Here is a 72,089-nt window from a genome sequence, read left to right as displayed (position 1 = left end):
TTTTAAATGGTACAATGGTACCTTATGATTTTCTTTATTTTTATGATCACTTCATTAACTTCACAATGCTGTCATTTCATTAAATACATGAGCGCTGCTTGTTTTAACGTCAGGTGTTGTGCAGCTTTGTACCAGGAAAACCTGCTGATAAAAAATAAATTAGCATTTTTCAATAAATCCTTCTGCTAAATTTTGTTCAGTCCAATTCAAAAATCAATATTTTTACGCAGCAAACATGCACTCGTAAATGTGTACCAGTAGATAGAGAGTAAACTCATGCTAATGCATTATAAGAATCTAAACATAAAAATAAATACATAAATAAATTGGTATTTTTGTTATTAAATACATATTGATAATTGTTTAATATAATAAATAAAGACTTCTCCCGTTTATTAAAATTAGTTCAAAGGCGGAGCCGGATGGAACGAACGCTAAGAAAGACGTGCTGATGAGATTAGTTCTTATTTTTTACTTTTATGATATTAGTATTTTAATTACTTTTATGTTAACTCTAATTTTATTTTACTATTTTGCACATTGCCTTTTGCACTTTGTAAAATAGAACTTGATTGTACCTGGTAGTTGTTATGTGCTACATAAATAAAGTTTGAATTAAATTGAATATTATAATGGTCGCTTGCTCCTCTATAGTGCTCATCCGCTCCACCTGCCCCTCTGTAATACTCATCGGCTCCACCAGCATGTTTCTTGTGTCCTCCACCTGTGTGGTCCTCACCTCCTCCAGGTTGCTTGTGTTCTCCAATGGGTCACAGGGTGTGAGATGCAGCATCATCAGCTGATCATCACTGCCACTGGAATCCTGGTTCTAACCTGTGCATGTTAAACAAGTGTTATGTAACAGGTGCAGTAAAAAATAACTCATGGTTAACGTGTTAAGTGTTTATCTTTAAAAACATTTATCTAAATGAACTGAATCCTACAGAACAAATTTGTGGCTCTGTGGAGGCCAAACTGACCATGTAGTAAGCTGGAATTTGACATACATGTGTTTTGCTCTTCTCATCATTCCCACAGTATCTATTGCTGTGTGTTCTGATGTTGCTGTGGAAGATAATTTAGGACGGTGATGTGTTAAGGCTAAGCTGTGATTAGTTAAGGGTTTAACCACAAAAATAAAAACAGTGTATTAAATGAGATTCTTGCAAAATCACATTTACATCTGCCTTCAAAGCTGATAAAAAATGTTTACTTTTTACATTTGTTCTGACATAAAATATATAAAATCGTTAAATCACAAATTGTACCACTGAATTTATCTGGACAGTTTAATGTCACGTAAGAAATTGTACATAACATGACGATGGATTCATCCTTTGTGGATGCAAAGTTGTGGTTCTTCTTACAACCACACATCCATTTCTCTCACTTCTCATCAAACCTCTAAAGCTTCTTCTTCAGCCGCTGCTTCAGACGCTGCTCCTTTTTACAATTGGAACAGATCTTCTGGGTGCAAAATAAAATAGCCTGACAAAAGGGACTAATCTTTTTTGTAGACCCCCCTGGCATTATATCAAACTGACAGACTAAGAACAGACTGACAAAGATGGATAAAATGGACAAGCAGACAAAGACAGATAGAGAGGGAAGTTTATGAAATGAAGACTGAGAGATAGATAATGATATAAATTAGAAAGATGGATAGAAATATAATTAGAGAGATAGATGTATACAAATAGTTTAGAAAAATAGACAGATAGAAAATGATAGATAGATAGATCGATCGATCGATAGATAGATAGATAGATAGATAGATAGATAGATAGATAGATAGATAGATAGATAGATAGATAGATAGATAGATAGATAGATAGATAGATAGATAGAAAAATTTACCCCAATAGTGAAAGATTTCTATTTTCTTATAAATACTTAAAATAAATAAATAAAAATTCACAGTTTTCCTGTACAACTATTAAAAGTCATGTAACATGCGTCTGGGGTTCATCATTTACAGATTTAAAGGCAATATTATGTGTAGTAATGTTAGTAAAGTTCTATTGTTATTACTGACACATTCAGGTGTGTAGCCACATTTCATAAGTGAGAGGACAAAAGTGTTAAATGTAATAATGATACCATTTTTTTGTTTGTTTCTTTTAGACTGGGTCTTGAAAACTTTAACACACTTTTTAAATGTAAATGTCCCCCACGTCCCTGGATATTCTACACCATGATGACTGAGATCAAAAGACCCCAAACCCACACAATAATGCAGTGTTCCACACTAAGTTTTTTTTTTTTCGCTGATAACGAGTAAAATATGTGGGTTTAATGGTGAAGAAAGACATCAAGAAAGACTTGTAACTTACCTGGGCACTGGTTTGAGCACAATGAGAAAAATAGCAACGGAGGCTAAGGATCATGGGTAATGCTGACGTCAACTATCCAAAACTTCCTTACTCCCTTCTTTACTTACTTTCTTTCAGATGCATTATTATTATTATTTTTATTATTATTTTTTTTTTTAATATAGCATTTAAATGGAATGCATACAACACCTGAACTTGAACTAACAAAAAAACACTAAAGTAAATACACAAACAGAAAACCAAACACAGTGACAGTCTACTAAAATAGTTATAAACTAATGAAAAAAAAAGAAATTTAAACAGAAAAGCAAACAAATAAAAACACAAAAACCCCATTAAAATTCAAGCTTCAGAAAACAATCAGGAGGTAGCCCTTACAGCAAAACAATTTTTCTTTCATTAGTACAGCTGTTTTAAAAGCTGTCCTATAAAGTGATAAGCAAATAGAATCATAGAATATTTTTAGATCAATACCAAAAATACCTTTACATTTATGAAATACCATCCAACTCCTTTGACCCTGATTCCCAAATCAAAAACACTACATGAATTTCACAAATAAAAATTGTGTTGTAAGCAGAAAACAAATCCAAATTCAAAAACTCCTTTGCATGATCACATTTAAAAAAATATATTTGATATTGAAGATTTGAATTTCATATACATTTGTATTCATTAATCCACAACAAAACTTTTATTTCTATCAGACTTCTCAATGTGAGCATGTGCATCTAAACAAATCCCATAAGTCCTCATGCTGCATCTGCACACTGCACCTTACATTCTCATAATCATTACTACTGTTTCTGCTGTTTTACCTCATTACCTGTTCTACCTTCTGCTCCTTTTGCATGTCTAATATATTTGCACTATTTTTAAATACCACCTCATTGTTTATATTCTCTCATATCTTCTCTCACGCTTTTCATTTTCTTTATATTCCCTTTAACTGTTTATTATGTAGTGAGCTGTGTATGGGGTGAGGAGTGGATTTTACCTGCTAATCAAATGCTTTGTAATTACAATTCATTTACATACAGCAGCATTGTTACACTTGTAAATATAATAGAAAACAGTTTTGAAGGAACAATATGCAGGTTTTTTTTTTTATGAACACAAATCTGATATAATAAAATATATAGGATAATAAAAGTAAAAAAAGATTTATCACAAATATTCACATAATCAACCAAACTAGACTTTTGTATCAGTATAAAGATTTTTCTCAGTCTGTACTCTGATTCAGTTCTACTGTATGGAGTAAAAATACTTTACATGTTGATCTTGTTTGTGTTTTTTCCTCATAATCCTCTGTGTGTGAGACTCAGATCAGATCCTGTAATAAAGGAGAGTAAAATGATCAGATTTTTATTACATTCATCATAATCAGTATTTACACTCTACACAAAATCAGTGTTGATCTTCTGAGTGTAGAATCTTAAAGCTGTTTGAGTGTTTAACAGCTCCAATGTACAGGATTTATACTGCAGAGCCCCAAATACACACATTCCACTAGAACATGAACAGAAATGTAGAACCTGCATACAAATGAACAGTAACTCAGTAACTCACTGTAGTGTCTCCAGTTTACAGTGTGGATCCTTCAGTAGATCAGAGAGCAGCTTCACTCCTGATTCTAATGGTTCATTGTAGTTCAGATTCATTTCTCTCAGGTGTGATGGGGTGTTTGACCTCAGAGCTGAAACCAGAGCAGCACAACCTTCACCTGTAATACTGCACCATTCCAACCTGCAGAGAGAACAACAATTATATATGAATCCACATATGCATGCACACATACAGTATTGTTCAAAATAATAGCAGTACAATGTGACTAACCAGAATAATCCAGGTTTTTAGTATACTTTTTATTGCTACGTGGCAAACAAGTTACCAGTAGGTGCAGTAGATTCTCAGAAAACAAACAAGACCCAGCATTCATGATATGCACGCTTTTAAGGCTGTGCAATTGGGCAATTAGTGTATGTGCAATACTGTACGTACATCCCCAGATTGTTAAACAGCTATTTCAGTGTTTGTTATTTATGAATGTGGAAAACTATAGCAGTTGTTGCTGCTTTATTTAAATTGTGCTTCAGGACACACAACATTTTATTCATCTAAAACAGCCATATGACAGAAATCCAGGATCTACAGTGTGTAAGTGATGATCTGACCTCAGTATCTCCAGTGTACAGTGTGGATTCTCCAGTCCAGCAGAGAGCAGCTTCACTCCTGAATCCTGCAGTTTATTCTCACTCAGGTTCAGTTCTCTCAGACTGGAGGAGTTTGAACTGAGAACTGAGGACAGAATTTTACAGCTTTTCTCTGTTAGATTACACACACACACAACCTGGGAGAAAAAATGGAAATGTGTCAGTTTCCTATTCCCCACACTCAATGCTGCATTTTATAATGCTTATAGAACATTCTTTGTTCGACTGGTTATAAAGCATGTGTGTTGAAAACGGCACGAATTCGGACACGTAGCCCTGATTCAACTGCTATTTTATGTTCATTGTGGCTCCTCCATGGAGATTGTGGAGAGAACCAAGTTCCTTGGTGTTTACCTTTCAGAGAACATCACCTGGTCCCTCAACACCAGCTCAATAACAAGGAAAGCCCAGCAGCATTTCTACTTTCTGAGAAAGCTGAGGAAGGCAGAGCTTCTACCATACATCCTCACAACCTTCTAAGGAGAGACCATCAAAAGCATCCTAATTAGTTGCATTACTGCCTGGTTTGGAAACTGCACTTTCTCATGTGATATAAATGTCCATGATGGAAGGAAGAGACACCTTGATGATCGTTTCAGCTGTCCTCACCCTTCAGCAGATAGTGAGGACAGCTGAGAAGATCATCAAGGTGTCTCTTCCTTCCATCATGGACATTTACACCACACTTTGGATACGTAAAGCCACCAGCACTGTGTATGACCACATACACACCCCTCACACACACTCTTCACTGATGTCTGAAAAGAGGTACAGAAGCATTTTGGTCTCTCGTCCAGATTGCGCAACAGTGTTTTCCGACAAGCCATCAGACTCCTTAACATGAAAGACCTGTACTGATTCAAAATCAACAGAAAAAAAATAAATATTTTTTTTGCACAAACTTCTGTTTGCACACTTTTGTTAAAATAAAAGTTTACATACAATCAAATGTTTATACGTCTTTTTTATTTTATTTGTATATGGACAATGCCTTTTGCACAAACTTTTGTACTGTATTTTTGCACAATTGTTTGCACACAACCTCATCTTCAAACTGTATATGAACAATCCTGTCCTATGGACAGTTTGTGTTGTTAGTTTAGAGTTATGTGTACTTCAGTGTTACTTTTGTTAATTTATGTTGTTTGCTGTAGCACCTTGGTCCGGGGTTTGGTTTCATTGTGTACTGCACAGTTTTCTTCTTCTTTCGGCTGCTCCTATTGAGGGTCGCCACAGCGGATCATCCCTCTCCATACTATTCTATGCTCTACCTCTGCCTCTTTCAAACCAACTACCCTCACCACAACCATGAACCTACTTTTTTCCTTCCTTTTTTGCTTTTTCCTGGTGGCTCCATCCTCAGCATTCTACTACTAATATATTCCATGTCCAACATCTGCACATGTCCAAACCATCTCAATCACATCTTCCTCACCTTGTCTCCAAAACATCCTTCATGCACTGTCCCTCTAATAAACTTGTTTCTAATCCTGTCACTCCAAATAAACATCTCAAAATCTTCAGCTCTGCTACCTCCAGCTCCCTCCTCCTGTCTTTTACTTAATGCCATTGTCTCTAAACCATACAACATCTCAGGTCTCAACACAGACCTATAATCTTTACCTTTCACTCGCAGGTTCACTTCTATCACAAATCCCTCATGCCCCTCTTCTCCACCCCGCATGCAGGGCTCAAAGCCAATCCTTGATGCAGTCCAACCTCCACCTTGAACCAGTCTGTCGGTCCTACTGCACACTTCACTTTTGCCACACTGTCCTTGTGCATGTCCTGCACCACCCTCACATACAGTGGGTACGGAAAGTATTCAGACCCCCTTAAATTTTCACTCTTTGTTATATTGCAGCCATTTGCTGAAATCATTTAAGTTCATTTTTCTTCCTCATTAATTTACACATAGCACACCATATTGACAAAAAAACACAGACTTGTTGACATTGTTGCAGATTTATTAAAAAAGAAAAACTGAAATATCACATGGTCACTAAGTATTCAGACCCTTTGCTCAGTATTTAGTAGAAGCACCCTTTTGATCTAATACAGCCAGGAGTCTTTTTTTTGGGAAAGATGCAACAAGTTTTTTACACCTTTACTGGTATTTGGTTCTTTCATTCGGCCTAGCCTTGTCAGCCCGCTTGAGCACTTCAGGCATTACCGCCTCAATCACCGAGGAAACGCCCCCTCCCAACCAGCTGCACGGAAATTAGACGCCATTTCCGTGCAGCTGGTTGAGTTCGATATTCATAAATGGCGTCTAATTTTCTGGCACTTATAAGGACGCCTAAATCCTCCAGACAGTGCCAGATTGTCTTTAGGCTTGTCCTGATCACTCTCCAGCGTATTCCCTGTTTTGTTTGTTTCTGACCTGTTTATTCTGTTCTCCGGTTTTCTGCTTGGCTTTGCTCTGCTCGCGCTGAACGCGCTCCGGTTTCCGGCTCGGCTCGGCTCGCGCTGAACGCAATCCAGTTTCCGGCTCAGCTCTGCTCTGCTCGCACTGAACGCGCTCCGGTTTCCGGCTCGGCTCTGCTCTGCTCGCGTTGAACGCGCGTTTCGGTTTCCGGCTTGGCATCCCCACCCTCCGCGCACATCGGCTCCCTGAATCGGCTCCCTGAATCGGTTTCCCTATTCAGCTCTGCACAGCCTTTCTCCTGCTCTGCTCTTTTGCATCTGCCTTGAAACCTATAACCTGAACTTTCTGACAGAACAATCTGGCCAACATGGATCCCGTGGATGTACCTGCCGCTAGCGCCGCTTTAACAGCCTTGTCTCGCGGACAAGCGGCGCAGGAGCAACAAATCCAAAACCTCACTACAGGCGTGCAGGAAATCATGGGATTTTTGCGCACATGTTTTGGTGACCGACTCACCACGGGTGCTCCGCTGCCGTCATCACCTGCTGCCCCGGCCCGGCAGGCCCCTGCTCCACCTACCGCCCCTTCAACTATGCATGAGCCTCAGCTCGCGCAGCCGGCCCAGTTTATGGGCAACCCTGACTCCTGCCGCTCATTTATTATGCAGTGACACCTGATTTTTAGCATGCAGCCGTCCCAATTCAGTACAGAGCGCTCCAAGGTGGCCTACGTCAATTCCCTCCTGTCAGGCCGAGCCCTAAGGTGGGCCACTGCAGATTGGGAAAGTCAATCAGCCAACTGCAGGTCGTTCGCCGCCTTTTCTGCCGAACTCCGGAAGGTCTTCGGCACATCTATGCCACGCCAAGATGCCGCCCGCTCCCTGGTCTCTGCCGCACAGGGGCATCACTCTGTTGCAGAGTTTGTGGCTGAGGTCCGGACTCAGGCCACTGACAGCGGATGGGATCGCATTGCACTTTACTTTCCTCCAGGGCCTCTTCTCTGGCGTTAAAGACGAACTTGCCGCTCGTGATCCACGCCAGGATCTGGATTCGCTGATCTCATTGGCTACACGCATCGATCGGCGCATAAAGGAACACCGCCTGGAGCGTGGTTACCCCACTCAGTGCCTAGATCCTCACACTCCTTTAACTGCGAGCAGTTCCCCAGCTCGTATTTCGGGTTCTGGCACTCGTTCTTTCTCTCCGCCGCAAGCCATGGAGATAGGACGCCACCACCTGACCCCTGCTGAGAAGGAGAAACGTCGGTCTCTAAGTCTATGCCTCTACTGCGGAGGTAAAGGGCACATGGCCGCATCCTGCCCAGTAAAAGGCAAGGCTCGTCGGTAAAGGGGGGAGCACCCACGAGCCACTCCTTCCCCGCTCCCTCTAAACCCACTATCTTGGTCCACCTTCAGGTTGGCCCTGGAGGCACGGAATTGGCTGCCTTCGTCGACTCTGGGGCTGATGCCGAATTCATCGAACTCAAACTTGCCCAGCAACTGCTGGTTCCCATGGAACCCCTACCTGAAGCTCTGCTGATCAGAGCCCTGGATGGCAGCCTTTAAGGCCGGGCCACGCACCGCACTAAGCCTCTACTCATGTCAGTGGGGGAACGACATCAGGAGTGGCTTTCCTTCCTGGTCATCTCCTCTCCTCAAGCCCCCATTATGCTCGGGTTCCCTTGGCTTCAGAAACACAACCCACGTGTTGATTGGATGACAGGGCGTATTGTGGATTGGGGTGTGCATTGCTTCAGCCACTGCCTTGCTCTCCCTCCACCCAAACCACTGCCGGCTGTCACTCCCGAGCTCTCCAATTTAGCATCGGTTCCTGAGATCTATCATGGCCTTGCGCGCGTGTTCAGTAAGGCCTTGGCTACCTCCCTGCCTTCCCACCGGCAGTGACTGTGCCATCGAACTGCTTCCCGGAGCCAGTCCCCCTAGGGGGCGCCTGTATCAGTTATCTGCCCCAGAAAGGACTGCAATGAACCAGTATATCCAGGAGTCCCTGGCAGCAGTTATCATCCGACCATCCTTCTTCTCAGCTGGGGCAGGTTTCTTCTTTGTCGAAAAGAAGGATAAGTCCCTACGCCCATGTATTGACTACCGGTGTCTTAATACGATCACTGTCCGGAAGCATTACCCCTTGCCGCTTATGGCCTCGGCGTTCGAGCTCCTGCATGGTGCCACGATCTTTACTAAGCTGGATCTACGCAACGCGTACCACCTGGTGCGTATCAGGGAGGGGGATGAATGGAAGACAGCCTTCAATACCCCAGCCGGTCATTACGAGTTTGTGTTTGTCTACCTAGATGATATCCTGATCTTCTCCCATTCCATGGATGAACACGTCCGGTAGGTGCGTCAGGTCTTGGAGAGACTTCTCACGTAAAACCCGGGAAATGTGAGTTCCACACCTCTCAAACCTCGTTCCTGGGATATGTGCTTTCGGCCGGTAATATCCGGATGGACCCTGCCAGGGTCCAGGCAATCCGGGACTGGCCGACCCCCACCTCCCGCCGCCAATTACAAAGGTTCCTGGGCTTCGCCAATTTTTATCGCCGCTTCGTAAAGGGCTATAGTTCGGTGGTGGCTCCCCTCCACCTCTTGACATCTTCCCTCTGCTAGTTCTTTTGGGGCCCTGAGGCTGAGGAGGCATTTCTGGAGCTTAAGCGGCGATTCACAGAGGCACCCATTCTCATCTTTCCTGATCCGGCTCGGCAGTTTGTTGTTGAAGTCGACGCCTCTGGCGTAGGAGTTGGGGGCGGTGCTCTCCCAGGTCTGCCCTGAGGATAACCGCCTGCATCCTTGCGCCTTTTTTTTCCAAGCGCCTTAGCTCCTCGGAACTTAACTACCTGGGGGGTGAGAGGGAGCTCCTTGCTGTCAAACTGGCCTTGGAGGACTGGCACCAATTGTTGGAGGGTGCGGAGGTCCTCTTTCTGGTCTGGACGCATCATCGCAACCTTGAGTACCTCCAATCGGCTAAACGACTCAACCCCCGACAGGCTAGATTGGGGCCTTTTCTTTGGCCGCTTCCAGTTCTCTCTTTCGTACCGGCCTGGGAGCTGAAATGTCAAGCCTGATGCGCTCTCTAGAGTTCATGCCCTGGAGGAGGAGGAGCCATGCCCAGAGACCATCCTTGCCAAGTCTGTGTCGGTCCACACCCTTAGTCTCGCTTTGGAGGATCGGGTCAAGAATGCCCGTGACAGGGGCCCTGTCCCCGAGGGTTGCCCCACTGGTCTCCTGTTCGTCCCCGAGGGTCTCTGCTCTGGAGTTCTTCAGTGGTGTCACAACTCCCTGTTCTTCTGTCACCCCGGTCAGCCTTGCACCTTGTTTCTGGTCAAGGCACGCTTTTAGTGGCCTTCCATGGTAAAGGACACCCGGGACTTTGTCGCAGCCTGCCCCGACTGTGCCCAACACAAGAACCCTTGTGGCCGCTCCCAAGGTCTTCTTTGGCCCCTTCCTATCCCGAAACACCCGTGGTAGCACATCGCCATGGACTTCGTTACCGGGCTGCCCGTTTCCAATGGCAACACAGTCATCATGACGGTCATTGATCGGTTTTCTAAGATGGGCCACTTCATTGCTCTACCCAAGCTGCCATCTGCCAAGGAAACTGCCAAGCTAGCCCTCCAGCACATATTTCGCCTCCATGGTTTTCCCAGAGATATCGTCTCGGACTGCGGACCCCAATTCTCGGCACAGTTTTGGAGGGAGTTCTGCCGCCTCCTGGGCATCTCGACCAGCCTCTCATCTGGGTTTCACCCCTAGACGAACGGACAAACAGAGATACTAAACCAGGATCTTGAGACTGGTCTCCGCCTCCTTTGCAGTCGGGAGCCCTCCTCCTGGTCGGACAAACTTTTGTGGATTGAGTACGCCCATAACACTCTTCCCACTGCTGCCACGGGACTTGCGCCCTTCCAGGTGGTCCACGGTTTCCTGCCGCCAACTTTCTCCAACCAGGAACCCCAGTCCGCCGTTCCTTCTGCCGCCCTTTTCTTCCGACGCTGCCATTGAGGCTGGACAACGGCCCGAGCAGCCCTGCTCAAAAATGGCATAAGGCTTTGACAGGGGGCCAGCCATAAGCGGCGCCTAGCCCCCCGCTACCACGCTGGGCAATGTGTATGGCTCTCTACTCGGGACCTTCCCCTTAAGGCCACCTGTCAGAAGCTCGCCCCACGCTTCATCGGCCCCTTCCCTATTTCCAAGGTCATCAATCCCGTGGCCCTCCGGCTCAGGCTCCCCAGGGCGCTCCGGGTCCACCCTACATTTCATGTGTCTAGGGTTCGACCGGTTCAGGCCTGCTCCCTGGTGCCCTCCGCCAGGCCCCCTCCGTCCGCCCGGGTCGTTGATGGGGGTTCTGCCTACACCGTGCGCTGCCTGCTCCGCTCCCGTCGTTGTGGTAGGGGCCTTCAGTACCTTGTGGATTGGGAGGGCTTTGGTCCTGAGGAGCGCTCCTGGGTCCCCTCCCGCTTTATCCTGGACCCTGACCTGATTAATGGCTTTCATTGGGCCCACCCGGGGCAGCCTGTTGGGGCATCCGGGGCCGCCCTGGATGGGGGGGTACTGTCAGCCCGCTTGAGCACTTCAGGCATTACCGCCTCAATCACCGAGGAAACACCCCCTCCCAACCAGCTGCACGAAAATGGCATCTAATTTTCTGGCACTTATAAGGACGCCTGAATCCTCCAGATAGTGCCAGATTGTCTTTAGGCTTGTCCTGATCACTCTCCAGCGTATTCCCTGTTTTGTTTGTTTCTGACCTGTTTATTCTGTTCTCCGGTTTTCTGCTCGGCTCTGCTCTGCTCGTGCTGAACGCGCTCCGGTTTCCGGCTCGGCTCTGCTCGCGCTTAACGCGCTCCGGTTTCTGGCTCGGCTCGCGCTGAACGCGCTCCGGTTTCCAGCTCGGCTCTGCTCTGTGAGCGCTGAACATGCTCCGGTTTCCGGCTTGGCTCTGCTCTGCTCGCGTTATACGCGCTCCGGTTTCCGGCTCGGCTCTGCTCGTGCTGAACGCGCGTTTCGGTTTCCGGCTCAGCATCCCCACCCTCCGCGCACATCGGCTCCCTGAATCGCCTCCCTGAATCGCCTCCCTGAATCGCCTTCCTGATTCAGCTCTGCAAAGCCTTTCTCCTGCTCTGCTCTTTTGCATCTGCCTTGGATAGACATTCGGTGCAACCCAGATGAGGATAGGTTCCCTCTTAAGTCTGGTTCTTCTCAAGGTTTCTTAGTTATGCCATCTCAGAGAGTTTTTCCTTGCCACATTTGCCATTGCCTCAATCAGGGACAAACTTACACTTATAAAGAACATTTAATTCATTTTTATCACCACATTATCTGTGTAAAGCTGCTTTGAGAGACTGTTCATTTTCAAAAGCGCTATACAAATAAAAATTAATTGAATTCAATTGAATAACTTTCCATTATTCAAGTCTGATAAGACTGACATTTATGTCACCAGGTATTTAACAAAGTTATGCCAGCAGCTTTCATGCAACTAATAGCTACACTTTGTGCTGGTCTATATTGTCAGGGATTCCCCTGCCACGCCCCCCTTGGTAGCTGTCAGGGATCCCCCTGCCACGCCCCCCTTGGTAGCAGTCACGCTGTTTTGTTTTGCCGTGCCGGCTTTGATTCACGACAGCTGTGGCTCGTTAAGGAGATGACTTTATAAACTCACGTTCTCGAGTCACAGACTGTCAGTTTTTGAAGGTCATGCTGGTGATCGCCTGGATCCCGTACAACCAGCCTTTCCAGCTGGTTCGGTCTCCTAACTCTGTCTCCATGTTGAATTACTCTTTGCCATCTGAGTTTACTTTTATTTTTCGGACATGGCTTTCTGTGTAGGATTACTTGTCCCAAGATCTCAAGTGGTGGCTCTCCATAACTTGTGTGTGTTTTGTGTTAAATAAACAATGATTGTGTTACTTCCGCTTCCTCGTCGTGATCGCCACCCTGACACATATTTACATTTCCCTAACTTCTCTCTCTTTTGTTTTAAAAACAGATGCACCAGACTGGTGGCTGGGGGCCATGTTGTTCCAGATGGTAGAGGGGAAGGAGCATCTTGTGCTGTACATCATCTTTTAGAGTTTGGGGCAAAGAAGGCTGGCTTGTAAATGGGTTGTGGATGTGGTGCAAACAAGCAGATAAAATCACACGCTTGTAGATGATTTAACAAATCAATGTGCAGTGAGTAAGATAGAGGATAAAAAGGGAAGAGTAAGGAGCTGAGATGGATGGATGGATAGATGGATGGATGGATAGATGTGTACACAAAATGTGTAAGTGATGATCTGACCTCAGTATCTCCAGTGTACAGTGTGGATTCTCCAGTCCAGCAGAGAGCAGCTTCACTCCTGAATCCTGCAGCTTATTCTCACTCAGGTCCAGTTCTCTCAGACTGGAGGAGTTTAAACTGAGAACTGAGGACAGAATTCTACAACTTTCCTCTGTGAGATTACAATTACACAACCTGGGAGAGAAATGATGATAAATCAGAACACCGACATCTCACACATACACACACACACACACACACACACACACACACAGTACAGCCAAAGAAGTGTGTGTATGTAAACAATAAACTCCAGATGGTTAAACGTCTATTTTAATGTTTGTTATTTATGAATGTGGAAAACTATAGCAGTTGTTACTGCTTTATTTTAATTGTGCTTCAGGACACACAACATTTTATTCATCTAAAACAGCCATATGACAGAAATGCAGAATCTACAGTGTGTAAGTGATGATCTGACCTCAGTATCTCCAGTGTACAGTGTGGATTCTCCAGTCCAGCAGAGAGCAGCTTCACTCCTGAATCCGCAGTTTATTCTCACTCAGGTCCAGTTCTCTCAGACTGGAGGAGTTTGAACTGAGAACTGAGGACAGAATTCTACAGCTTTCACCTGTGAGATTACAATCACACAACCTGGGAGAGAAATGATGATAAATCAGAACACCGACATCTCACACATACACACACACACACACACACACACACACACAGTACAGCCAAAGAAGTGTGTGTATGTAAACAATAAACTCAGATGGTTAAACGTCTATTTTAATGTTTGTTATTTATGAATGTGGAAAACTATAGCAGTTGTTACTGCTTTATTTTAATTGTGCTTCAGGACACACAACATTTTATTCATCTAAAACAGCCATATGACAGAAATGCAGAATCTACAGTGTGTAAGTGATGATCTGACCTCAGTATCTCCAGTGTACAGTGTGGATTCTCCAGTCCAGCAGAGCAGCTTCACTCCTGAATCCGCAGTTTATTCTCACTCAGGTCCAGTTCTCTCAGACTGGAGGAGTTTGAACTGAGAACTGAGGACAGAATTCTACAGCTTTCACCTGTGAGATTACAATCACACAACCTGGGAGAGAAATGATGATAAATCAGAACACTGACATCTCACACACACACACACACACACACACACACACACACACAGTACAGCCAAAGAAGTGTGTGTATGTAAACAATAAACTCAGATGGTTAAACGTCTATTTTAATGTTTGTTATTTATGAATGTGGAAAACTATAGCAGTTGTTACTGCTTTATTTTAATTGTGCTTCAGGACACACAACATTTTATTCATCTAAAACAGCCATATGACAGAAATGCAGAATCTACAGTGTGTAAGTGATGATCTGACCTCAGTATCTCCAGTGTACAGTGTGGATTCTCCAGTCCAGCAGAGAGCAGCTTCACTCCTGAATCCCGCAGTTTATTCTCACTCAGGTCCAGTTCTCTCAGACTGGAGGAGTTTGAACTGAGAACTGAGGACAGAATTCTACAGCTTTCACCTGTGAGATTACAATCACACAACCTGGGAGAGAAATGATGATAAATCAGAACACTGACATCTCACACACACACACACACACACACACACACACACACACACACACACACACACACCATTGCAGTATGTAAACATTAGCAGGTTGTAATGTCATACAGGGCAGCACAGAGCAAATGTACAAATGTGGAAATATAAAACAAAAAGGCAGGTTTTAAATTAATTAAAGATAAATAATTGAATATTTTGTTAACTAATTTTCCCTCATACCTAACTACCTTTATGTTTATAGAAATATACATTTGGTGGAAATGTCTCTCTGCACGTGGAAGTGGCGTTTGCAGAGCATGTGAGAGCAGTTGGCATTTATTTATATTATTTTGTGGGTGTGTGTGTGCTTTTGTGTGTGTAAGCAGCATGTTGGAAAAGCATGTCAACTACAAGCTGAAAGCCGTGTGAGAGTCTGACTCTCTGGAGTATAGAGCAGTGTGTGTTGCATGAGAGAACATTGTCTCTGTATTTTATTGATACAAACTGACTCAGACGTGTATAGTTTTGAATAACAACATTTTAATAAAAAAAACTCTGTCTCCCTGGTGAGACTGGATCAGATTTATGGTTTTAAGCATCAACTGACTGGATGAGCAGACATTCGCTAAAAGCTGCTAGAGCTGAACACCTGAGCAAACTCATAGAAAACAACTAAAACAATCCCATCTTTCTTTTCAGTACAGTAGCTAAATAAACAACTTATATAAAAAATTATTCCATCACAGTTTAGAATAGAATAGCCTTTATTTGTCACATATACATTACAGCACAGTGAAATTTGTTCTTCGCATATCCCAGCTTGTTTAGAAGCTGGGGTCAGAGCGCAGGGTCGGGCCATGATACGGCGCCCCTGGAGCTTAGAGGGTTAAGGGCCTTGCTCAAGGGCCCAAGAGTGGAAGCTTGGCGATACCGGGGCTTGAACCCCTGACCTTCCGATCGGTAACCCAGCGCCTTAACCGCTGGAGCTACCACTCCCCTTTAGTAGTTAGGACTTTATGAAAGAATTTATGTACTAGAAAAACAATTGTGGCGGTCAAACATTTGGCAGCATTTTCTGATGCATTTACATGTATAGGACAGGAAGAGCTGTATGATATTACCAAACCATATCAACATGTCACTTAGATCCCATTCCAACTAAACTACTGAAGGAAGTGTTACATACAGCTGGTGAGCCTCTTCTGAATATGATTAACTCCTCACTATCTTTAGGTCACGTCCCTAAACCCCTCAAGTTAGCAGTTATTAAGCCCCTCATTAAAAAACCTAATTTGGATACAAACAAACTATCAAATTACAGACCAATTTCAAATCTCCCATTTATGTCTAAGATTTTAGAAAAGATTGTAACACTATATTCTACCAGCCATATTTGTTTTTTTACCACCAAAATGCAGTTTTTTATGCGAAAGTTATTTCGAAACATATACACCAGCCAAAGGTTTGTGACATAAACAAAAGAATAACAATCTAAATTATAACACTATTGTTTGTTTGGAGCAGAAATGCTTTACGGCTTGTTGTTCACTGGACCCTTATCTTTCCTAATAAACCGGGATCAGCAGCAGTGGATGTGTTTGTGACTCGTTATTACAACAATAATGTAAGTAGTGCAGTTTTTATGCATGTTGTTGTTGTGTACTGCTCACACAAATTCAGCAAATACATTCTTTATACGTTTTCCATTGAGAAACAGTGATCTGAAATCACTGCTTAAAACTTAGAGATTTAGAATGATGTACTGTTAGTCATGGTTACTCTTCTCCCTTTTTATTTAATCTACTGCTAAACATTAACACCTGAGAACAATTAGATATCGGTCGCATGGGCACAGCAATGAACGCTAAGAGGTTAAAGAGTCTTTTATTTATTTATGTAATTGCTTTAAATTAGAGATGGCTTTTACTTTCTTAAAGCACTGGGGAATTTGACTAAAACACAAATATTGTCACAGACAGAAATAACATTTTCACATCTCTGAAAGGTCTAAAGATAGAAATAGTTTAACTCTGGAACTTGGAGGTCATAGCAAAGCCATGAAATGAAAAAAAAAATCAATCAACCACCTGTTGGGGGGGGCGGGGGGATTGCTTATCCATTCACTAAGCAATAATGGTTTGTAACACAGCAACATATCCAGTAGTTACCTTTAAAATTATTTTATATAACAATATTATGTTATTATGAAAAACTTTAAAATTATTGGTCTTTAGTCTAATGAAGAAATATTCTTTCAGGATGTATATACATATATTTTTAGCATTTTTTTCAGGGGAAATTTTGAGATAAGCAGTATCTTTTTCTTTCCCCAAATTGGACTCACATTTACATAAACACCATCAATATTCTGATGACATCATGATAACACATTTATCATTGTAAAATGACTTACACAGCTTTTCTGGATGCTTTGACCACTGGCAGCAGCCTCAGAAGACATTCATCTGATCTGTCATATTTACTCAAATCAAACACATCCAGATTCTCTTCTGAGTTCAGCAACACAAACACCAGAGCAGACCACTGAGCAGGAGAGAGTCTGACTCCACTGAGACACCTGGAATCTCTGCTGTTCAGGTAACGTTGTACTTCCTGTTCCAGAGAATCATCATTCAGTTCGTTCAGACAGTGGAACAGATTGATGGATTTCTCTGGAGATGGATTTTCTATGATCTTCTTCTTGATGTACTTGACTATTCCCTGTTTGCTGTGAGAGCTACTTCCTGTCTGGGGCAGTAGGTCTCGTAAGAGAATCTGATTGGACTCCAGTGAGAGACCCAGAAGGAAGCGGAGGAACAGGTCCAGGTGTCCATTCTCACTCTGTAACGTCTTGTTCACTGCACACCTCAGGAAATCAGACATGTTTGATTTGGTAAAAAGTTCATGCAAATCATTGATTTGCTGTTCTGTTACATATCTACTGACAAAGGAGAAAAATGCATATAGAGCAGCCAGAAACTCCTGAACACTCAGATGTACAAAACTGAACAGGTGAAGCCCAAACTCCTCTCTGAAGATCTGAGTACACACTCCTGAGTACACTGAAGCTTCTCTGACATCAATGCCACACTCTCTCAAGTCTTCCTCATAGAAGATCAGGTTTCCTTTCTCCAGCTGTTGGAAAGCCAGTTTTCCCAGTGCCAGGATACTCTCTCTGGTCTGCTGAGGATCAGGGTCACATTTCTGATGGTACTTTTGGTACTTGTTTTTGATCTGAAAGATCAGGAAGTGTGTGAACATTTGAGTCAGAGTCTTGGGGATCTCTCCACTCTCTGCTTCACCCAACATTCTCTCTAGAACAGTGGCTGAGATCCAGCAGAAGACTGGGATGTGACACATGATGTAGAGGCTTCTGGAAGACTTCATGTGTGTGGTGATTTTATTTGCCAGGCTCTGATCACTGATCCTCTTCCTGAAGTACTCCTCTTTTTGAGGATCACTAAACCCTCGTACCTCTGTTACCTGGTCTACACACTCAAGAGGGATCTGATTAACTGCTCCTGGTCGAGAGGTGATCCAGAGGAGAGCAGAGGGAAGCAGATTCCCCTTGATGAGGTTCGTCATCAGCACATCCACTGAGGCTGATTCTGTCACATCACACAATCTCTCATTGTTCTGGAAATTTAGAGGAAGTCGACACTCATCCAGACCATCAAAGATCAACACCACTTTATTCCTCTCACAGTCTATTAATTGTAATTCTTTTATTTCTGGGAAAAAGTGGTGAAGAAGGTCCATCAGACTGAGATGTTTCTGCTTCATCAGATTCAGCTCTCTAAAAGGAAGTGGAAACATGAAGGTGACGTCCTGATTTGCTTTTCCTTCAGCCCAGTCCAGAATGAACTTCTGTACAGAGACTGTTTTTCCAATTCCAGCAACTCCTTTAGTCAACACACTTCTGATGGACTTGTCTTTAAAAAGATCATTACATTTGATGGGTGTCTCCTGTGTTGCTGGTCTCCTGGACACTGTCTCAATCTGTCTCACCTCATGTTGATTATTGACGTCTCCATTCCAACCCTCTGTGATGTAGAGGTCTGTGTAGATCTCATTCAGAAGTGCTGAGCTTCCATGCTGTGAGATTCCTTCAGTAATTCTTTTACATTTCTCTCTCAGTTTGGATTTGAGTTTTCGCTGGTGCACAGAGACGAGTTCTGATAAAAAGAAGAATAAAATGTAAACTCTCTGATCATCTCTGTGAGCTACTGATATTTTCATAGCTGTATATCATATGGAATGTCAGTACTGATGTGTTATTATATTGTGTTGATAAAAGCACATCATTATGATGAGATGTGTTTAATAAATGTACAGCAGTTTCCTTCCTCTGAAGATAAAGTGATGTTAGAACCCCATGAGCTCTTACTGTTCTGCAGTGTGTTAGCGAGATCTGTGTGCTTCATGTTCTTCAGGAAGTGCAGTGTGATCTTCAGCACTCCCTCTCTGACACTGCTCTGATCCTCCTCATCCTCCACCTCCCTCTCAGAGCATGCTGGGTAATCTGGACTCAGGAGCTTCTTATATCTCTTCAGTTCATTCTGTAGCAGAGTGATGACTTTGTGCTCCAGATCCTGATTTGTAACAGAATAGAAATAAATACACAAACACTAGAATGTAATATGAGAATGTGTTCATTACTAAATATAAAACTACTTTTTTTCTGATTAATCATAATGCTTCTACACACAGATGAACTGAATAAAGGTTTTACAGCAAATTCAGCATTCTGATATAAAACATTTTAGTTATGTCCTGTTCAATACTTAACATCCAGACAAACTGGTTTCAGCTGAGAGCACAGACGAGAAAAAAAACATGAAGGTGAATCACTGAGTATTTTTCTGTGTAGAAACCAATAAGGAAACACAACACACTCGTGTTCTGTCTTACTGCTGCTAAAGATTTTGTTCTGTCACATTGCAGTGAGAGTTGAATACACACACACACACACACACACACACACACACACACACACACACACACACACCTTGAATATGGCCTCTAAATGACTCTTCTCAGTGATATTTGATTTCTTCTTCTGCAGTCTGTGAACAAATAAAACACTTGTTAAAAGTAGAATAAAGACTATAAATCATCTTCATAACTACAAACACAAAGCAGTAAATACACACATATTACAGAGATGTTTGATTATGTGAGAGTGTGAGTGATAAAACACTGCACTCATACATTCAACTGTCCTCACCTCAGATCAGTAGTACAGTCTGTGTCTTTAAAGTTTAGTGGAAAATCCATTGACTCATCACTCTTCATGGACACACAGCTGGGTTCAGGTGAGTCTGATCTCTTACCCTGAATCAGACTAAACACACACAACCACTGCATCATTATTACTGTTCTGCAGCAACACTGAATAATGAAACTGGAGTTAAAATCTGATGATGTTCTTATTAACACTGATCCCATTCTTTAACCTTCATACTTTATCCAGCTACAGGGACAACTTGGGGTTAGACGTGTTGCTCAGTAGCTTAATGTCACTAATCATCAGCTGGTGTTGAACATCTGGAGATAAAGCTGCTGAATTCAACTCTTCACTCGTCACTTTTCACAGATACACATCAGAGTCTGATCTGTTTAGTGTTGGTGAATGTGAGAACATTTCTATTTTTCACAGAGTCACAACCTTCACTCACCTCTCATCTTTCTTTATATCCTGTTTCACAGACTCACTCATTCTGGAGAGAATATTGCCTCCTACAGATTACCACTTTAAACCTACACACACACACACACACACACACACACACACACACACACACACACACACATAAACAGACACAAGCAAAGAAGACACATTTACATCAGTCCCACATCAGTTTGTTAAATCTACAGCTGTACTATAACACATTTCAGGAAAAATCACCTGAACTTCTTCATCTAGTTTAAATTCATAACATTCACATTTTCTACCTTTAGATTTACAGACTTACTGTGTTTTTCTCCTGGAACCTTTTAGAGTCCCGTCACTAAGTTCTGTTTCAGTTTTACTGGCGTGACTGGTTTAAAAAATACCAGAGGTGGAGCAAACAAACACACACACACACACACACACACACACACACACACACACACACACACACACACATTAAACTTTGGCTTGTGGTTCCAATATATGATTGAATTTTATGTTGTATTATTTCTAACCTGAAATGTGTGTGTGTGTGTGTGTGTGTGTGTGTGTGTGTGTGTGTGCACATATTCTTGCAACCACCACCATAATTAAAGAATTGCAGCAGAAAGAGGTTACAGTGTGCTTCACTAAGGGATGCTGCATGACAATGTTGTGTCTTCTGTAAATCCTCATGCTGCCACTAGAGAGACTGAGTAGCAAAATAGAGGAAAAGTTCTAGTTTAAAAAGAAGTTGTAAGTTTAGCATGAACATTAGAAATTGTTTGGAATAAATATGTCTCAAAACATATACGGTGTCTTGCCTTTTTAATCACATACTTAACAGCAACTTTGGGAAATCACTCAGCATTGATCAACTCACTCTGTTACCATGGTGGCTCATAAAAGTGCTTTTGGGGTTCTATAAATCAGGTGTAGTTGGATTTGGACAGGTGATTCGTTTGACAGGATCTGCAGGTATCATTAGCCAAAAGAGTACCGGTGAAATTTGGGCTACAGTTGGCTGAAGGAGGAGTAGGAGAGGAGGAAGACGTCTACAAAGACAGCAGAGAAAGAAGTGTAGCAGAGTAGAGATTTGGGTGGGTTCTTTAAATGTTGGTACTATAACTGGTAAAGGGACAGAGGGAGCTGATATGATGGAGAGGAGAAAAGTAGATATGTTGTATGTTCAGAAGACCAAGTGGAAAGGGAGTAAGAGCAGGAACATTGGAGATGTTTAAACTGTTCTATCATGGTGTGGATGGAAAGAGAAATGGTGTAGGGGTGATTCTGAAGGAAGAGTGTAGTGGAGGTGAAGAGAGTTTCTGATAGGGTGATGAACGTGAAGCTGGAAGTTGAAGGGGTGATGATAAATGTCATCAGTGCCTATGCTCCACAAGTCGGCTGTGAGATGGAGGAGAAGGAAAGATTCTGGAGTAAATTAGATGGTGATGAGGAGGTGATGGTAGGTATGGCCTTAAGGAGAGGAATATGGAAGGGCAGATGGTGGGAGATTTTGCTAAAAGGATGGATATGGCAGTGGTGAACACTTATTTTAAGAAGAAGAAGGATCATAGTAAGAGTGTATGCAGGCAACCAGCTACCTCCCGCACAGTGACGACATGGTCTGATGAGACCGATGAGGCTCTGAAAGACTGTTTTGAAACAACTATGTGGAAGGAATTGTGCAATCCACATGGGGAGGATATTGACAGTTTAACAGACTGTATTACTGATCACATCAACTTCTGTGTGGAGAATACTGTATCCACCAGGACTGTACAGTGTTTTCCCAACAACAAACCATGGATTAACCCTGATATAAAGACTCTGCTTAAAGTGAAGAAGAGGGTTTTTAAATCGGGAAACAAGGAAGAGCTGAAAACTGTCCAGAGAGAACTGAGAAAGAAGATCAGGAAAGGAAAAGCATGCTACAGGAGGAAGATGGAGAATCAGTTGCAGCAGAACAATGTCAGCAGTGTGTGGAAGGGGCTCAAAACTATCACTGGTCATAAGGAACCCAGCAGAGGGTGACCAGCAGTGGGTGAATGATCTTAATCTATTCTTTAACAGATTTGATCAGCTACCCTCCCTTACAGTCAATTCACAACACACCTAACTTGCCCCCCTGCCGATTCCCTCTAGTCAACACCCCAACCAATACACACTATCTCTCACAGAAGCCCAGGTGAGAAAGGAGCTCAGGAAGATCAAAGCGAGGAAGGCTGCAGGCCCAGACGGCATCAGCTCCAGGCTACTTAAGACCTGTGCAGACCAGCTGTGTGGCATATTGCTGTACATGTTTGACCTGAGCCTGAAGCTGGGAAAGGTGGCACAGATATGGAAAACATCCTGCATGGTGCCTGTTCCAAAGACGTCGCACCCAAAAGACCTCGGAGACTATCGACCAGTAGCACTGACCTCGCATCTGATTTAAACATTGAAGAGGCTGGTGCTCACTCATCTCCGACCTCTGGTGAGCCCATCAATGGACCCACTTAAGTTTGCCTACCCACCTGGAAGACGCAGTCATCTTCCTCCTAAATCGGGCTATTTCACACCTGGAAAAGGCTGGGAGCACTGTGAGAGTCATGTTTTTTGACTTCTCTAGTGCTTTTAACACCATCCAATCTGCGCTCCTGAGGGATAAGATGGTGTACATGGGAGTGGACCATCATCTGTCTGCCTGGATACTGGACTACCTCACAGACAGTATGTGAGGACTCATGACTGTGAGTCTGACATGGTTGTCTGCAACACTGGAGCCCCGCAGGGAACGGTTCTAGCCCCGTTTCTCTTCACCATCTACACTGCAGACTTCATGTTCAGCTCAGCAACCTGTCACCTACAGAAGTTCTCTGATGACTCTGCCATCGTCGGCCTGATCACGGATGATGATAACAGGGAGTACAGATGACTTATATAGAACTTTGTGGACTGGTGCCAACAGAGCTGCCTCCAGATAAATGCGGGGAAAACGAAAGAACTGGTGGTGGATTTCTGTAGGCACAAACAAACTTCATTACCACCAGTGAACATTCAGGGAAAGGTCATTGTGAGAGTGGACTCTTACAAATACCTGGCTGTTCACCTAAACAACAAACTGGACTAGACAGATAATACTGAGGCAATTTACAAGAAAGGGCAGAGCAGACTCTTTCTGCTGAGGAGACTAAGGTCTTTTGGAGTGCAGGGAGAGCTACTGAAGACTTTTTTTGACTCTGTAGTGGCCTCAGCCATATTCTATGAAGTGGTCTGCTGGGGCAGCAGCATCTCTACTGCATACAGGAAGAGACTAGACAAGCTGATCAGGAAGGCCAGCTCAGTCCTGGGGATTCCCCTGGACACTGTACAGGAGGTGGGAGAAAAGAGGATGGTAGCAAAACTATCATAATTGCTGGAGAGTGCCTCTCACCCCCTGTATGAAACCGTTACATCGCTGAGCAGCTCCTTCAGTGACAGACTGATACATCCTAAGTGTGTGAAGGAGCGTTACAGAAGGTCTTTTCTCCCTGCTGCTATTAGACTTTACAACCAAAGCTGTTCCCAGTAAAACTAGTCACCAAAATACACACTGTTATTACTTTTTAGCTGTGCAATAACATTACCTTTGTGCAATATTACATGAATCATGTGAATTATTATGTGCAATATTACCTGCAATTACGTGCAATACCACCTTGAAATACTACCTGAAGGAATACTTCCCTCTATTTGTATTTATACATTATACTGTGTATATACTGTTATTATAGTATGTGTATATTATGTGTTATATATTTGCATTTATTTCAATTTCTTTGTTTTGCTGCTGTAACATAGAAATGTCCCCACTGTGGGACGAATAAAGGTTTATCTTATCTTATCTCTTATCTTATAGGGTGACATATAGGAGTGAAGAAAGGCTCACACAGGTGGACTATGTTCTATGTAGGAGATGCAATCTGAAGTAGATTGGAGACTGTAAGGTGTTGGCAAGGGACAGTGTAGCTAGACAGCATCGGATGGTGGTCTGTAGGATGATTTTGGAGGTGAAGAAAAAAAGGAGGAGATTGAGGACTGAAAGAAGAATTAGATGGTGGAAACTGAAGGAGGAAGAGTGTAGTGTGAGATTCAGGGAAGAGGTCAGACAGAGGCTCGGTGGTGGTGAAGAGGTGCTGGTTGATTGGGCAACTACTGCAGGAGTGATGAGGGAGACAGCTAGAAAGGTACTTGGTGTGACATCTGGAAATAGAAACAAAGAAAAGAGAAACAAAGGAGAGAAATGTGGTGATGGAATGAGTAAGTGCAGAAAAGCATAAGGAGAAAGAGATTGGATTTGGATTTGGATTGACAGAGTGATAAGAAAAGTAGGCGGGGGGTACAAGAAGATAAAGCAGCAGGTGAAGAGGGATGTGGCAAAAGCCAAGGAAAAGGTATATGATGAGCTGTATGAGTATGGTATAATAGTATAATAGCACCATGGTATAATGGTCATACACATGCCCTTAAAAGAGCAGTCTGTAATATGAAAAGAAAATGGAGGAAAACAAAATTGGAGGTATTTAAAATTGCGTATAAAGACAGTATGCTCACCTACAGACAGGCACTAAAAGCTGCTAGAGCTGAACACCTGAGCACACTCAAGAAAAGAAATTAACAGAAAAACAATTGTTGAGGTCCAACCTCTGACAGCATCTCCTGACCCAATCTCACCTAAAATTTCACAATTACACTGCTTTACATGTATAGTCAAGTCAAGTCAAGTTTATTTGTATAGCGCTTTTCACAACAGACATTGTCTCAAAGCAGCTTTACACAAATCAACAGTGATGGTGAATGGTGTGCATTTATCCCTGATGAGCAAGCCGTGGCGACTGTGGCAAGGAAAAACTCCCTTAGATGTTATGAGGAAGAAACCTTGAGAGGAACCAGACTCAAAAGGGGAACCCATCCTCATCTGGGTGACATCAAGAGTTTGATCATAAATTTTTCAACAATACAGAACACTGGACAGTGAGAACTAACATGATTAGTGGAGTATAAGATTATAAGTGATGTTCTTTCTGCAGTCTTATACAGTCTATATGGTTAGTAGCTCCGAGTTTTATGAGCTCAGCATTTGTGATCACCACAGATCCAGCATCAGCTTCTCCATGCCAGAGCCTTTAAACACTCCAGGAGGTCCAATGTCAAAACTCCACACATGTAGCGGGATCCAAATGGCACTGGTACGTCTCTAGATGGTTCGGGATGTTTGTGAGTTCGGCATCTACTTCTTCAAAGGTCCGTAATCATCACGAGGTGGGAGGTGACTGGAGCTGGCCAAACCTCAGGGTGTCTCGGGATGGGGAGAGAAAGAGAAGCAGTGGAGAGGAATTAGCGTAGCTGCTGTTCATGATATTAACAGCACAAGTTGATAATGTGCATGTGATCAGATGTTCTGGAGCACAAGGTTATGATATGTGATGTGTGTTATGTGTAGGCTTTGCTAAAAAGATATGTTTTTAATCTGCACTTAAACTGGGTGAGTGTGTCTGAGCCCCGAACACCGTCAGGAAGACTATTCCAGAGTTTAGGAGCTAAATGTGAAAATGCTCTACCACCTTTAGTGGACTTTGCTATTCTAGGAACTTGTCAGAGAGTTCAGGTTATAGGATCCAAGGCAGATGCAAAAGGAGCAGGGGAGAAAAGCTGTGCAGAGCTGAATCGGGAAGCCGATTCAGGGAGTCGATTCGGGGAGCCGATTCAGGGAGCCGATTCAGGGAGCCGATGTGCGCGTAGGGGTGAGGATTCCGAGCCGGAAACCAGAGCGCGTTCAGCGCGAGCCGGAAACCGAAACGCGCGTTCAGCGCGAGCAGAGCAGAGCCGGAAACTGAAACGCGCGTTCAGCGCAAACAGGGCAGAGCCGGAAACCGGAGCGCGTTCAGCGTGAGCAGAGCAGAGCCGAACCGGAAACCGGAGTGCGTTCAGCGCGAGCCGAGTCGGAAACCGGAGCGCGTTCAGCGCGAGCAGAGCAGAGCCGAACCGGAGGACAGAATGGTCAGGTCAGAGACAAAGAACAAACAAAAGAACAAACAAGCAAAACAGAATACGCTGGAGAGTGATCAGGGCAAGCCTAAAGACAATCTGGCACTGACTGGAGGATTCAGGCGTCCTTATAAGTGCCAGAAAATCATACGCCATATCCGTGCAGCTGGTTGGGAGTGGGCGTTTCCTCTGTGATTGAGGCGGTAATGCCTGAAGTGCTCAAGCGGGCTGACAGTACCCCCCCGCCCAGGGCGAGCCCGATGAAAGCCGACGACGGGAGCGGAGCAGGCGGCGCACGGTGTAGGCAGGACCCCCATCAATGACCCGGGCGGGCGGAGGGGGCCTGGCGGAGGGCATCAGGGAGCAGGCCTGAACGGGTCGAACCCTAGACACATGAAACGTAGGGTGGACCCGGAGCGCCCTGGGGAGCCTGAGCCGGAGGGCCACGGGATTGATGACCTTGGAAATGGGGAAGGGGCCGATGAAGCGCGGGGCGAGCTTCCGACAGGTGGCCTTAAGGGGAAGGTCCCGAGTAGAGAGCCACACACGTTGCCCGGCACGGTAGCGGGGGGCTAGGCACCGCCTATGGTTGGCCCCCTGGCAAAGCCTTATGCCATTCTTGAGCAGGGCTGCTCGGGCCGTTCTCCAGCCTCGACGGCAGCGTCGGAAGAAAAGGGCGGCAGAAGGAACGGCGGACCGAGGTTCTTGGTTGGAGAAAACCGGCGCCAGAAAACCGTGGACCACCTGGAAGGGCGCAAGTCCTGTGGCAGCAGTGGGAAGAGTGTTATGGGCATACTCAATCCATAAAAGTTTGTCCGACCAGGAGGAGGGTTCCCGACTGCAAAGGAGGCGGAGACCGGTTTCAAGATCCTGGTTGAGCCTCTCGGTCTGTCCGTTCGTCTGGGGGTGAAACCCAGATGAGAGGCTGGTCGAGATGCCCAGGAGGCGGCAGAACTCCCTCCAAAACTGCGCCAAGAATTGGGGTCCGCGGTCCGAGACGATATCTCTGGGGAAACCATGGAGGCGGAATATGTGCTGGAGGGCCAGCTTGGCGGTTTCCTTGGCAGACGGCAGCTTGGGCAGAGCGATGAAGTGGCCCATCTTAGAAAACCGATCAATGACCGTCATGACAACCGTGTTGCCACTGAAATGGGCAGCCCGCAACGAAGTCCATGGCGATGTGCGACCACGGGCGTTTCGGGATAGGAAGGGCGAAGAAGACCATGGGGCGGCCACGAGGGTTCTTGTGTTGGGCACAGTCGGGCAGGCTGCGACAAAGTCCCGGGTGTCCTTTACTACGGAAGGCCACCAGAAGCGTGCCTTGACCAGAGACAAGGTGCGAGGCTGACCGGGGTGACAGAGGAACAGGGAGTTGTGACACCACTGAAGAACTCCAGGCGGAGACCCTCGGGACGAACAGGAGACCAGTGGGGCAACCTCGGGACAGGGCCCCTGTCTTGGGCATTCTTGACCCGCCTCCAAAGCGAGACTAAGGGTGTGGACCGACACAGACTTGGCAAGGATGGTCTCTGGGCATGGCTCCTCCTCCTTCAGGGCATGAACCCTAGAGAGCGCATCAGGCTTGACATTCCAGCTCCCAGGCCGGTACGAAAGAGAGAACCGGAAGCGGCCAAAGAAAAGGTCCCATCTAGCCTGTTGGGGGTTGAGCCGTTTAGCCGATTGGAGGTACTCAAGGTTGTGATGATCTGTCCAGACCAGAAAGGGGACCTCCGCACCCTCCAACCAATGGCGCCATTCCTCCAAGGCCAGCTTGACAGCCAGGAGCTCCCTCTCACCCACCGGGTAGTTACGTTCAGAGGAGCTAAGGCACCTGGAAAAAAAAGCGCAAGGATGCAGGCGGTTATCCTCAGGGCAGACCTGGGAGAGCACTGCCCCCACCCCCACACCGGAGGCGTCAACTTCAACAACGAACTGCCGAGCCGGGTCAGGAAAGATGAGGATGGGCGCCTCCGTGAATCGCCGCTTAAGCTCCAGAAATGCCTCCTCAGCCTCAGGGCCCCAGAAGAACGAGCGGAGGGAAGACGTCATGAGGTGGAGGGGTGCCGCCACCGAACTATAGCCCTTACGGCGGCGATAAAAATTGGCGAAGCCCAGGAACCTTGTAAATGGCGGCGGGAGGTGGGGGTCGGCCAGTCCCGGATTGCCTGGACCCTGGCAGGGTCCATCCGGATATTACCGGCGGAAAGCAGGTATCCCAGGAACGAGGTCTGTGAGGTGTGGAACTCACATTTCTCGGGTTTTACGTAGAGCCCGTTCTTGAGAAGTCTCTCCAAGACCTGACGCACCTGCCGGACGTGTTCGTCCATGGAACGGGAGAAGATCAGGATATCATCCAGGTAGACAAACACAAACGTATTGAGCATGTCACGGAGGACCTCGTTGACCAGAGCCTGAAAGACGGCCGGAGCGTTGGTTAGGCCAAACGGCATGACGAGGTACTCGTAATTGGATGATACGCACCAGGTGGTATGCGTTGCGTAGATCCAGCTTTGTGAAGATCGTGGCACCATGCAGGAGTTCGAACGCCGAGGCCATAAGCGGCAAGGGGTAACGGTTCCGGATAGTGATCGCGTTAAGACCCCGGTAGTCAATACATGGGCGTAGGGACTTATCCTTCTTTTCGACAAAGAAGAAACCCGCACCAGCTGGGGAGGAGGATGGTCGGATGATACCTGCTGCCAGGGACTCCTGGATATACTGGTTCATGGCAGTCCTCTCCGGGGCTGATAACTGATACAGGCGCCCCCTAGGGGGACTGGCTCCGGGATGCAGGTCGATGGCACAGTCGAAGTGCCAGTGGGGAGGCAGGGAGGTAGCCAAGGCCTTACTGAACACGCGCGCAAGGCCATGATAGACCTCAGGAACCGACGCTATATCGGAGTGCTCGGGAGTGACAGCCGGCAGTGGCTTGGGTGGAGGAAGAGCAAGGCAGTGGCCGAAGCAATGCACACCCCAATCAAGAATACGCCCTGTCATCCAATCAACACGTGGGTTGTGTCTTCGAAGCCAAGGGAACCCGAGCATAATGGGGGCTTGGGGAGAGGAGATGACCAGGAAGGAAAGCCACTCCCGATGTCGTTCCCCCACTGACATGAGCAGAGGCCTAGTGCGGTGCGTGGCCCGGCCCAAAAGGCTGCCGTCCAGGGCTCTGATCAGCAGAGCTTCAGGCAGGGGTTCCATGGGAACCAGCAGGAGGTCGATGAACTCAGCATCACCCCCGGAGTCGACGAAGGCAGCCAACTCCGTGCCTCCAGGGCCAACCTGGAGGTGGACCAAGATAGTGGGTTTGGAGGGAGCGGGGAAAGCGCGGCTCGTGGGTGCTCCCTCCTTTACCGACCAGCCTTGCCTTTTACTGGGCAGGATGCGGCCATGTGCCCTTTACCTCCGCAGTAGAGGCATAGACCTAGAGACAGACGTTTCTCCTTCTCAGCGGGGGTCAGGTGGTGGCGTCCTATCTCCATGGCCTGCGGCGGAGAGAAAGAACGGGTGCCAGAACCCGAAACACGAGGAGGGGAACTGCTCGAAGTTAAAGGACTGTGAGGATCTAGGCTCTGAGCGGGGTAACCACGCTCCCGGCGGCGTTCCTTTATGCGCCGATCGATGCGTGTAGCCAGTGAGATCAGTGAATCCAGATCCTGGGGTGGATCACGAGCGGCAAGTTCGTCCTTAACAGCAGAGGAGAGGCCCTGGAGGAAAGTGTCATAAAGCGCGATGCGATCCCATCCGCTGTCAGTGGCCTGGGTCCGGAACTCAGCCGCGTACTCCGCAACAGAGCGATGCCCCTGTGCGGCCGAGACCAGGGAGCGGGCGGCATCTTGGCGTGGCGTAGACGTGCCAAAGACCTTCCGGAGTTCGGCAGAAAAGGCGGCGAACGATCCGCAGTTGGGTGATTGGCTTTCCCACTCCGCAGTGGCCCACCTTAGGGCTCGGCCCGACAGGAGGGAAATGACGTAGGCCACCTTGGAGCGCTCTGTACCGAATTGGGAGGGTTGCATGCTAAAAATCAGGTCGCACTGCATAATAAATGATCGGCAGGAGTCAGGGTCGCCCGAAAACCGGGCTGGCTGCGCGAGCTGAGGCTCACGCATAGCTGAAGGGGCGGTAGGAGGAGCAGGGGCCTGCCGGGCCGGAGCAGCAGCCGATGATGGCGGCGAAGCACCTGTGGTGAGCCGGTCGCCAAAACGTGTGCGCAAAACATCCCATGTTTTCCTGCACGCCAGTAGAGAGGTTCTGGATTTGTTGCTCCTGCGCCGCTTGTTGGCGAGACAAGGCCGTTAAAGCGGCGCTAGAGGCAGGTACATCCACGGGATCCATGTTGGCCAGATTGTTCTGTCAGAGAGTTCAGGTTATAGGATCCAAGGCAGATGCAAAAGGAGCAGGGGAGAAAAGCTGTGCAGAGCTGAATCGGGAAGCCGATTCAGGGAGTCGATTCGGGGAGCCGATTCAGGGAGCCGATTCAGGGAGCCGATTCAGGGGATGTGCGCGGAGGGTGAGGATTCCGAGCCGGAAACCAGAGCGCGTTCAGCGCGAGCCGGAAACCGAAACGCGCGTTCAGCGCGAGCAGAGCAGAGCCGAACCGGAAACCGGAGCGCGTTCAGCGCGAGCCGATCCGAGCCGAGCCGGAGGACAGAATGGTCAGGTCAAAGAACAAACAAAAGAACAAACAAGCAAAACAGAATACGCTGGAGAGTGATCAGGGCAAGCCTAAAGACAATCTGGCACTGACTGGAGGATTCAGGCGTCCTTATAAGTGCCAGAAAATCATACGCCATATCCGTGCAGCTGGTTGGGAGTGGGCGTTTCCTCTGTGATTGAGGCAGTAATGCCTGAAGTGCTCAAGCGGGCTGACAGGAACTACTAGAAGCCCAGAGTTTTGAGATCTCAGGGAGCGTGGCGGATTGTAGCGTTTAAAAGACTGGATAGATACATGGGAGCCAAACCATTTAGTGCTTTATAAGTGAGAAGTAATAGTTTGTAATCTATTCGAAACTTAACAGGAAGCCAATGTAGGGACGATAAGATCGGGGTTATGTGATCATATTTTTTTGACCTTGTAAGAACTCTGGCTGCTGCATTCTGGACTAACTGAAGCTTGTTTATTAATGATGCAGGACATCCACCTAGTAACGCATTACAGTAGTCTATTCTGGAGGTCATGAACGCATGGACGAGCTTCTATGCATCGGATATAGACAACATATTTCTTAGCTTAGAAATATTTCTAAGGTGAAAGAAGGCTGTTTTTGTAACCTGATTGATGTGATTTTTGAAAGACAAGTCGCTGTCTAAAATAACTCCCAGGTCTTTTACCGTTGAACTAGTGGTTACAGAACATCCGTCTAAATGCAGGTTGAGATGCTGGAGCGTCTGTATACTAGTTTTTGGGCCAATGAGCAAAATCTCAGTCTTATCAGAATTTAAAAGTAGAAAGTTATGGGTCATCCAATCTCTTAGTTCCTTAACACACTCAATTATCCGGGTTAATTGAGCTGTATCGCCTGGTTTAGATGAAATATATAGCTGGGTATCATCAGCATAACAATGGAAGCTAATTCCATGCCTTCTAATAATATTTCCTAACGGAAGCATGTATATTGTGAAGAGCAGGGTCCTAGAACTGAACCTTGCACGCCATAATTTACTTGCATTAGCCTGGATAGCTCTCCATTTAAATCTATGAAATGGTAACGATCGGACAGGTAGGATTTAAACCAGCTTAATGCCTGTCCCTGAATGCCGATGTAATTTTGTAAGCGATCTAGGAGGAGATCATGGTCTATAGTGTCGAATGCAGCACTAAGATCTAGTAAAACCAACAGCGAAATGAAGCCTTGGTCTGAAGCTAAAAACAGGTCATTAGTTATTTTAACTAGAGCAGTTTCTGTGCTATGATGGGGCCTAAAACCTGACTGAAATTCTTCAAAGATATTGTTCTCTTGCAGGTGGGAACATAACTGTGCAGCGACAATCTTTTCTAAAATCTTAGACATAAATGGAAGATTTGAAATTGGTCTGTAATTTGATAATGTGTTTGGATCCAGATTAGGTTTTTTAATGAGGGGCTTAATAACTGCTAACTTGAGGGATTTAGGGACATGACCTAAAGATAATGAGGAGTTAATAATATTTAGAAGAGGTTCACCAGTTGTATATAACACTTCCTTCAGTAATTTAGTAGGAATTGGATCTAACTGACATGTTGTCGATTTAGCTTTGGCAATAACATTATACAGCTCTTCCTGTCCTATACATGTAAAATAGTGGAGTTGTGGAGTTGAAGGTAACACTGTCTCAGGAGATGGTGTCAGAGGTTGAACTGCCACAATTGTTTTTCTAATGTTATCTATTTTTTCAGTGAAGAAAATCATAAAGTCCTCATAAAGTATAGATAGAGCTGTATGATGTTATTACCAAAGCCAAATCAACAACATGTCTGTTAGATCCCATTCCAACTAAAGTACCATGAGCCTTTTTTCAATATTATTAACTCCTCACTCATCTTTAGGTCACGTCCATAAACCCCTCAAGTTGGCAGTTATTAAGCCCCTAAATAAGAAACCTAATTTGGATCCAAACACACTATTAAAATCCAGACCCAATTCAAATCTCACATTTATGTTTAAGATTTTACAAAAGATTGTTGCTGCCCAGTTATGTTCATACTTACAAGAGAACAATATCTTTAAAGAGTTTCAGTCAGGTTTTAGGCCCCATCATAGCACAGAAACTGTTCTAGTTAAAATCACTATTGACCTGTTTTTAGCTTCAGACCAATGCTACATCTCTCTGTTAGTTTTACTAGATCTTAGTGCTACATTCGACACTATGGATCATGATCTTTTGCTAGATGGCTTACAGAATTACATTCATGGACAGGCATTAAACTGGTTTAAATCCTACCTGCCTGATTGTTACCATTTTGTAGACCTAAATGGAGAGCTATCCAGGCTAATGCTAGTAAATTATGGCGTGCCGCAAGGTTCAGTTCTAGGACTCCTGCTTTTCATAATATACATGCTTTTGTTTGGAAATATTATTAGACGGCATGGAATTAGCTTCCACTGTTATGCAGATAATACCCAGCTATATACCTCATCAAAACCCGATAAAACATCTCATTGACCAGGTTAACCCAGTGTGTTAAAGAATTAAAAGATTGAATGACGTAATACAAAAACAGGCTTCTTTCACCTTATAAGCTAAGAAACATTTCTATATCTGATGCAAAGAAGCTCGTCCACACATTCATGACCTCCAGATTGGATTGGACTATTATGATGCATTACTAGGTGGTTGTCCCGCATCATTAATAAACAAGCTAAATTAAGTCCAGAATGTCGAGAAAATATCACAATATAACCCCAATCTTCTCATCTCTACACTGGCTACCTGTTAAGTTTCAAATCGACTACAAACATTTGCTACTTACCTACAAAACCCTATATGGTTTATCTCGCATGTATCTTTCCAGTCTTCAAACATGCTAAAATCCATCATGCTCTCTGAGATCTCAAAACTCTGGACTTCTTGTAGATCCTAGAATAGCAAAGTCCACTTAAGGTGATAGAACATTCTTACATTTAGCTCCTAATCTTTGAAATATTCTTCCTGATAGTGTTCGGGGCTCAGACACACTCTCCCAGTTCAAGTGCAGATTAAAAACTTTTTAAAATCTTTTTAACAAAGCCTAAAAATAACACACATCACATATTATAACCTTGTGCTCCAGAACATCTGATCACATGCTTGTTAATATTATGAACAGCAGCTACGCTAATTCCTCTACACAGCATCGATTTTTCCACCCATCTCGCGGCATCCTGAGGTTGCACCAGCTCCAGTTGTATCCCACAATGAAGATTGTGGCCCCTCCAAACATCCCAAATGATCTAGATACATACCAACGCCATTTGGATTCCACTTCATGTAGTGTTTGAAGACTGGATCTCCTTGTGTGTTGAAAGGCTCTGGCATGGAGAAGCTGTGTGTTGGATCTACGATGATCTCAAATGTTGAGCTATTTTATAAGTTGTTTAGTAGCTCCTGGTTCCATACCATTAACTGACTGTATAAGACTGTAGAAAAGACATTAATCACTCTCTGGTGTTCTTCATTGTTTTAAAGACTATAATCACACTCTTGATATCACACAAATACGGATAGGTTCCCCTTTTGAGTCTGGTTCCTCTCAAGGTTTCTTCCTCATAACATCTAATGGAGTTTTGTCCTTGCCACAGTCGCCCAGGGTGCTCATCAGGGATAAATGCACATCGTTGACCTTAATTTTTGAATTCTGCAAAGCTGCTTTGAGACAATGTCAATTGTGAAAAGCACTAAAGAAATAAACTTAATGACATGTACACCAGGACCCAAGGTTTTCTTTTAGAACATGACCCAGATTATCACACGCTTCTGCCACCTTACATTTGTCCCATTATTTGGTGCATAGTAATGGGTATGTTTGAATAAGCCACATATACACAGATGTTGTGCAGTTAGGCTGTATTTAATATAACGTTATTAAACATAACGTTTAATATAACGTTTAATATAACATTTCACTAAATCTGTACAGGTTAGGCTTTTTTTAATATGATGATGCCGATGTAACTGGTATAAAAGGTACTTTGACTAGATTTTTGTTTTGAGTTTCCCCTCTTATTTATATATTTCTGTATTAATGTTTTTTTTTTATTTTATTTTTTCAAATTAATATTATTATTTTTTTTATTAATGTTATACTTTCCATATGTGTATGTTCATGCTAAAGTAATGAACTTCACGAAATTTCGTTTAAATCATTTTTGTTTAAATATCTAAAAATGTAGAGGAACTTTTCTTTGAGTACTTGTTGGGGAGGGAGTGTCATCAGCGGGGCACATCCGGGGTTTTTCATCGTGCGTTTTGCGTTGGCCTCAGGTTCACTGCATGAGGCTGGTGGACACATGCACTGTGCGCTCCTCCCTATAAACATCACTGGTATGTTGATGATTTTTTTGCCTGAATGTGTATATTTATCATTGGATAAATGTGATTAAAATTGTGTCAGCATTCAATAGTATTAGCTGCAACAAGGATGTACTGTTTAATGTGATTTTGTGTAAATAGTCAGTATATTGTGGCGCTAACTAATTAGCATTGTATGCTAATACTAGAGTGTATCAGAGTGGGAGGAGCTGCTACCCCGTTTTGAACTGATGATTTCTCCTTATTAACAGGTATGCTATCTGTTTTGTTTGTTTTATAAAGAAAAGAGTGTTTGATGATTGTTAATGAGTGTTTTATGTAAAGTGTTATAAAAAGGTAAGACTGTTATTTGATGTTTTATTTGGTAAACCGTTTTATTTGTGCTGAGTGTGATGCACATTGTGTAGCTTGCACACGGCTGTGCAAAATATACTAAGCACACTATCTAATTTTGTATGTAATGTATACATACACTGAGTTTAAATATGTTTTGAAGTTGTTTTGTTTGTTCAAAGTATGATGCAGTATTTGAATACATAGAGTTAATGTGTATTTACATGTGTTGGGAGTATAAAATGGTGCATATTTGTAATGCAAGTAAACGAAAATGTTATGTTTATTGCAATAGTAGTACTTGGAAGCATATTGTTTAAAATGAAAACAGGAAATCCATATGCTGTAACTATAGTTAGTTATTTCTTTATTCACATTTTATTTTTTATTTATTTATTTTCATCGTGCGTTTTGCATTGGCCTGAGGTTCACTGCATGAGGCTGGTGGACGCATGCACTGTGCGCTCCTCCCTATAAACGTCACTGAGTGTATCAGAGTGGGAGGAGCTGCTATCCTGTTTTGAACCGATGATTTCTCCTTATCAACAGATTAAAAATACCAGATCTCATCGCTAAGTGGTTGTGTGGTCCTTGTGGGTGAGGTTGTCCATTCCAGAAATGCTACACCATGATATATAATATATAACAATATAACAACCATCCACCTACTAACATATTTACACACATTTATGAACCAATTAATTCAGATGCTTTCTTGCACACACCACAAATATAAACATTCAGTATGAACTTTGCTCACTAACAAATATTACTGCAGTAACCAAGATACTGCATTGTAATGTGATTATAAGTTATGTTATATTGTATTATGTTTAAAACCTGAATGTTATTGTCTGTTACCAGTAAACAAGAAAAACAACATTATGAATTTACAAAAGTATTAAATGACACTGTGTGACAGAACATGTGCTTTAAAAATTACTGTTTGCTGTTAATAACTAATAATAAAATTATTTGCAAGGTGAGGTCACGACCAAGAAGCTATGAAAAGCACATATAGTGAAGCCGATGCCAGCTTCTGTTTGTTTATGAAGCACTCTGTGTGTATTTTATGTCATTGTTTGTCAATCGTTTGTCGAAAAAAAAAGGAATAAATTATTGTGAGCAAAAAATCCAAACACACTTTCCAGCCATGTCCTTCCATTAGACAGAAAGTCCAGGTTCTACAGCCAGTACTTCATAGTTCCCAAAAAGGATGGTGGGTTTCATCCTATGCTAGATCTACGTCAGCTGAACCGCCTACTTATGAGACTCAGGTTCAAAATGCTGACCCTCAAGCAGGTCATGTCTCTGATCAGATACAAGGACTGGTTTGTCACAGTAGATCTGAAGTATGCATACACTTCAAGGCTCTTCTCTGTTCTGGCACCGAGGTGGTGGAATGAACTTCCCCTAGATGTCCGTACAGCAGAGTCCCTGATTATCTTCAAACGACAACTGAAAACCTACCTCTTCCTGAAACACTTGAATTAGCACTTTCCAAGTTTGTAGAATTCGAGTTATATTTATATTAAGTTTGTAATCTTGCGTACCAGTGTAGATTTATTCATTACTAGGGATTAAAAACACTTTTGTACGTCGCTCTGGATAAGGGCGTCTGCTAAATGCCGCAAATGTAAATGTAAATGCATACTTTCATGTATACAAGGATGACCAACATCGGGCTCTTCTGTTTGGACTTACCCTCTTACCCCGTAACTTCATGAAGTGTGTGGATGAGGCTTTTGGTTGGAGTTTTCCTCTAATGCTTACCACAGATGCCTTCCCCACGTAGTGGCTGCTCCGGTCAAGGTCTATGGGAAGGGCCCCATCTACTGTGGCAAATCAGTTGCCTAGAGATGCTGGCCATGGTTCTAGCATTGAAGTATGTCCTCCCGGACCTCAGAAGTGCAATAATTCACCACCATTCAGAATTCTGATGCCACAGAGGATCGGGTCTCTCCACCGAGGTGGTAGAGACCATTCTCTATTCCAGAGCTCATGCCCCCGTGGGGGGCAATCACTGAGCAGAGACCCACTGGTGACGCATTTTCTCTGTGGTACCTGGAGGCCAAGGACTTTGGTGAGACCTAGATTGCATGGGTGGGACCTGCAGGTTGTGTTGGAAACCTTCTTTTCCGGCTCCAGACCAGGAAAAGCTGAACCGGCTATGCCCGGTGCTAACACTGGACACTTATGTCCACAGGACAAGTCCATGAAGGAAGTCAGAACAACTGCTTACCTGCTATGGCCCTCTGAGAAAAGGCCTCTCTGCGAACAAGCAGACATTGAGCAGGTGGATTATTGATGCTATCGCAACCTCTTATGAGTCCTCTAGTCACCCTGCTCCGTTCAGGATCAGAGCACACTCGACAAGGATTGTGGCAGCCTCTAATGCTTTCTAGATTCCTGGTCGTGATGTCACCCGGCCGGGGATAAACAGATTACGTGATTCAGAGCATGGACAAAGCGGAAGCGTTCCCACAGCTTTGCGACACAGTGTCTGGTTCACTCAGGGAAAAAGTGTTAGATATGTAACCTAGAGACAATTCATAATTGTTCTGCTGCAATGTATATCTCTCAGATGGAGCATTTTCACAACCAACTGACTAAGTCCTGACATGTTGTACACCATCTGATTCTCACTAAATGAGAAAATGAAGACATCAGCTTCAGCTCTCACGGCTGTTTTTCATGAGCTTTGTACTCTAAGAGATTATCCTCCTCATCTTCTCTATGAGACTCTCATTTGGGTTCAGGAACCCCACTGCTTGTATCTGTAAAGATGGAGAAAAGAGCAGAATGATCAGATTCGGTCATAAGTTCATCAAAATCAGTGACCAGATTCCTCAAAATGTGTGTGTGTGTGTGTGTGTGTGTGTGTGTGTGTGTGTGTGTGTGTGTGTGTGTGACTCACAGTAGTGTCACCAGTTTACAGTGTGGATCCTTCAGTAGATCAGAGAGCAGCTTCACTCCTGATTCTCCTGCTTTATTGTAGTTCAGATTCAATTCTCTCAAGTGTGATGAGGTGTTTGACCTCAGAGCTGAAACCAGAGCAGCAAAACCTTCATCTGTAATACTGCATCCTACCAACCTACACACACACACACACACACACACACACACACACACACACACACACACACACACAGTTTTATTACAGCTGCTTGAATAAAATCATGCCATATGACAAAAATGCAGGATCTACAGTGTGTAAGTGATGATCTGACCTCAGTATCTCCAGTGTACAGTGTGGATTCTCCAGTCCAGCAGAGAGCAGCTTCACTCCTGAATCCTGTAGGTCATTCCTACTTAGGTCCAGTTCTCTCAGACTGGAGGAGTTTGAGCGGAGAACTGAGGACAGAACTTTACAACTTTTCGCTGTGAGATAACACCAACTCAACCTGAGAGAGAAATTATGATAAATATGGATTCTTTATGCAAAAAAAAGTATGTTTATTATTGCTATATTTAGTAAACACATTATTAACACGTTACTTTTGACAGCCTAAACTTTCCTCCTTCCTGGTGTCTCCATCCTCAGCATTCTCCTACCAATATACCCCATGTCCCTTCTCTGCACATGTCCAAACCATCTCAAGCACACCTCCCTCTCCTTGTCTCAAATATGTCCTATACGCACAGTCCCTTTAATAAACTAATTTCTAATCCTGTTATCAGTAATCATTGTCATTAATCCCAATGAAAACCTCAACATCTTCAGCTCTGCTACCTCCAGCTCCACCTCCTGTCTTTTAGTCAATGCCACTGTCTCTAAACCATACAACATCTCAGGTCTCACCACAGTCCTATAAACTTTCCCTTTCACTCAACCCTTCTATCACAAATCACTCCTGCCACTCTTCTCCACCCACTTCATACTAATTATATTCATCTCCTAACTTGTGGCTGTATATATATTTATATCTTCTAGGCATTGATAAATCTTGAATGTGTTTTTTTTTTTTTATCCACCTCGTGTGTGTGTGTGTGTGTGTGTATGTATGTATATGTATATATATATATATATATATATATATATATATATATATATATATATATATATATATATATACACACACACACACACGGGAAAAGTCAGGAGGTGGATAAAAACAACAAAAAAACACATTCAAGGGATTTAGCAATGCCTAGAAGCACAGTGAAGTGTATTATTAAGTAGTGGCAAGTAATTGTTATGTCACAGAACCTCTGTTGATCAGGATGTCGCTCAAATTGGATGAAACTGGACTGAACTGTTCAGAAAGGCTACCAAGATTCTTATAGCAACTCTGAAGCAGTTGCAGGAAATTATGACAGAGTGTTCATTCTGTGCATGTGAGAACAATATTATAACTTCTGCACAATTGTGGATTGTATAGGAGGATTGCAAGAAAAAATTTACTTCTCAAGAAAGAGCACAAACAGTCATGACTGAGCTTTGTCAAAACACAACTGTAGTGTCTGGGTAAGATAATTTTGTGTATCAACTAGATTACCTGACCCAGGCATTCCTTTAACATGTGCAAATCAATCACAGAATGGGCCCCACATTTTACACTTATATTTGGGGGTTCCATATCACAGTGTCAACCTCCCCACCAAAAGACACAAAACAGGATAGGCCCTGGCCTCTGTAGCTGACAAAGTGGAATTTAAGTGATATGGCAGTTCACGCTCTAAACTCTTCTCCAGTACATCTGGGTGTGGGAATCAAAATTGATATCAAAATTATCTGCTCTTTATTTTCCAAACAAGGGTGCATAATATATACCAGAATATAACTCTGTATTAACACAAGCTACACTTTAAAGGCTTATGTCCTGGTATATTCACGTATCTCTGCCTTAATGCTGTCTCTTTCTTCCATGCCTAACATCAAAATGATATGATCTGTCTATTCCTCAAATAATGGTGCATGTTATATGAGCGTGAAGTGTACCATACTGTTTTCAATACATTTGGGGTAAAACTTCACAAGTTCTCCAAACCAACCATAAACATGTAAGCAGGCCACAAAACAAAGACAAAGAAAGTTTCTTCCTCTGACAGTACATGCCAAGCATTAGACATTCCACCAAATATGGGTGTGGCTAGGGAACCTTTTAATGTCCTGTACCCCCACCTCAAGACCCTTTATTCGAGACAGGACTCAAACCCTTTGAGACAGATCTTCCAGGAAACTTTACATTCAAAAACTTCTTCTACTCTGATCTTCATGAGAATCTGGCAGAACATCTAACTTCCTCCTAACGGACTTTTTAAGAATTTCCCTTTGTCTACTGCATCAGGACTCTTGTTTAGCATAAGTTCATAAGCAATTGTTTCTGAGTGCCACTCACATTTCAAGGTCACTGTATACTTGTGATCTTGCTATAGGCTAAATTACTTGCACGGTATAAAGTAAAGGGGAGCGGTCGTGTCTTTCTTGGCCGGAGAGATAACCCTTCTGTAGAATTAATAAAGATTATACTGTCTATTTGGTGAACAAACAGACCAAATAATTGCATCATTAATTCCATTATCTTTAATTATAAAAATTTATTTAAATATTTGTTTAATTATAACCCATAATAAATATCTTCCTTATTGCAAGCTAAATTCGCAACACACCTTGAAGATTCTGAGGCCACATGTATAAAAATCTTATGGCCTCAACACCAAAAAATATGTCTGCCAGAAAGCCAATAATCTCACCATCCAAATAACACCATCCCTACAGTAAAGCATGGAGCTGGTACTATCCTGGTATAGAGGTGATTCTCTGCACCAGGGACTGGAGCACTCGTTAGGATAAAAGGAAAAATGGATGGGGCCAATAGTATCAAATTATTGAGGAAAATCTGCTGCCCTCTGCCAAAAAGTTGCCAATGGGAAGAAGGATCATCTTTCAACATAAGAATGACCCAAAGCACACAGAAAAACTGCCTACACAGTGGTAGAAAGAGAAAAAGGTGAATGTTTTTGTATGGCCTAATAAAAACCCAGAAATCGAACCCCATTAAAAATCTGTAGAATTGAATCTGTGTGACTTGAAGACTGCAGTTCACAAATTGTTGCCATCAAATTGAACTAAAGCAAATTGAACTCAAACAGTTCGGCAAAGGAGAGTGGACAAATATTGCAAAGTCTAGATGTGCAAAGTTAGCAGAGAGATATTCCAACAGACGAACAACTGTAATTAAAGCAAAAAGTGGTTGAAGAAAATACTTAAAAACACACACACACACACACACTCACACACACACACACACTTGGAGATCCTTTCTCTTTTTTTTTTTTTTGCCTGACATGTGGTATGTTAGTGTTTTATCTATCACTTTGCTTTGTTTCACTGAGTAAATACAGCTCGATAAAACATAAATGTGTCTGTCTTTACTTCAAGTTCCATGAAAATGTGAATTTTTTAAAGCAGGGAGGGGGTTCTTTTCTCGACCCACAGTAAGTGATTATCTGACCTCAGTATCTCCAGTGTACAGTGTGGATTCTCCAGTCCAGCAGAGAGCAGCTTCACTCCTGAATCCTGTAGGTCATTCCTACTTAGGTCCAGTTCTCTCAGACTGGAGGAGTTTGAGCGGAGAACTGAGGACAGAACTTTACAACTTTTCGCTGTGAGATAACACCAACTCAACCTGAGAGAGAAATTATGATAAATATGGATTCTTTATGCAAAAAAAAGTATGTTTATTATTGCTATATTTAGTAAACACATTATTAACACGTTACTTTTGACAGCCTAAACTTTCCTCCTTCCTGGTGTCTCCATCCTCAGCATTCTCCTACCAATATACCCCATGTCCCTTCTCTGCACATGTCCAAACCATCTCAAGCACACCTCCTCTCCTTGTCTCAAATATGTCCTATACGCACAGTCCCTTTAATAAACTAATTTCTAATCCTGTTATCAGTAATCATTGTCATTAATCCCAATGAAAACCTCAACATCTTCAGCTCTGCTACCTCCAGCTCCACCTCCTGTCTTTTAGTCAATGCCACTGTCTCTAAACCATACAACATCTCAGGTCTCACCACAGTCCTATAAACTTTCCCTTTCACTCAACCCTTCTATCACAAATCACTCCTGCCACTCTTCTCCACCCACTTCATACTAATTATATTCATCTCCTAACTTGTGGCTGTATATATATTTATATCTTCTAGGCATTGATAAATCCCTTGAATGTGTTTTTTTTTTTTTTTTTATCCACCTCGTGTGTGTGTGTGTGTGTGTGTATGTATGTATATGTATATATATATATATATATATATATATATATATATATATATATATATATATACACACACACACACACACGGGGAAAAGTCAGGAGGTGGATAAAAAAACAACAAAAAAAAACACATTCAAGGGATTTAGCAATGCCTAGAAGCACAGTGAAGTGTATTATTAAGTAGTGGCAAGTAATTGTTATGTCACAGAACCTCTGTTGATCAGGATGTCGCTTCAAATTGGATGAAACTGGACTGAACTGTTCAGAAAGGCTACCAAGATTCTTATAGCAACTCTGAAGCAGTTGCAGGAAATTATGACAGAGTGTTCATTCTGTGCATGTGAGAACAATATTATAACTTCTGCACAATTGTGGATTGTATAGGAGGATTGCAAGAAAAAATTTACTTCTCAAGAAAGAGCACAAACAGTCATGACTGAGCTTTGTCAAAACACAACTGTAGTGTCTGGGTAAGATAATTTTGTGTATCAACTAGATTACCTGACCCAGGCATTCCTTTAACATGTGCAAATCAATCACAGAATGGGCCCCACATTTTACACTTATATTTGGGGGTTCCATATCACAGTGTCAACCTCCCACCAAAAGACACAAAACAGGATAGGCCCTGGCCTCTGTAGCTGACAAAGTGGAATTTAAGTGATATGGCAGTTCACGCTCTAAACTCTTCTCCAGTACATCTGGGTGTGGGAATCAAAATTGATATCAAAATTATCTGCTCTTTATTTTCCAAACAAGGGTGCATAATATATACCAGAATATAACTCTGTATTAACACAAGCTACACTTTAAAGGCTTATGTCCTGGTATATTCACGTATCTCTGCCTTAATGCTGTCTCTTTCTTCCATGCCTAACATCAAAATGATATGATCTGTCTATTCCTCAAATAATGGTGCATGTTATATGAGCGTGAAGTGTACCATACTGTTTTCAATACATTTGGGGTAAAACTTCACAAGTTCTCCAAACCAACCATAAACATGTAAGCAGGCCACAAAACAAAGACAAAGAAAGTTTCTTCCTCTGACAGTACATGCCAAGCATTAGACATTCCACCAAATATGGGTGTGGCTAGGGAACCTTTTAATGTCCTGTACCCCCACCTCAAGACCCTTTATTCGAGACAGGACTCAAACCCTTTGAGACAGATCTTCCAGGAAACTTTACATTCAAAAACTTCTTCTACTCTGATCTTCATGAGAATCTGGCAGAACATCTAACTTCCTCCTAACGGACTTTTTAAGAATTTCCTTTGTCTACTGCATCAGGACTCTTGTTTAGCATAAGTTCATAAGCAATTGTTTCTGAGTGCCACTCACATTTCAAGGTCACTGTATACTTGTGATCTTGCTATAGGCTAAATTACTTGCACGGTATAAAGTAAAGGGGAGCGGTCGTGTCTTTCTTGGCCGGAGAGATAACCCTTCTGTAGAATTAATAAAGATTATACTGTCTATTTGGTGAACAAACAGACCAAATAATTGCATCATTAATTCCATTATCTTTAATTATAAAAATTTATTTAAATATTTGTTTAATTATAACCCATAATAAATATCTTCCTTATTGCAAGCTAAATTGAACACACCTTGAAGATTCTGAGGCCACATGTATAAAAATCTTATGGCCTCAACACCAAAAAATATGTCTGCCAGAAAGCCAATAATCTCACCATCCAAATAACACCATCCCTACAGTAAAGCATGGAGCTGGTACTATCCTGGTATAGAGGTGATTCTCTGCACCAGGGACTGGAGCACTCGTTAGGATAAAAGGAAAAATGGATGGGGCCAATAGTATCAAATTATTGAGGAAAATCTGCTGCCCTCTGCCAAAAAGTTGCCAATGGGAAGAAGGATCATCTTTCAACATAAGAATGACCCAAAGCACACAGAAAAACTGCCTACACAGTGGTAGAAAGAGAAAAAGGTGAATGTTTTTGTATGGCCTAATAAAAACCCAGAAATCGAACCCCATTAAAAATCTGTAGAATTGAATCTGTGTGACTTGAAGACTGCAGTTCACAAATTGTTGCCATCAAATTGAACTAAAGCAAATTGAACTCAAACAGTTCGGCAAAGGAGAGTGGACAAATATTGCAAAGTCTAGATGTGCAAAGTTAGCAGAGAGATATTCCAACAGACGAACAACTGTAATTAAAGCAAAAGTGGTTGAAGAAAATACTTAAAACACACACACACACACACTCACACACACACACACACTTGGAGATCCTTTCTCTTTTTTTTTTTTTTGCCTGACATGTGGTATGTTAGTGTTTTATCTATCACTTTGCTTTGTTTCACTGAGTAAATACAGCTCGATAAAACATAAATGTGTCTGTCTTTACTTCAAGTTCCATGAAAATGTGAATTTTTTAAAGCAGGGAGGGGGTTCTTTTCTCGACCCACAGTAAGTGATTATCTGACCTCAGTATCTCCAGTGTACAGTGTGGATTCTCCAGTCCAGCAGAGAGCAGCTTTACTCCTGAATCCTGCAGGTTATAATTCTCACTCAGGTCCAGTTCTCTCAGACTGGAGGAGTTTGAACTGAGAACTGAGGACAGAATTCTACAGCTTTCACCTGTGAGATCACACCGATACAACCTGGGAGAGAAATGATGATAAATCAGAACACTGACATCTCAAACACACACATACCACTTACCTGCAAGAGAAATAATTATAGAACGCTGACAGTCTCTCTCTCTCTCTCTCTCTTTCTTTCTGACATGTACACACACAAAATACTATGAAGTTTGTGTATGAAAGCAAGAAGAAACTCCAGATTGTTAAATGTCTATTTCAGTGTTTGTTATTTATGAATGTGGAAAACTATAGCAGTTGTTGCTGCTTTGTTTAAATTGTGCTTCAGGACACACAACATTTTATTCATCTAAAACAGCCATATGAGAGAAATGCAGGATCTACAGTGTGTAAGTGATGATCTGACCTCAGTATCTCCAGTGTACAGTGTGGATTCTCCAGTCCAGCAGAGAGCAGCTTCACTCCTGAATCCTGCAGGTGATTATCACTCAGGTCCAGTTCTCTCAGACTGGAGGAGTTTGAACTGAGAACTGAGGACAGAATTCTACAGCTTTCCTCTGTTAGATCACACCAACACAACCTGGGAGAGAAATTATTGTAAAAATCAATATCTCAAAGACACACACACTTCTCAGCATCAGCAACTCTACACAAATATAATTTGTATCTGTGAGTAAAAGACACACCTGAGTGATCACAAACCTGTGAAGCCCAAAGTCCAAAACATGATGTTAAATATGTAGAAAATTAGTTTATGAAAGAGCAAATATGCTCCAGCTGTTCAGGAAGTGTTGTTTTCAGTAGTGTAAATGCAGCAAGAACACGTAAATGCACTAAAATCACAATAACTAAAACACCATCAGCTTTTGCTACATTCCAGGACTGACTGACTGATTGATGAATTTATATGTTATCTGTGCATCTAATTTAATGCTACTGTACATTGTCTAAGTGTGGTGCTTTGTTCTTTTGTAGTTTACATTGTTTTCTCTCTCAAAATTGTATTTGTACAATGCTTTTAGCAATGGACATTGTCACAAAGTGGCTCTACATTTTACTGTTATTAGGTTTATAATTTATACTATAATAATGACAACCACATAAAAACTATGTGTAAGTGATGATCTGACCTCAGTATCTCCAGTGTACAGTGTGGATTCTCCAGTCCAGCAGAGAGCAGCTTCACTCCTGAATCCTGCAGCTTATTCCCACTCAGGTCCAGTTCTCTCAGACTGGAGGAGTTTGAACTGAGAACTGAGGACAGAATTCTACAACTTTCCTCTGTGAGATTACAGTAACACAACCTGGGAGAGAAATGCTGATAAATCAGAACACTGACATTTCAAACACACACACACACACACACACACACACACACACACACACACACACACACACACACACACACACACAATCAAGGTATTAAATCAGTGCAGTGTGTAAACATTAGCAGGTTGTAGTGTTACACAGAGCAGCACAAAGTACATATACATAAAAAGGCTAATTTTGAATTAATTTTGATCATTAGATCCTTAATATAACAGCAGCTACAATTTCAGTAAAATACATTAGTTTATGTTGAGGTTTAGTGTAATAATAATCATTTATTTCAATTATAAGTTTATAATAAGAGAAATTGTTAATTGTGCAGATACATATGTATAAATCCAATGAATTGTAATGGAATGGAATTTATTGAAAAATATATAACTGTCCCTATTTAATCATCCAGGAGCTGGCCACATGAACAAACTGAGCAATCAAAGAAGAAGAATCCCAGTAAGACAGGGTTACCAAGAACCTGATAGACACTCTAATGTAGCTCCAGAGAACATGTGTGGAGATAGGGAAAATCTTGCAGAAGGTTGTGACATAAAATGTAAAAAGAAATTAACAAAACAAAAGATCCACACGGGAGTGGGCAAGTTTTGTGTTTGTGTCGACATTTTAATTTTATATTCTTTCCTTAAATAATCTTTAATTATTGTTTTATTTTCCTGTATTCTTCACTTTCTATTGGCAGGGTTTTTGTGTTTCCAGCTTTAAAGCAGTGAGTGGAGGCCATTCCCAGCAGAACTGCAAACACGCACACTACAGTATCCACAATAAGGTAGGGAATTTCTCTTATGTGGTGAGCATCCAGTTTATTCAGTGTGTTGAATGTGTAATTTCTGATGGAGAAGATCCTAGGTTTAGAGGAAAGCATCCAGAGTTTGGAGAGGATTATTGAGTGTGAGAGCAGTCCACATTCTGCAGGGGAAGTCTGGATGCTTTAGGTGCAGTTAGCATTGCCCCAAGTCCGGAATTAGAGCCCTCGCAGTGGGGCGAGTGGGTGTCAAATTGGCGGCTCAAACAGCATGGAAGAAGAGCCTCCTTAGTTATAAAAAAAGCTCTTAGTCCTGCAAGATCAGCATATTCCACTACCCTTATAGAAAATAACAAGCATAATCCTATATTTGTATTCATTACTGTAGCAAAATAAACTAGGAATAAAAGCACTGCACTCAAATGCACTATCAAATCTTTTTTTTTTTTTTCTCATATATATTTTTATATACTCTTATATTTTATATAGTTTTTATACTTTATTTATCTGCCTTCTTTTTCTGTGTTTTATTTTTCTCCCCATTCTTTTCCCTTATGCCGAACCATCGTAAAAAGCATTTCACTGCATGCCGTACCCTGTATGTATGTGTATGTGACAAATAAAATTTAATAAAATTTATTTGATTTGATTTGAATAGGCAGTGATGATTTAATGAACTTTTTCAATAATAAAAATTAAAACATCAGGCAAAGGATCCAGTCTAATGGTTTAAATCGAATCTATTTTATAAATAACACTGTAGAGAGCAGGGTTATAACAGAGAATCACTTAAAGTTTTATTTAAATTGAAGGTAATAAATTAATTTTATTTATTTCCATATCAAAATCATTAACTTGTGTTCCAGATCCCCTACCAACATGTTTCTTCAAAAAGATAATTCCAGAAGTAATTCTTTGAAACGTGTTCTAAAAAATAATACATGCTTCCATTATCACTAACTAAAGGAAAAAAGCTGTACGATTAACTATATGCCATTAGCTATTAACAAATTTTTATTCTGTCCTACCCTGAGTTCCTGTTTTACAATCACAAAAGTACACTTGCACAAAAAGGCATACCACAAGGATTTTAAACAAAGATAAATAAATTCTCTGTTAGTGTTAAGATGGTTCTCACACTGGTTCACACACACATTCCTTTGTCTGTTCAGTGTCTATAGAATTTTAACGATGTTAGTATGTAAGGTATACAGGAAGTCTTTATCTGGGCTCACACATCTCCGGTTAGTATATCCTCTTGTCTAAACAGGAAACAACTTTAGGTCAGGCTTTCTTTCCAATGTGTATATATACACATGTCTGCTGCCTGCAATAAACCGAAGAACATTGCTCCATTCTATGTGCTGTGTGATTCTTCCCTGATCAGAAAAGGCACCATGGGCATCGCAGGTCATATGGAAAACCTCTCCAAGAATTTAGTTTCATTTGGGAATGATAAAAATCTAACATTCTCTCTTCAATAAGCTCCTCATTCTCTGTACATGCAGAATAAGAGACCTGATTGAAGTAATGAATGATAATCATGATCCTAATCAGTGCAGTGTCATTAGTGTTCATTTCAAATAATAACTACATTTATGGAATTAGTAACACATTTATGAAATCATTTTAAAATGACTTACACAGCTTTTCTGGATGCTTTGACCACTGGCAGCAGCCTCAGAAAACACCCCTCAGATGGATCATATTTCCTCACATCAAACTCATCCAGAATCTTTTCTGAGTTCAGCAACACAAACACCAGAGCAGACCACTGAGCAGAAGAGATTCTGACTTCACTGAGACACCAGGAATCTCCTTTGTTCAGGTAATATTGTACTTCCTGTACTAGAGAATCATCATTCAGTTCATTCAGACAGTGGAACAGATTGATGAATTTCTCTGGAGATGGATTTTCTCTGATCTTCTTCTTGATGTAATCGACTGTTTCCTGTTTGCTGTAAGAGCTACTTCCTGTCTGGGGCAGTAGGTCTCGTAAAAGAGTCTGACTGGACTCCAGTGAGAGACCCAGAAGGAAGCGGAGGAACAGGTCCAGGTGTCCATTCTCACTCTGTAAGGTCTTGTCCACTGCACTCCTCAGGAATGCAGACATGTTTGATTTGTTGAAAAGATCTGACAGATTGTTGATTTGTTGTTTTTTACTCTTTTTGATGATAAATGAGAGAAATGTGTATAATGCAGCCAGAAACTCCTGAACACTCAGATGTACAAAGCTAAACACCTTCCCCAGGTGAAGCCCAAACTCCTCTCTGAAGATCTGAGTACACACTCCTGAGTACACTGACACTTCTCTGACATCAATGCCACACTCTCTCAGGTCTTCTTCATAGAAGATCAGGTTTCCTTTCTCCAGCTGTTGGAAAGCCAGTTTTCCCAGTGCCAGGATACTCTCTCTCGTCTGCTGAGGATCAGGGTCACATTTCTGATGGCACTTTTGGTGCTTGTGTTTGATCTGAAAGATCAGGAAGTGTGTGAACATTTGCGTCAGAGTCTTAGGGATCTCTCCACTCTCTGCTTCACCCAACATTCTCTCTAGAACAGTGGCTGAGATCCAGCAGAAGACTGGGATATGACACATGATGTAGAGGCTTCTGGAAGACTTCATGTGTGTGATGATTTTATTGGTCAGGCTCTGATCACTGATCCTCTTCCTGAAGTACTCCTCTTTCTGAGGATCACTGAACCCTCGTACCTCTGTTACCTGGTCTGCACACTCAGGAGGGATCTGATTGGTTGCTCCTGGTCGAGAGGTGATCCAGAGGAGAGCAGTGGGAAGCAGATTCCCCTTGATGAGGTTCGTCAGCAGCACATCCACTGAGGCTGATTCTGTCACATCACACAATCTCTCATTGTTCTGGAAATTTAGAGGAAGTCGACACTCATCCAGACCATCAAAGATCAACACCACTTTATTCCTCTCACAGTCTATTAATCGCAATTCTTTTATTTCTGGGAAAAAGTGATGAAGAAGATCCATTAGACTGAGATGTTTCTGCTTCATCAGATTCAGCTCTCTAAAGGGAAGTGGAAACATGAAGGTGACGTCCTGATTTGCTTTTCCTTCAGCCCAGTCCAGAATGAACTTCTGCACAGAGACTGTTTTTCCAATTCCAGCAACTCCTTTAGTCAGCACACTTCTGATGGACTTGTCTTTAAAGAGATCATTACATTTGATGGGTGTCTCCTGTGTTGCTGGTCTCCTGGACACTGTCTCAATCTGTCTCACCTCATGTTCATTATTGACGTCTCCACTCCAACCCTCTGTGATGTAGAGGTCTGTGTAGATCTCATTCAGAAGTGCTGAGCTTCCATGCTGTGAGATTCCTTCAGTAATTCTTTACATTTCTCTCTCAGTTTGGATTTGAGTTTTGCTGGTGCACAGAGACGAGTTCTGATAAAAAGAAGAATAAAATGTAAACTCTCTGATCATCTCTGTGAGCTACTGATATTTTCATAGCTGTATATCATATGGAATGTCAGTACTGATGTGTTATTATATTGTGTTGATAAAAGCACATCATTATGATGAGATGTGTTTAATAAATGTACAGCAGTTTCCTTCCTCTGAAGATAAAGTGATGTTAGAACCCCATGAGCTCTTACTGTTCTGCAGTGTGTTAGCGAGATCTGTGTGCTTCATGTTCTTTAGGAAGTGCAGTGTGATCTTCAGCACTCCCTCTCTGACACTGCTCTGATCCTCCTCATCCTCCACCTCCCTCTCAGAGCATGCTGGGTAATCTGGATTCAGGAGCTTCTTATATCTCTTCAGTTCATTCTGTAGCAGAGTGATGACTTTGTGCTCCAGATCCTGATTTGTAACAGAAAAGAAAGTTAACGATAAGGTAGCTTGAGAATGTGTTCATTACTGACATCCAGAGCACAGACGAGTAAAAACAAACAACACAAGTGAATATGGCACACCTTGAATGTGGCCTCTAAATGACTCTTCTCAGTGATCTTTGATTTCTTCTTCTGCAGTCTGTGAATAAATAAAACACTTGTTAAAAGTAGAATAAAGACTATAAATCATATTCATAACTACAAACACAAAGCAGTGAATACACACATATTACAGAGATGTTTGATTATGTGAGAGTGTGAGTGATAAAACACTGCACTCATACATTCAACTGTCCTCACCTCAGATCAGTAGTACAGTCTGTGTCTTTAAAGAGTATTGGATGCTTCATTGACTGTTCACTCTTCATGGACACACAGCTGGGTTCAGGTGAGTCTGATCTCTTACCCTGAATCAGACTAAACACACACAACCACTGCATCATTATTACTGTTCTGCAGCAACACTGAATAATGAAACTGGAGTTAAAATCTGATGATGTTCTTATTAACACTGATCCCATTCTTTAACCTTCATACTTTATCCAGCTACAGGGACAACTTGGGGTTAGACGTGTTGCTCAGTAGCTTAATGTCACTAATCAGCAGCTGGTTTTGAACATCTGGAGACAAAGCTGCTGAATTCAACTCTTCACTCGTCACTTTTCACAGATACACATCAGAGTCTGATCTGTTTAGTGTTGGTGAATGTGAGAACATTTCTATTTTTCACAGAGTCACAACCTTCACTCACCTCTCATCTTTCTTTATGTCCTGTTTCACAGACTCACTCATTCTGGAGGACATTTCTACTGCTACAGAGGAACCTGTACACCTACAGAGAGAGAGAGAGAGAGAGAGAGAGAGAGAGAGAGAGAGAGAGAGAGAAATTATAGTCAGTCAATAGTGTAATTATTATATTAATAATAATAATAATAATATTATTATTATTAGTATTAGTATTAGTAGTATTAATCATTAGATTAGGAACAAGATTTAAAAATATGTAAAACTATTTCAACCTCAAAAGGGGAAAAAACAAGACCTCACATTAACAATGTAAAAACAGTATACAATCAGAAATCCATAAAGAATCATTAATATTTTGATGAAGAATAAACAGAAGCCCATTTATACCCCAAACACTCATAAACTGCAGTTTCACTACTAACACGTAATGCGCATGCGCTCCACTTTGCACCCCAATGGCTATGCGGAGCCGCGAGCCGCTTGTGCCCGATATCAGCACATTCCCAAGCCCGCATGCTGCCCTGCTTCCATCCACCATCTACATTCTCCCTTCATCTTTCACACCAAAGGAGATATGGAGCGGATTTTCCATCAGAACCTGTCTCCTGAAAGTCATGAAGTGTTTAGTGACGGCTGTTTGCAGGAACACGATCTGAAAACTAATCGCGATTTTCCCCAATAAAACACTTTCACGCTCCAGAGCTTCATTTGGGAAAAAGGAGGAGAGTTTGAAATAAAGATCCTTAAAGAGAGAAACACTGCAGGACACATATTTACTTCACTCCAATATGGGGTGTGTTTCATCTAATCCTGGATCATCACACGATTCACTTCCAGGAAATCAAGTCCTACAGTAAACTGTAGAAGATCCAACTTCAGGAAAAATCACCTGAACTGTTCTTCATCCAGTGTAGATTCATAACATTCACATCTTCTAGCTTTAGATTTACACACTTACTGTGTTTTTCTCCTCGAAAAGTTTTACTTCCTCTCTTCATAAAATCGCGTTTTTACTTTCACTTTGACTTCTTTATTCCACAGAGCAGGAAGTTACAGCAGATTCTGTGATTATATTTTGTGACTATAGAGGGCGCTGTTGTTCATGTGCAGCTTGAACTTGCTGACCCAAACAAGTTCACTACACAAACAGCGTCACGATCTTCAGATGCTTTTGACTTCTATATTTTCCTTATTGTTTTTTTTCCTGTTTTGTTTTAACACTATGAATATTATTTATTCTTTAAGGATAATAAAGCAGCATGTCAGAAGTGAATGCTTTTGACTGTTTAATGTTTTATATTATTATTATTATTATTATTAATTGTGTAACATTGTGTGTATGAATATGTTTGTGTGTGTGTGTATATATATACATATTTATACACACAAAGTTAACAAAATGAACTGTTATGAACTGTATATGAACAAATCTTTACAACTTTTTTATAAGAGTAACGTCAATACTACAAATACTTTAGCAATAATAATAACATTGGACAGGAGGAGAAGCTTGAAATTGGCTGTAGGACTTGATAGGATCAGGCTCTTGAACACACTGCATATGGAACCAACAGCCAAACATCTCACACTGAATCTGTAACATCAATGGAAATATTTATACAGCAACTTTTCATGGTGAATATCTGACTGTTAAAAGTTTTATATTATTATTATTATTATTATTATTATTATTAATTGTGTAACATTGTGTGTATGAATATGTTTGTGTGTGTGTGTGTGTATGTATGTATATATATATATATATATATATATATATATATATATATATATATATATACAGTGAGGAAAATAAGTATTTGCTGTTACTGTTAGTTATTTTGCAAGTTCTCCCACTTAGAAATCATGGAGGGTCTGAAATTGTCATCGTAGGTGCATGTCCACTGTGAGAGACATCATCTAAAAAAAAAAAAATCCAGAAATCACAATATATGATTTTTAAACTATTTATTTGTATGATACAGCTGCAAATAAGTATTTGAACACCTGTCTATCAGCTAGAATTCTGACCCTCAAAGAACTGTTAGTCTGCCTTTAAAATGTCCACTTCCACTACATATATTATCCTAAATTAGATGCACCTGTTTGAGGTCGTTAGCTGCATAAAGACACCTGTCCACCCCATACAATCAGTAAGAATCCAACTACTAACATGGTCAAGACCAAAGAGCTGTCCAAAGACACTAGAGACAAAATTGTACACCTCCACAAGGCTGAAAAGGGCTACGGGGAAATTGCCAAGCAGCTTGGTGAAAAAAGTCCACTGTTGGAGCAATCATTAGAAAATGGAAGAAGCTAAACATGACTGTCAATCTCCCTCGGACTGGGGCTCCATGCAAGATCTCACCTCGTGGGGTCTCAATGATCCTAAGGAAGGTGAGAAATCAGCCCAGAATTACACGGGAGGAGCTGGTCAATGACCTGAAAAGAGATGGGACCACCGTTTCTAAGGTTACTGTTGGTAAAACACTAAGACGTCATGGTTTGAAATCATGCATGGCACGGAAGGTTCCCCTGCTTAAACCAGCACATGTCCAGGCACGTCTTAAGTTTGCCAATGACCATTTGGATGATCCAGAGGAGTCATGGGAGAAAGTCATGTGGTCAGATGAGACCAAAATAGAACTTTTGGGTCATAATTCCACTAAACGTGTTTGGAGGAAGAAGAATGATTAGTACCATCCCAAGAACACCATCCCTACTGTGAAGCATGGGGGTGGTAGCATCATGCTTTGGGGGTGTTTTTCTGAACATGGGACAGGGCGACTGCACTGTATTAAGGAGAGGATGACCGGGGCCATGTATTGCGATATTTTGGGGAACAACCTCAAGTCAAGTCAAGTCAAGAGGCTTTTATTGTCATTTCTACTATCCACAGTAGTACACAGTACACAGTAAAAATGAGAAAACGTTCCTCCGGAACCCTGGTGCTACAGTTGTGTTCAAAATTATTCAACCCCCAATGCTGTAAATGGTTTTAGGGAATTTAGTGTACATTTGTAATTGTATTCAGAATGAAATCCTACAAGGACTTCTTAAAGAACCATATGCAACTAAAATGACATCAATTAGTTTTGTAATACAGTAGTAAATGTTTCTTTTGTGAATTCTTCATTGACATACTTATTCAACCCCTTAAAGACTACCACTCTGAAGAACAGAGGTTAAATGAAGTGTTTTCAATCAGGTATTGAAAACACCTGTGGATATCAGGGAGCAGCAATAAAGCCTAATAAGCACCAATTAGGCAGCTTTAAAATGACTGTGATACTCAGCTCCTTCTAGACATTTACTGGTGTGGTTACAAACATGGTGAGGTCAAGAGAATGGTCCAGGAAGACAAGAGAACAGGTGATTACTCTTCACAGGAAGGGCAATGGCTATAAGAAGGTTGCAAAGATGTTAAACATACCAAGAGACACCATAGGAAGCATCATTCGCAAATTCAAGGCAAAGGGCACTGTTGAAACGCTACCTGGTCGTGGCAGAAAGAAGATGCTGACTTCGACTGCTGTGCGCTACCTGAAGCGTAGAGTGGAGAAAAGTCCCCGTGTGACTGCTGAGGAACTGAGAAAAGATTTGTCAGATGTGGGTACTGAAGTTTCTGCTCAGACAATACGGCGCACCCTGCGTAATGAAGGCCTCCATGCCAGAACTCCCAGGTGCACCCCCTTGCTGTCCCCAAAGAATAAGAAGAGTCGACTGCAGTATGCCAAAAGTCATGTGGACAAACCACAGAAGTTTTGGGATAGTGTTCTGTGGACTGATGAAACAAAATTAGAACTGTTTGGGCCCATGGATCAACGCTATGTTTGGAGGAGGAAGAACAAGGCCTATGAAGAAAAGAACACCTTGCCTACTGTGAAGCATGGCGGGGGGTCAATCATGCTTTGGGGCTGTTTTGCTTCTGCAGGTACTGGGAAGCTTCAGCGTGTGCAAGGTACCATGAATTCTCTTCAGTACCAGGAGATATTGGATGACAATGTGATGCAGTCCGTCACAAACCTGAGGCTTGGAAGACGTTGGACCTTTCAACAGGACAATGATCCCAAGCATACCTCCAAGTCCACTAGAGCATGGTTGCAGATTAAAGGCTGGAACATTTTGAAGTGGCCATCGCAGTCACCAGACTTAAATCCGATTGAGAACCTCTGGTGGGACTTAAAGAAAGCAGTTGCAGTGCGCAAGCCTAAGAATGTGACTGAACTGGAGGCTTTTGCCCATGATGAATGGGCGAAGATACCCGTAGATCGCTGCAGGACACTTGTGTCAAGCTATGCTTCACGTTTAAAAGCTGTTATAACTGTAAAAGGATGTTGTACTAAGTACTAAGATTGAATGTCACTTGGGGGTTGAATAAAATAATGATGTGAGCTCAGAAAAGACATTTGTGGTTATTTCATTATAAATGTTATGTTATATTTGTCTGACCTACACGTGCCTCTTTGATTTAATTGTAAGCAGGATGACTGAATGATCATAATCAATGTCAAACCGACCAAAACAATCAATTTCAGTGGGGGTTGAATAATTTTGAACACAACTGTACATTAGACAACATAAAACTACTACACAACACAAGCTACATAAAGTGCATCGAGTGCAACCTAGTGCAGACAGAAAACAGAACAGACAGACAGTGCAGACAGAAAAAACAAGACAACACAAGACAAGACAAAAAAACAATATAGCGCCGACTAGTAAACCTACTGTAAACTCAAATAATACAACACTGTTCGAGGTGAAATGTAAAATGTAAAAACTATAACTGGGAGTAAATATAAACAAAAGAACAGCAGCAGTCAAGAGGTGAAGAGACAGCATGTAAACATTATACTATAATACAGTCAAAGGTGCAAAAACAGCATGTAAACAGTATAATAGTGATAAATGTGCAAAAAACAGCAGTTAAGGAGTGTAGTACGGTCGAGTATAATAAATAATAAATAAATAAATGGTTGTGGAATGGATTGAGATGAGTGTGTGTTAAGTGTTTAGTCCAGGTTCTACAGTTCGGTACACACATTGAGTGAGTGTGTGTCTGTGTGTGTTCCGTTTCATTTCTGTGTATTCAGAAGCCTGATGGCTTGAGGAAAGAATCTGTTGCACAGTCTTGTTGTGGCGGGCCGAATGCTTCGGAACTGTTTTCCTGATGGTAGGAGTGTAAAGAGTGTGTGTGCAGCGTGTAGTGTAAATGTCAATGATAGAGGGGAGAGGGACTCCGATGATCTTCTCAGCTGTCCTCACTATCCTCTGTAGGGTCTTGCGATCCGAGACAGTGTAATTCCCAAACCAGGCAGTGATGCAGCTGCTCAGGATGCTCTCAATGGTCCCTCTGTAGAACATGGACAGGATGGGGGAGGGAGATGAGCTTTCCTCAGCCTTCTCAGAAAGTAGAGACGCTGCTGGGCTTTCTTCGTGATGGAGCTGGTGTTAAGTGACCAGGTGAGGTTGTCTGCCAGATGAACACCAAGGAATTTGGTGCTCTTGATGATCTCCACTGAGGATCTATCAATAATCAGTGGAGATTGGTCGCTCTGTCCTCTCCTGAAGTCAACAACCATCTCTTTCGTTTTGTCCACGTTCAGAGACAGGTTGTTTGCTCCACACCAGGCAGTTAACCGTTGCACCTTCTCTCTATATGCTGACTCGTCGTTCTTGCTGATTAGACCCACCACGGTCGTGTCATCGGCAAACATGACGATGTGGTTCGCGCTGTGCATTGCTACACAGTCGCGAGTCAGCAGAGTGAACAGCTGTGGGCTGAGCACACAGCCCTGAGGGGCCCCATTGCTCAGTGTGGTGGTGCTGGAGATGCTGTTCCCGATCCGGACTGACTGGGGTCTCCCAGTCAGAAAGTCCAGGATCCAGTTGCAGAGGGAGGTGTTTAGGCCAAGTAGGCTCAACTTCTCGATCAGGTGCTGAGGAATGATTGTGTTGAATGCTGAGCTGAAGTCAATAAACAGCATTCGAACATATGATTCCTTGTTATCTAGGTGAGTGAGGGCCAGATAGAGGGTTGTGGAGATGGCATCGTGCATGCAACAGTCAATGATATGCAAACTGCATGGGGTACAGGAAGGGTGGAAGCTGTGTCTTCATGTGCCTCATGACGAGCCTCTCGAAGCACTTCATCATGATGTGTGAGCGCGATAGGACGATTGTCATTGAGGCCGGAGACAGTCTATTTCTTTGGCACAGGAACGATGGTCGTTGTCTTGAGGCACGTGGGAACGTTACTGCTCAGGGAGATGTTGAAGATGTCAGTGAAGACATCTGCTAATTGTTCTGCACATTCCCTGAGCACTCCGCCAGGGAAGTTGTCTGGTCCAGCAGACTTACGTGGGTTAACTCTGCATAGAGTTTTCCTCACTTCAGCTGTGGTTAGACAGAGCACCTGGTCACTGGAAGGAGGGATGGTCTTCCTCGCCTTCACGTTGTTCTGTATCTCAAACCGGGCGTAGAAGTCGTTGCAGCCTCTTTAAACAAATCCCAGTCAGTGCACTCAAAACAGAGAAGAGCAGAAGTAGCTCCTTCTGGCCAGGTTTTTACCTGTTTCAGAACCTGTTTAGAGCGTCTGATGAGCGGTCTGTATGCTGGAATTAGCATAACAGAGCAGTGGTCTGAGTATCCGAGATGGGGGCGGGGCTCCGCACGATACACGCTGAGGATGTTCGTGTAAACAAGATCCAGTGTGTTCGCTCCTCTCGTTGCAAAGTCCACATGATGGAGTTTAGGAAGTACAGTTCTGCGATTCACATGGTAGAAATCTCTGGCGATAATAAACAATCCGTCGGGGTGAGCATTCTGCAGGTCGCTAATAGCGCTGTAGAGTTCACACAGTGCCTCCTTAGCATTAGCACTTGGAGGAATGTACATTCCGACAATGTAAACAGTTGTGAATTCCCGTGGCAGATAAAATGGTCTACATCTAACAGTCACAAACTCCACTAGCGATGAGCAGTAGCATGAGACAAGCACAGACTTCTTACACCATTCCGTGTTGATATAAACACACACGCCACCACCGCGAGTCTTACCGCGCAGAGCTGCGTTTCTGTCAGCTCGAAACACGGTTAGCCCGTCTAGCTGGATGGCGGCTTCCAGAACTCTGTCGCTGAGCCACGTCTCCATGAAAAAAACAAAGACGCAACAGTCTCTGAACTCTCGCCGTGTGGTTCGCTGGAGTCGGATATAAACCAGTTTATTGTCCAGGGAGCAGACGTTGGAAAGAAGAATGGACGGGAGTGCCGGCCGGCTAGGGTTAGCATTTAGCCTAGCATGGACACCCGCCCGCTTGCTGTGCTTCCGCTTCCTCGAACAGCGCTTTCAACGTCTCCTCTCCCGGCCAACGGCATCAGGTAACACCGAGGGCTGGGTGCCTGGTATTTGTGGCCGAGGTCGCAGCAAGCCGAGGTCGCGAAGGTTGTTAATAATATCATCATGCAGATTATTGGTTGCATGATGCCTGTACTGTAGCGGTGTCTGGTGGTCATACACATGAACACAGTTGACTCTGGTGTCCATGTATTGTAATAGGCCGGTCTAAATATGGTGAAAGCACCATTTTTGGATCCGGAGAGGCCGCTGCGAGCTACTGCCGCGCCGTGCCTCCTTCCCTCAGTTAGAGCATTGAAGATGGGTCGAGGCTGGGTCTTCCAACATGACAATGACCGGAAGCACACAGCCAGGATAACCAAGGAGTGGCTCTGTAAGAAGCATATCAAGGTTCTGGCGTGGCCTAGCCAGTCTCCAGACCTAAACCCAATAGAGAATCTTTGTAGGGAGCTCAAACTCCATGTTTCTCAGCGACAGGCCAGAAACCTGACTGATCTAGAGAAGATCTGTGTGGAGGAGTGGGCCAAAATCCCTCCTGCAGTGTGTGCAAACCTGGTGAAAAACTACAGGAAACGTTTGACCTCTGTAATTGCAAACAAAGGGTTCTGTACCAAATATTAACATTGACTTTCTCAGGTGTTCAAATACTTATTTGCAGCTGTATCATACAAATAAATAGTTAAAAAATCATACATTGTGATTTCTGGATTTTTTTTTTAGATTATGTCTCTCACAGTGGACATGCACCTACGATGACAATTTCAGACCCCTCCATGATTTCTAAGTGGGAGAACTTGCAAAATAGCAGGGTGTTCAAATACTTATTTTTCTCACTGTAATTCAAAAGTACCAATGTATAATATGTGTAATTATATAAATAAAATTAACAAATACACTATAACAAAATAACAAATCTTTACAACTTTTTTATAAGAGTAACTTTAATACTACAAATACTTTAGCAATAATAATAACATTGTACAGGAGGAGAAGTTAGAAATTTCCATGTTGCACAGGTGTAGAACTTATTAGGATCAGGCTCTTGAACACACTGCATATGGAACCAACAGCCAAACATCTCACACTGAATCTGTAACATCAATGGAAATATTTATACAGCAACTTTTCATGGTGAATATCTGAGCTGTGATACACATACTTCATATCCTATTCTAAAACAGATGCCGTGTAAGGGTTTTTTTACACAACAGCGTTGCCGCGATTTGTTTGATGAAGGCATGCTATAAAAATACATACAGTACATGTTTATCTGTCAGGAATCCACCTGCCACGCCCCCCTTTGGCTCCCTTCAGCGTGTCAGATGCTTTCTCGGCCGCTTTCTCTGAAGCTCCGCTTCAATCGCGCACATATGGTGCTCGTTTATCATCATCACCAGCTCCTATTTAAACTTCCACACTCTCACTGTCTGTTATTGTTGGTATATGTTGGTTCACGGCGGCACTTTCGCGAGTTCTTCTGCGGCTGCACCGAGATAACCGAAGTTAAATGGCAAATTTTTCCCCCCTTGTGTTCGAGATATCAGGGTTCGGCGACATAAAAAACCTCGACATAACCGATAAAAAATGCTTAGAAAAAGCGCGAATTTGGCGGTTCCACTTCAAAAACGTCGACTTAATAGGGTTGTCGAGGTAACCGAGGGCGAGATAACCGGGTTCCACTGTAATCTAATCTTTGTGTACAGTTTAATTGGTGCATCTGTTTCTCTGCAGCATGACAACAGACTGTTCTTCTGTCACAGAAACATGCAAAGCATCAGGCCTGTTCATTTTATAAACAGTAATTTATTTACCATGTTTGTGTAATGAAATTGTCAGAATCATCAATTTCAAGCTGCACATGAACAAAAGCGCCCTCTAATGTCACAAAATAATATGATAATATAATAATTTGATGGTAAATAAATAAGGATTTTCCACACAAAAGCTGGTTTGGCGGGGAGATTTATTTTCTGTGCCTCTCTCTCTCCTCTCTCTCCTCTGTGTAGCAAAACATATAACCAGACAGGCACTGTTATCCACAATTCTCATTTAGTCTGCCTCTCTCCTCTAGTGCCATTGCGGGAAAGAGCAGAGTAACACAAACACTCACACTTTACAAAACACATTATATAAAAATAATTCACAACCTTATAATTATCATAAAGAAATATGCAACAGCATTATAATTATTATGTAGAAATATACAACAGTATTATTGTCTCATAGATACCAATTGACATACCTGTGTAGCAAAACATATAAACAGACAGGCACTGTTATCCACAATTCTCATTTAGTCTGCCTGTTAACCACAAAATACATATTAAGTACACCAGGTAATTACCAACAGAACTCACAATAAATGCAGAGTATAATAGATATCAATAGACTAGGATTTATCGTTAGTGTGCCCCGAAAATACACGTAACCATTACTTATTTGAGATGTTAGCCGCTTAGCTGCTAACACATCTCTCACACGTGCAATGCACACACCTTATTGCAATCTCACACAATGCTCTGTTCACTTGTTAACAATACTCAAATAAACTACATTTACCACATTAATAACATGAACTAATGGTCAAATATAACATCACATAGAATACTCTCTCACATTTAATCATTTAAACATGACATGAACACTTAACACTGTTTAACACCAGATAAACAGGGCTCATGAAATCGTACCTCTCTCCTCTAGTGCCACTGCGGGAAAGAGGACGAACTTCTAATTGCGCTGCGAATTGAACCGCTCACTACGTATGACGTGAGCTGGCGTACATACTACATTTAATAAAAGCCTGTAACGTTTTCAAAATAAAATACCCCAAAACAGATGGTAATAAAAACAAATAATAATAAAAAAAAAATAACAAAAATTATAATCTCGTGTAACAACATATCCCTGCTACATCCACTCCCACTGTTTTACACCAGATTATGAATCATATACAAAGTCTTTCACCATTAATAATGGATGTCACTTGTTCTGAAATCACATTAGATTTGTTCAGTTCTTAACTATCTCTTTCAAGATTAGGGAAACCCAGGGGTAGCTAATCCCCAAATTACCCATAGAAAACCAGGCCCTGTACATAGTTCAACACATGACATCAACAAAGTAGCAGTTACTGTAAATATACTCTGTACACTTTAAAAATAAGGAAAAATTAATGTAAACAAAAATAAGAGAAAAAAATATCCTTTTTAGCACTTTAACAAGCCTTTCTCTTTCTTTAGTTTAACAGTACAAACATCATTAATTGCATACACTTGCTGAGTAGACATTGTCTGTATAAGTCTGTTAACTGGTTTAAGCAATCTCCCAAATCTTGACCTAAAGCCATCTTGTAGACCAGAGACACTCCCATTCCTCTGATCCTGCACAATTGACATTGTTATAGGAATTTCTGCAACAGTTGACATACACTCATCAACCTCAGAAGTACAAACATCACTTAGAACCGGTAATACAGAAGAATCAGACACCAATGAAGGTACAGATAAATATGAGTGGGGCAAATTGTCAGAATTTGCCTTACACACAGGAGTTTCAGTTTTTTCAGACTCACAATTCACGACTGTATCTCCAATAGCCTCACTCTGATCAGCAATAGGGCACTCCACAGACTCTATTTGTGTCTCATCTGTGGCAACATTAAGATCTGCAACCCAGCGAGAGGTTCGATTATCACTCTGAGTTTGATCATCTCCATCACATGATACACAGACAGTGGAATCCTCGACATCATCAACATAATCACTACCTTCTTTCCAAGCCGGCACTGGCAGAAAGTTAACAGGCATCAATAGATTACGATGTACTGTCTTGATACGACCTGTCCCAGGATTCCTTATCTGGTAAGTGTTCAGCGCACCCCTTTTTCCCACAACAACATACACAACCTTTTCCCATCGGTCTGCTAACTTCTTTTTCCCCCGTTCACCCTTATTCGCAAGGAGTACTCTATCACCCAACTCAAGGGAATGACCTTTACCCTTTCGATCATAGTACTCAGATTGTTTGGTTTGCTGTCTTTTAGCATGCTCTTGAGCAATTATCGTAGCTTCCCTCAAGAGACTGCACATACCTGTTAACATCAACAGTCTCATTGTTCAACATGACATTTTCAACCATAATATCCACTGGCAATCTTGGTGTTCGGCATAACATCAAGAAAATGGTGGTGGAAACCCAGTGGTCTCGTGTCTTGTACAATTGTACGTGAAAGTAAGTGTGTTCAACATTTGAGGCCATTTGACTTTAGATCTCGGAGGCAGCAAACGAATCATATCACCCAGGGTGCGGTTAAATGTCTCTGTTTGTCCGTTACCCATGGGATGATATGGGGTTGTGTGCGATTTTCCCCACACCTGACAATCTCAACAACTCTTCCATAAGCGAGCTTTCAAAGTTTGCACCCCTGTCAGAGTGTATTCGCTGTGGAAACCCATAAATACAGAAAAATTTGTTCCACAAGACACGTGCAACAGCTTCCGCAGTCTGATTTGGGCTCACATAAGCACAAGCAAGCTTAGGGAAATGGTCAGTGACCACCAACACATCAACCGTCTTGTTGTTAGAATCCTTCGCTGACTAAAAGTCAATACAAACCATTTCAAGGGGTGCACTTGTGTGTATTTACACGAGTGGGGCTCTTGCCTCTGGCTCGGGTCTCTTACTCCAAATACACCTCTTACACTCATTGATGTACGTTTTTATGTCTTCCTCTATAGACTACAAGAAGAACCGCTGCCTAGCCAACCACAGTGTGCGATGCTGACCCTGATGACCAGCGTTATCGTGCACCCCCTTTAGAACAGTACCCCAAAGAGCTGTGGGCACCACAAACTGGTAAGTTTTTGTCTTAGACACTGGGTTCTTAGAAACCCAACCCAACTTTAAAGTAAGTTTACCCCATTGACGTAGAATCTTCACAGTTCTTTTAGACTTAAACACTTTTTATCTGCGAGAAGGACGTCTTCCTCTTTCAACAAAGAACTTCACTCTGTCAATCACGGGATCCTGACTTTGTTTTTCCAGCAATTCATCATGAGTGAGGCTACGGAGCTCACTCTGCTCTACGTCCGCCAGACTATCTAAATGCTGCACATAAGACATGCTTCTAATAGCCGCACCATGCTCCCAGTCACTGTGTGGACGAAGAACAGCTGACAACTCTTGATGTGAGATTTTCCCTGTAAAGTGAGTGGTCCCTACATAAACTTTTTCTCTTACATTTATAGGCTCTGACAGACCATCTATCGCTTCACGATCAGCACGACTACAAGAAAGATGGAACATGCCCTGCACCTGCTCGACAGCAACAGACTCAGTCTCATGCAGCAAAATGTCGTAGGGTATCCTCGTCAACCTGTGCAAAATTCTCAAGTTCGCAAACGGTTCCCTGCTTAATGCATCTGCCACTATATTTCTCGGTCCGGGGATGTACTGAATGTCAAAATCATAAGGTGCCAGTTTCACTACCCACCGTTGTTCACATGCATCCAGCTTGGGCTTTGTGAAAATATACTTGAGTGGGTTATTATTGGTCCACACAGTAAATCTGTGTCCCCGCAGCCAGTGACTGAATTTATCACAAATAGCCCACTTCATCGACAAAAACTCAAGTCTGTGTGCTGGATACTTCGACTGTGCATGATTTAAAGACTTGGACGCGAAGGCAATAGGCCTTGCCACGGCACATCCCTCCTGAACCTGTGACAAAACCCCCCAAGCCCACTAGTGGAGGCATCCACAGACAGCTGAAACGGTTTAGAAAAATCTGGGTGCGCAAGCAGAACCTGACTCACCAAGGCAAACTTTAAACTCTCCAGGGCTGTCCTGCAGTCATCAGTCCAATCTGTTGGAGAAAGTGTTCAGTCGTTTCACGCCTCTCCCTACTCTAAGTCTTTTCTGTCCTGTCAACAGCTGAAACAAAGTTTTAGCCAACATAGAACTATTTTCTATGAAATGCTGGTAGTAAACCACCATACCTAAAAAGGACCTGATCTTGCTTGCTGATGGTGTAACACAATCACTCTCCATCAAGTCCTGCTCAGATATTTTTACAATTGCCTTAATTTTTGATGGATCACTGGCCACCCCCTCTTCAGACACAATATGACCCAAGAATTTCACAGACTTCCTCAAAAACCTACATTTTGAAGGAGACAATTTCAAATTGTGGTCTTTTAGTCGGCGAAACACCATCTCAAGCCTGTCTAAGCTCTCCTGTTCTGTCTTTCCAAAAACTAACAAATCATCTAAATAACAAAGAATGCTCAGAAAGTTCTGGTCACCAAACACAGTCAACATCATTCTCATAAATGTTGCTGGGTTGTTGCAGAGGCCCTCAGGTAACGGTTGTATTCATGAAGCCCCATTGGTGAACAGAACGCCGTGAACTTCTTGTCATCTTCATGTAACGGGATGTTATAGTAGCCAGAAGTCAGATTCATAGTACTAAAGTATGTGTTCCCACCTAGCGCTGCAAGAACATCCACTTGGTGAGGAAGGGGATGAGCATCCCTCACCGTGCGTGCATTCAACCATCGGAAATCAGTGCATATCCTTAAGTCACCATTTTTTTTTTCACACTAAGACCAATGGTGATGCATACTCACTGCTCGACTTCCTAATGATCTCCTTGTTCTCCATTTCATCTAAAGTCTCTTTCAACTTCAAATAATGAGTAGGAGAAAGATGCTGGTATGGAAGATGAAAGGGCCTGTCATCTGTAACTTTGATACTATGACAAAAACCTTTTGCTTCGCCACAGTGAAAACTGTGCCTGGAAAACACACACTCATACTTCTCAATGAGATCTACCAGTTTGTTCTTCCAAAACGAATACACATCACAATCACTGACATTCAGGTCGCTCAGCCCCAGGACATCCAACCTGCTGTCACCTATCAAACTTGCTCCAGATTTAGAGCCACCCACCGTTAGACTGCCACATGACCTGTCCGAATGTACTACACCTGCATTTTAGCTAATCACTCTGTCGGTGGTTTGATCGAGGTCCTCTAAGGCGATGCAAGGATACACATCAGCCACCTTCGCATTTTTCCTCAACACAATTTCATTGTTGGTCGGGTTGATCATCTTTACTGGCAGCCAACGATCGCCCCACAAAGGTGAAACAACCCTCCCAACCAGCACATTTCGATGCATGCACCGTGAAGTACTCGGTTCTATGACTACTGTGCTCCCTACTGACAGTACTGACCCTGGAGGCAAACGACCCCAAACAAGGTGTTTGCTTCTTGGCTGGAGTGTTACAGCTGACCTCAGTCTCAGAGTACCCACCCTGTCCGGAATCGAATCACCCCTCCATCTCTCTATACATGAAAGCATGCGCAAAAATTGGCCATTTTCAGAATGCACAGTCGAATCTGGTCTCTTTACCACCTTCCAAAATTGGTCTGTATGCTTCATCTGACTTATTAGAGGTTTCAAGACATTTGTGCCAAGTATGATTGGGTCCTTTTGACCCCTCACAATCAGAACTGGGACAATGAAACTGACCCCGTACACTTCCTACTTCAGATTGCACACTCCATCCAGAGTAGTTTGTTTACCACCACAACCCACCAAGACAATATCAGAAGGGCACAGGATATTTTCGTCCAGCACCCCAGCATCCCTAAGTTGAGGAAGTACTTCTGCACTCAGAGTGGTCGCCATGGAGCCACTGTCCAACATCCCCTGAAGCTCAACCTTGTCCTGTAATAACACACTTGCATAAAATAAACTGTTACTTACTACTGTTCTGAAAAATGACTGTTTTTGATTTTTCAATACTCTCACAGAAGGAGGAATAAACAGACTCAAAATCATTCTCAGAGGAATTACTACACAGCCCCACCTCACCCTCTGTCCGAAGGGAACTGTCTAGTTTCCCTAAGGCATGCTGTCCGGAACCCACCCTGGATGTTACTCTTTGACCTTCGCAGTTGTAGCTCGCGTGTCCAGCTGCAAAACACTTGAAACACAAATTATACATTTTACAATGAGCAGTCGTGCTGTGCTCACTGCTCTGACACACTCTGCATTCTCGAATCTTATTGCCCGTTCGTTTAGGCCAGGGGCCCCGCGCAGACTGAGTATTGCACACCAAAGTTTTTTCAAGCAAAGACAGAACTTTATCAAATGTTCAGACTTAGAACACGAGACAGAGACATCAACGTCTGGCTCTGAGACAACCGTGGTGAATTGTTTGACAGTGTGATTTGTCAACTTCCGTTCTCTTAACAACTCATAAAGCTCAGATGCGTTCCACGACTGTACAGGCTTACTCTTGAAAACAAAAGCTAACTCTTTGTCAGGGCAGTTACGAATGAACATAACCGCTACCTCTTTGCTTCTGTTATCCAGAGTTCTGCCTTCCCATTTTAAACTTTGCTCAGCTACATCTGCTGCCTTGTTAAGTCTTATCCAAAAGTCCCAAGCGCTCTCTTTGGGATGTGGTCTCACAGAATTGAAGTCAGCCAATGGAATACCAGAACTGCTCTGGTCCCCGAAGTGCTGCTTCCAAACAGAAAATACAGAGTCAACAGTAGGAGTTGTTGAACCATTACGCAGCCATACTCTCATTACATTTCTGGCCCGCCCCAAAACTCTGTTTATTATCTCATCAACAAGTTCAGAATCTGTCACATTAAGTTTGTTCAAATACACCCTCATCATGTCTTCCCATTCCATGACTGAGTATTTGTCCGAACTATCTCCTCTAAAGTGTGGTGGTGCGGACACCTCAGCTTTCAGGATCAAGTTCATTTTTGACGCATCAAGACCGTAGTATTTGATGGGTCAGTCACCTGCGAACTGAAACCCTCATGAAACGTCCTAGCAGATGAATGATTAGAAAATTCAGGCATCATCATACTTTTTCTAATTGATTGCCCAATTTTAATACCAATTTGTTTTATGAGGTTACTCATTTGTCCAGACATTTCTGACTCATTAGGGCAGAACTCATAGTTACTGGCTGCAGCCTGGACTGGACTACCACACATTTCAACTCTCACTGGCAGAAACATCGACTGTCCTACCCCGTCCTGTACTACAGTACTCAGGATCTTCAAATGGCCTTGTTTTGTTAGGCGTATTTACAAGACTGCCCCGCCCTCTACCAGCTGTAAATGTATTGTCCCACCCCAAATCACTTCGTTTGTCAGCCATTCTGCTCAGGCATCAGAATACTATCAAAACATAAAAATAATAACAAAACTTAATATTTAAAGAAACCTTTTGACTCACAATGGAATAATAAAAAAAAAAAAAAAGAAAAATTATGAATAAGGGAAGAAAAAAAAATCAATTGTCCTTTAACCCCATATAAGACACAGTCCACTTTATTCTTTTTATTTTTCCTAGTCCTCCAAAAAAAAAATCAACTGATGAAGTGAGGTACCTTCAACACACAGTACTGTTAAAACAGTTAGATGGTGACTCTCCGCGACGATCCGGACCGCTGCTCACTCGATCTAGCTCGGTCACCACTCACCAGTCCAACAGTCTATAATTCATCTAACTGCACCTTTAACGTTTAATATCTGCAACACAAACGATCAGCAGGCTTCTCCCAGGCACAGCTCAATCCATCTTATATCAGAATTCCTCGAAAAAAAAAACTGTATCAGACGACAGAAGACCCGTCTCGCCTCCAGCACCCAATTAGCAGTCACACTCCACGTCAACAAACCCGGCGGTCAACAGCGATCAACCAGTCGACGGGTCACGGCACCAGTTTTGTAGCGGCTGTTCCTCTGCGTTGTGTTAATTTTTGATGGCAAGTAAATAAGGATTTTCCACACAAAAGCCGGTTTAGCGGGGAGATTTATTTTCTGTGCCTCTCTCCTCTCTCTCCTCTAGTGCCATTGTGGGAAAGAGAGCAGAGTAACACAAACACTCACACTTTACAACACACATTATATTAAAATAATTCACAACCTTATAATTATCATATAGAAATATGCAACAGCATTATAATTATTTTGTAGAAATATACAACAGCATTATTGTCTCATAAATACCAATTGACATACCTGTGTAGCAAAACATATAAACAGACAGGCACTGTTATCCACAATTCTCATTTAGTCTGCCTGTTTAACACAAAATACATATTAGGTACACCAGGTAATTACCAACAGAACTCACAATAAATGCAGAGTATAATAGATATCAATAGACTAGGATTTATCGTTAGTGTGCCCCGAAAATACACGTAAAAAGTACTTATTACTAAAAATACTTAGCCGCTTAGCTGCTAACACATCTCTCACACGTGCAACGCACACACCTCATTGCAATCTCACACAATGCTCAGTTCACTTGTTAACAATACTCAAATAAACTACATTTACCACATTAATAACTTGAACTAATGGTCAAATATAACATCACATAGAATACTCTCTCACATTTAATCATTTAAACATGAATTGAACACTTATAACACTGTTTAACACCAGATAAACAGGGCTCATGAAATCGTAACTCTCTCCTCTAGTGCCATTGCGGGAAAGAGGACGAACTTCCAATTGCGCTGCGAATTAAACCGCTCAATATGTATGACGTGAGCTGGCGTACATACTATATTTAATAAAAGCCCGTAACGTTTTCAAAATAAAATACCCCAGATGGTACAGATGGTAATAAAAACAAATAATATAAAAAAAAATAAAAAATTATAATCTGGTGTAACAACATATCCCTGCTACACACGGAGACCGCCATGTTCCTATGGTACCCCACAACACAACAAACACTGGCTCTAGATAGGAGCACTCAATTTTTCTCATCTGCCACAGAAGTTCTACTGCTATTAAATTAGACTGGTCCAAGATGGTGGTGTGGCAGTAGCTCACAGCGGCTGCTCCGGACCCAAAATGGTGCTACTTTCACTTTGTAGCCCACCTTATGCAACATATGGACATCGGAGCAACCGGTGTTCCTGTGTACCACCGTTGAACACTTTAGGAACAACCCCAACAACACAATAAATAATGTTCTGTGGCAGAAGCTACATGACATCTGCATGCTTTGAGAACCAGGCCTCCAGACCTCGCCGTCACCTGCGGTGGACGGACGGAGGAGGGGGAGTTGAAAGGGCTGTGCAAAGAAGCGAAAGCGCAGAAAGCAAGCAGGGGCTAGTGCTAAGCTAAAAGCTAACTCTAGCCTGCCTGCTCTACCATCTCTCCTGCTGGCAAATGTCTGCTCCCTGGACAATAAATTGGACTACATCAGACTCCAACAAGCTACTCGGCATGAGTACAGACACTGCTGCGTCTTTGTGTTCACTGGGATGTGGCTGAGCGACAGAGTTCCGGATGCCGCCATTCAACTGGATGGGCTAGCTGCGTTCCCACAAAAATGCAGCTCTGTGCAGTAAGCCTTGTGGCAGCGGTCTGTATGTTTACATCAACACGGAATGGTGTAAGAATTCTGTCCTCGTTTCCACCTACTGTTCATCGCTGTTGGAGTTTATGGTTGTGAGATGTAGATCTTTTTATTTATTTTTTATTTTTCATTACACCTAGTGCCTAATGCTAAGGAAGCGCTCAGCGTACTTTATAGGACCATTAGCGAACTTCAAAACACACATCCTGACCGATTGTCTATTATCACCGGAGATTTCAACCATGCAAGTCTCAGGACTGTGCTACCTAAATTTCACCAGAATGTGGACTTTGCAGCCAGAGTAGAAAACATGCTGGATGTAGTTTACACAAACATCCCGGGCTCATACCGGGTAAAGCCCCACCCCCACCTCGGGTACTCAGACCACATCTCTGTTATGCTGATCCCAGCATACTGACCACTCAGCAGGCATTTCAGACCAGCTCAAAAGCAGGTGAGAACCTGGCCAGCAGGATCCATGTCTGCTCTCCAGGACTGCATCGATTTCACTGACTGGGACATGTTTTGGGAAGCTGCAATCAACAGCGATTTCATCAACTTGGAGGAGTACACGTTAACAGTGACCAGCTACATTGGCAAGTGCATTGATGGCGTAACCATCTACAAGACCATTACCACACGCTCCAACTAGAAGCCGTGGATGACCGCCAAGGTGCATGCGCTGCCAAAATCCAGAGACTCTGCCTTTAGAGCAGGGGACAAGACGGCCTTAAAGACAGCGAGGGCCAAACTCTCCCGTGCCATCAGAGAGGTGAAGTGCGCACATGGCAAGAGAATCCACAGCCACTTCCAGGACAGCGGAGTCACCTGGCGCATGTGGCAGGGCATCCAGGAGATCACAAACTATAAGAGAACTTCACCTGCTTGTGACTGTGACGCCTCCCTCCCTGATGTACTGAACGGCTTCTATGCCCAACCCATCCCTCCTCCCAGTGACCAGGTGCTTTGACTAACCACAGCTGAAGTGAGGAAAACTCTATGCAGAGTTAACGCACAAAAGTCTGCTGGACTGGTTGTGTTCTGAGCCCCCTGCTGTACTCACTGTACACATATGACTGT

The 72,089-nt window shown here is 42.7% G+C and overlaps 1 protein-coding gene and 1 pseudogene across 1 annotated transcript; both read right to left on the bottom strand.

The window, feature by feature from the left end:
* Window positions 1–17,172: 17,172 nt before the first annotated feature.
* Window positions 17,173–52,323, bottom strand: LOC124385137 (protein NLRC3-like). Its single transcript, XM_046848285.1, has 5 exons — window positions 52,243–52,323; window positions 19,991–20,107; window positions 19,772–19,829; window positions 19,151–19,355; window positions 17,173–18,938 (listed from the first exon to the last, which is right to left on the bottom strand). The coding sequence occupies exons 1-5, from the start codon at window positions 52,293–52,295 to the stop codon at window positions 17,173–17,175; spliced, it is 2,199 nt and encodes a 732-aa protein (XP_046704241.1). The 5' UTR covers window positions 52,296–52,323.
* LOC124385136 lies at window positions 37,288–51,172 on the bottom strand (annotated as a pseudogene).
* Window positions 52,324–72,089: the final 19,766 nt, after the last annotated feature.

The sequence above is a fragment of the Silurus meridionalis genome, chromosome 4, assembly GCF_014805685.1.
Source record: "Silurus meridionalis isolate SWU-2019-XX chromosome 4, ASM1480568v1, whole genome shotgun sequence".
NCBI lineage: Eukaryota > Metazoa > Chordata > Actinopteri > Siluriformes > Siluridae > Silurus > Silurus meridionalis.
This window is presented reverse-complemented; position numbering and strand designations above follow the sequence as displayed.

What these genes read in the sequence shown, in the direction of transcription:
- LOC124385137 (XM_046848285.1), bottom strand. Translation starts at nt 52,295, where the DNA reads ATGTCCTCCAGAATGAGTGAGTCTGTGAAACAGGACATAAAGAAAGAT. An exon ending in ATTTAGAGGCCATATTCAAG is followed by an intron (nt 19,356 to 19,771) that starts GTGTGTGTGTGT and finishes GTTACAAATCAG; the next exon opens with GATCTGGAGCACAAAGTCAT. An exon ending in CGCTAACACACTGCAGAACA is followed by an intron (nt 18,939 to 19,150) that starts GTAAGAGCTCAT and finishes TCTTTTTATCAG; the next exon opens with AACTCGTCTCTGTGCACCAG.